Raw genomic sequence first — 72089 nt, 5'->3', positions numbered from 1 at the left:
TGTGTCACTTGGATCTAAGTGCAGGCTCTGTCCTGCTGGTTCTCTAGGGCAGCCAGGTCTTGGGGTTGACCCTTAGCATTTCAGTACATAGTAAAAGACCAAACCTCAACATTCAGATGGGTGATGCTTAGATTTCCACATATTATAAGCTGGGCAGGAACGTCCTAGGGCTTGTTTGGCCTGAGTATAAGGTTATGGCATGCCCTTTGATGGGTTTATTTCCTAGCTAGGTTACAAAAGGCTAGGTGAAGGTTACAGATAGTAGTGACTTTTTTCATTCATATCATGAAATAAATGAAACTTCTTGTAAAATGATTTTATTCTCTTTAAAACATTATCCAGTTACCTTACATGCCTTGCAAAGTGGATCTTTTGACTGTCATTTGCCAGGCCTTTTCCTACAGGCCTTCTGATTCCTTTCTTCTGCCACTGTTACCTTTGCTTGTGTTTAGTGGGGGTGTGTTTGTGTGTGTGTGTGTCTGTGTCTGTCATGTATGTATGTGTGTGTTTGGTGCTGTGGATTATACTAATGGGGGCCAGGCCTACATTCTTCTGAGTTACTTTGCCAGCCTTTTGATATCTATCTATATTTACAAGATGTCTGCAAGAAGTCTTTCTGTCAAACATTTCATATCACCATGTAACAGTCCTCTGTTTCTGTGTGGGTGAGTTCCAAGTCCACAGCCTAGATTCAGTTTATAATTATGTACAGTAACCGTCCACTGCAGGCAGACAGGCTTTTGGTTACTTAACAGAACCCTTACTGTTCGATGTCATCCTTGAAGCTTAAGGTGCCTTTTGACAGTGGTTTCACTTGGTTTTTTTCTACCTTCAATAGGCTTATGTAAACATGAGGAAGATCGGGAGTAGCCGGGGAATGGTTTCTGCTTACCCTCGACAGCTGGAGTCATTAATTCGCTTAGCAGAGGCACATGCTAAAGTAAGATTTTCAAACAAAGTTGAAGCAATCGATGTGGAAGAGGCAAAACGCCTTCACCGGGAGGCTCTGAAGCAGTCTGCAACTGACCCCCGTACTGGCATTGTGGATATATCTATTCTTACTACAGGTTTGTTACTTGCTTTGAACGAAAAACTTAAAATCAAAAGAGATTCTATCTTCTAGGGTATTTTATATCTATTAAAATTTGTTTCAACCAAGAAGCAGGCAAGCTCGTTTGTCCCAGTTATGCAGAAACCTGAGGCAGGAAGGTCATTTGGGCCCAGGAATTCTAGGCAAGCTAAGGCAGCCTAGTAAGGCCCTAACTCAAAGTAAAGAATTTGATCTCCTAATAAGTATGATTATACTTGCTAAACAGCTTATATGGCTTTCAGTGGCAAGTAGCTAGTTAAAGATAAAGTAATTAAAATAAAAAAATAAAAAAAACCTGTGCTCTTGAATATGCTCTGGCATTTGGCTGTTCTACCTTTCTTGACAATATTACTGAAGTAGTATTTATGAAAATCTAACATTTCACTTACTCATAGTAGAAACATTGCCATTAATTTCTTTTTGAAATAGGAATGAGTGCCACTTCTCGTAAACGGAAAGAAGAATTAGCTGAAGCATTGAGAAAACTTATTTTATCTAAGGGTAAAACACCAGCCTTAAAGTACCAACAGCTGTTTGAGGATATTCGGGGACAATCTGACACAGTAAGTGTTTATATATGTATTATATATGTGTGTGTAAGTAATAGACATAAATAAGATTGCCTCTTCTGTTGAGAACCGCACTGCCCCACGTTTGGGGGCCAAAATGTCGGGGACCGCTCTGTCAGTGTTGGAACCCACACTGCTAAAAGCCTTGGGGACTAAGTTGTTAGAGCCCGTACTGCCCCAAGCTGCTCCGGTCTGCGGGTCGGGGTTCAGCAAGAGAGAGAGTGAAGATGGACGCGAAGAATGGAGACCAGACAAAGTGTGATTCAATCCCGTTTATTCTTCAGTCTCTCTTCTTCTCTCCAAGTCCCTAGTTCCCAGTCCCTAGTTCCTAGTACCAAGTCTCAGGACCTAATCCTACTTCCAGTTGCTAGTCTCTTTCCCAGTTCCAAGTTCCTCTCCTCTGAGTCTCAGGTCTCAAGTACCCATTGCTCTCTTCTGTCTGCCTCTTGCCTTTTATAGATCTCACTTCTAAATCACGCCTTTAAGTCTCACACACCTAAGGGAAAATCCTGGGTATCCAAAGCAAGATGTTATCAGGTGTTGTAGGCTGTTGTAAACAAGTCTCTTGTCAGAGTATATGGCTCAAGATGGCTGCAAGGATGATGGCCGCCTTCTGTCGGCTCCATACACACATCATCACGAAATACATAATTAAAATGTTAGTACACCTATTTGGAGTTTAGATTTGTTTTAGAGATGAAGTATTTTCGTGACTTTTTGCAATTAAAGGTGAATTGTTAGTTTAAAAAAATGTTGGTCAAAGTCAAGGCCTGCTTATTTTATTTTTATAACACTTTTACTTATCCTTGACTGCATTGGCATGGTGAAGGCAGAGCTTAGAAAGGACGACACTTAGTCCTTTAAAGAAACATTTGCCAGTTTGCCATCCTGATTTACAGGATAAGAAATGCTTTCTAGCAGGGTTAATAAGATGGCTCAGTGGGTAAAGAAGATACCTACCACTAAGCCTGATGAGCTGAATTCTATCTCTGGGACCTATGTGGTGGAAGGAGACTTCCACTTCCACAGCAGCCCACATGCACACAAAAAAATAAGATATATATAAGATGGAACTAAGCAGAATGAATTGTCTACAGCCCCAAGTAGACAAAGACTAAGCAGTAGTATGTGTGTCAAATAGTAAGGACTCAATCTGTGGCATTTGTATTTCCTAGGCGATTACCAAAGATATGTTTGAGGAAGCCCTGCGAGCTTTGGCTGATGATGACTTCCTAACAGTAACTGGGAAGACTGTCCGCCTGCTCTGAGCTGCACAGCCCTTGGACTAGAGGCAGTCACTGCTGTTATTGATGCACATGGAGTATTCCATTGTGCAGACATTTTCCATCCTGGGATGTATTTTGATAAATGTATGTTTTCACCTTCTTTAACATTTTAAATTACCAACATATACAGTAGACATGTTCTCAATATGCCATATTTTTTAAGCACCTTGCTTCTCACCTGTTTGTACACAGCCTAAGCCCTGTTTTGGAGGGTTTTTGTTGTTGTTGTTGTTTTTAATGTGGAGGCTTTGCCTTTGTTGTGTTGCAGTGCTGGGGATGAAGCTAAGAGTAGCATGCATACTGTATGTACAAGCTATGTCCTTAGTGTGTGGAGAATTAAGTGCTTGGAGGTAAAAAAAATTGTGATGTGATGGGCTAAGTATTTTTATAACACCTGGACTTATCTTTCTTTACAGATTTTCCCATAACTATTATTAGAACAAAAATATGCTTGAAAAGCTATTAGATCAAGTTGCCTTCTGTTTTTTTCCTAATATGTAAAACATTTTTCTAAATAAATGATAGAAAAGTAATATTTGGTTTAACATTATTTCTCATTAGGAACAGAACTTTGCTAAATATATCCTTGAAATCATAATAGTGCTTTATAGGTTTTAGAAAATCAAGGTATGAATTTCATTAACTGTTTTAGATCATTAGTTTCAAAAGCCATTGTAGCATTAAAACTTTTATGTAAATATTACTACAGTGAATATCTAAACTATTTCAATTATATGAAGTAGATTTTAATGTGACTTGGAAATTTTTTCCTTTTTCTTTTGTTTTTGTTTTTTCGATACAGGGTTTTCCCTGTGTAGCCTTGGCTGTCCTAGAACTTACTCTGTAGACCAGGCTGGCCTTGAACTCAGAAATCTGCCTGCCTCTGCCTCACAAGTGCTGAGATTAAAGGTGTGCGCCACCACTGCCCAGCTGTAACTTGGAATTCTTACAGGTTGTGTTTATAGATCTAAAAATGAATGTTTACTTAGCATTCAGATATTGGTATGGAAATGATGTATTTCAAAGGAAGGAGTGGTTGAGTTGGGACATCACCAAAGGCCATGGTCATTTACCTAATTTAGTTGCTTCACTCATGTGAATTGGATCTTGTTCACCTTTCTAACTAGCTGAAAGTTTTAGCACAGCTGACAACTTTGGAGACATCACAAAGCATATTGAAACAGCTTAATTTTAAAACTTTACTTAATGTGTAAAACTGTGAGAACAAAATTTGAAAGCAGCATTGTAACAACAAAAATTCATGATCAGCAAAGACCAACAATTTGTTAAATATAGTCATAAAATACTAAGTCCCTCCAGGGGCAGGGTGACCAAAAATGAAAAGGCATGCAAGGACGTGCCCAGACAATCCAAACAAGCCCAAGTGAGTAGTGGGCTATCTGGTATTTACTTTTCTCTCCCCCTTTTCCAGAAGTCCAAGGTTTCATGGTCAAAAGTAACTAGTCATCCTGCCAGCTCACACATAGCCGCTTCTGCAAGTTGCTGATGTTTGAAATATCCAATTATATGTAACCTCGCCAAATTTTCCCGCTCTCCCCAACCCCTGCCCATAAATATCCCAAGTTTCCTGGGTTCTGGGTCGGAACCTCTATCTCCTGCGTGAGATATGTTACAGCCCGAGGGCCCTCGTCATTAAACCTCTGCAATTGCATCAAGAAGGTCTCTTGTGTGTCCTTGGGCCGTGCAGGTCCAGACTTGGGTGAGGGTCCCCTTGCGGGGGTCTTTCAAAACCAGTTGGGAATTACCTCCATTAAACATTGTAATTTGGGGACTAAGAAAAATTGCTCTGCTCTTACAGAGGACTGCAAACACCTTGAGTCACAAATACTTGTAATTCCAGCTCCAGGCAATTTGACTCCTGACCCCTGTGGGCATCTGTACACACATATGCACAAATGGAGTGAGAGTAAACAGATAAGTAAATTTTTTAAAAATTAACAGTAAAGTTGAATAAACCACACATGTAGCAGTGATTAGATCTGAAAAGTGTCTTCTAATGAAAACATTCTGGAACATTCCTTCCGATTCCTCTCTGATCATGTGAGATAAAGGTGCACATCACTTTCATAATGCCCCACTCAAGTCAGCCTTTGTATGAATTTTAGCACAAGTATACTGTGATAGCTAGTGTCAATTTAACCACAGCTGCAATCAACTGAAACGCAAAAGCCTGGGCACACCTGTGAGGGATATTTTTTAATTAAATCATTTGAAGTGGGAAGACTGTCTTAATTAGAGTTATTACTATGATGAAACACCATGGCCAAAAGCAACTTGAGAGAAGGGTTCATCCCTCACAGTTTGATAGGGCAGTTTATGATGAAAAGTAGTGAGGACAGGAAACTGGATGCAGGAGCTGATGCAGTAAGCCACAAGTGGTGCTGCTTCCCAGCTTACTTCCCATAGCTGTCCTGGAACTCACTCTGAAGACCAGGCTGACCTCAAACTCAGAGATCCACTGGTCTCTGCCTCCCAAGTGCTGAGATTAAAGGTGTGTGCTGCTACTGAAGACCCCCATACTCGGGAGACCCTTCCTCAAGTCTCAGGAAATAACTACCACCCAAAGATCACAAGAAACCATACCTGGATGCAATCAGCAGAGGCTTTATTAGGGAAGTTAGCCGGCAGTCAAACCACAAGCTCTCTAGCTCCAAGAGCAAGGTTTGGCCTCGAATGGCGGGCTAAGGGGTCTTTTATAGCATGGGGTAGGGAAAGGAAGGCATTTTCGAGCGGTTATACATGATTGGTTGCATTTTCGCGTGGTTACACATGATTGGTTGTTTTACAAATTTTGAACATAGCACTGGGAAGACCAAGGGAGGGAGGGGTAACCAAGAACAGTGGAACATTTCAGAGGAATCTAGCCCAAATGATCTAGAGTCATGTGAAAATCACTCTGCACACTCATTCTTCTCAAAAATGTGGTCTTACCAAGTCACTGTCCCCTATACCGTCATTACAAAATATTTCTCACTTCCTCCAGTCACAGCCCCACCTAGATGGCTTGTATTTTTTATGGTCAGGAATGTGTCTTCCTGCCTTGGGCCTCTTCCACCCATAGGTGGGTCTACTGCTTGAGGCTTGAGGAATGTAATTCATCCAGCAAGTGTCCTGGGGTATGAAGGCCTGAAATCTTATTTTCAGTTCCGTGTTCTGGGACCTGCATTTTTTCTGCCCAGGTCTAAGGGCAAAGAAATCTACACATATTTCATAAAATGGCCTTTATAATTTTTCACTCTACACTACCACCACCACCCAACTCAGCCTGCTTGTTCTCTATTTTTTTTTCTGTTTTCTTTTTTTTTTAATTTTTTTAATATTTTTTATAGAATCTTTGGGGATTTCACATCATATGCCCCTATTATATTCACTTCTCAGACCTTCCCTGCCTCCCTCTACCTTTGTTACTCCCTCGTCCCCTGCCCCTGCCAGAGGTGTGGATAGTCCAACTAGTATATCTATATACTCACTGGAGTGTGGTCAAAACTCTCAGTGCCTGCCCCCTAAATGCAGCTGAATCCTTCCCCTCCCACATCCCTGCTAAAAGTCATCTGCTGTGGAGGGCAACATTCCAACATCCTATCACAATTTTTAAGAGTTCTTTCCGGAGGCTTCCTGTCTTATCAGCCTGCTTTCTTATAGACCCTAGAACCACCAACCCAGGGGTGACCCCAGTCCATCCTGGGCATTTTGTCTATGGAGACACCCTTCTCTCTGATGACTTTATCTTGTATCAAATTGACATAAAACTAGCCACTACAGAAGACTCACTTCTAATGCTGATCTTTGAGATTGGAAGATACAAGTTTAATCCAGATCTGGGGTGGGAAGAGCCACCTTTAAATTGTGCCATACCTTATGCTAGAAGCCTATATAAAGGACATGAAAGAAGGAAGCTTCTCTTTTTGCCTTCTTGTTCTCTCTGGCAAGCCCATTCCCTCCCTGGCATTAGAACCTACTTCAGGATTGCAACATATAGGAAAGACCAACTGAGACATCCAGCCTTGTGGCTGAACAACTGGATTCTTAGACTTTCCACTCATAGCCAACCATTGTTGCACTAGCTGCACCACAGCCATTCTAATAAATCCCCTTTCATTCTAGAAGTTTTTCTTCTAAAGAACCCTGACTGTGTTAGTTTACTAACTCTAATATAACTCTAATACGTGACCAACCTTTTTAATACTTAGAAACCATGTGCCATCAAATTGGCATTCATTTTATCCACTAGATACAATATAAATAGCACAGCAAAATTAAGTGAAGTACCCATATAGGGTAGAGAGGAGCCCAAAGTTCCTAGTGCAGACTATCAAGTATTCTTTTCTCAACTCCCTGCATCTACTGAACAAGTACACACCGTATTTCCCAAGTTTAAAAAAAAAACAAAACTATTTACCCTAAATATTCTACCACTTTTGCTTTCAAGTGTAGCAAGTACCTTTTATGTAAGAACTTGTAGCTAGGATGGCTCATTGGAAGATTCTGACACAGATGAGGCTGGAGGGTAGACAGAACAGCTGTTTTCGAAAGAGAGGAATAACTGGTAAAGTCCACTATGAATAAAATTCTGGGTCGAATCAATGCAATTAACCATCATGATCTAGGTCTGAATTATTTTGTGAACCTTTTCTATTATGACGTAAAATTTACATGGGACATATACTAGAACTACTGTGCCTAAAATTAAATAATTGAGAGCACAATTTTGGCCTAATGGAGTGAAAGTAACAGATGAAAGAAATATATACTTAAAATGACCAAAATTTTATATATTTTAACTAGTTTCCCCCCTCAATTGATAGTTATTTATATTCTATGAACTATTTTACCTTTGTTTAAATGATTTAAAATGAGAATTTGGAAGGAGTCACTGTGTATTCTCCCATTTTTAGTAATAAAATAGAAGCATTATTTAATTTTAAAATTCTAGCTAATTGTACTATAGGACATTTTAGATACTATGTAAGAATCTGAAATGTAATGTAAGAATCTGAAAATCGCTGAAGGAAGACCCCAGACTAGATACTATGCAAAGACAAAGCGTTTATTCTGCAGAAACAACCAGCATTCGGGGGGTCAACCATTTTCCAAAATGGTGACCCCAGACAAATTCTTATAGGGAGCTGGGAGAACTCTCTAGAAGGATTAGGTAATCTAAAATTTTATTGGTGAGTTCGAGGGGGTCACAGGTGGCCAGTGATCTGCATTCCTATATCATAAACATTTAACCATAGAATGAGATAAGGCTGCCCAGCACAGATGACCTATTCTGAGATAAGATATTTCCCCATTTTTGTGGTTATTCCCAGGCTGTTCTTTGGGAGGAGGTTTTATGACCTTGTTTCTAGATTTTATGGTCTGTTCCTTGAGATTGTGCCTTATGGCCCTCTTTTCTAAATTATGCCTGGTCCTTAAATGGAGACAAATGGGGTTTATGCCATCCTTTAACTAATTAAGTCAAAAAACATCAGTACTTAAGGTATAAAACATAAAAACCAGGCTGTGGTGGCGCAAGTGATCCCAGCACTTGGGAGGCCATGGCAGGTGGGTCTCTGAATTCAAGGCCAGCCTGGTCTACAGAGTGAGTTTCAGGATAGCCAGGGCTACACAGAGAAACCCTGCCTTAATAAACTAAAACAAACAAACAAAAATTATAATGAATAATGAAAATACATACATATGTATGTACAAAGACTGTGAACACACTTGAATCTTTTAAATACTACTTTTGAATAAGGTAGGGGCTTAGGATAAATAAAGACATAACAAAAGCATGAGCAAATGAAAGAACATAATGACATAGTTTATAACTACTTTAAAACCAAGATTATTATTACATCATCAATAAAAATATACTAGGTCAAATATTAACTATCATAAACAACTTTTAAAACTTAATTACACAGCCGGGCAGTGGTGGTACACGCCTTTAATCCCAGCACTTGGGAGGCAGAGACAGGCAGATTTCTGAGTTTGAAGCCAGCCTGGTCTACAGAGTGAGTTCTAGGACAGCCAGGACTACACAGAGAAACCCTGTCTCAAAAACCAAAAAAAAAATTATTGTAGAGAATTATTTTATCTCAGAGTATTGAATTGACCTTAAATTTTATAATTTCTATATTATTTTTAACTTAGTTACAACTATATCCATTTAAAAATAATTCTCATACTGAAAGACATAGAAAACTTATGAAAGATATAGAAAGTTTTTATGACCCCTAGTCCTGAGCAAAAAAATGCAGGCCGGCCAGCTGATTCACTAGTTCCACAAAGAAAGCAGAACTAAATGTCAGATTTTAGGTCTTCACTGCCCCGGGGATACATTCTACATTCTGGGAGGAGTACATTATCCCTGAGTCAGAGGACACTTGCTGGATTAACATTCCTTAGACCTCAGGGAAGAGAACCCACCTATGGGTGGGGAAAGCCCAAAGCAGGAAGACACATTCCTGACCACAAAGAAAAATGCAGGTCATCTATGTGGGGCTGAGAAACTAGTAACCACGATGACAGGGCAACAACTGAGAAATTATTGAGCAATTGACAGGGCAAGACCACATTTTTGAGAAGAATGAGTATACAGAGTGTTTTCCACATGACCCTGACTCACTTAGGTTGGGTTCCTCTGGAATTCTCCGATATTTTTATGTTATATTTCCTTAGCAACCCCTCACCCCCTCCTCACTCCCCTGGTTTGTGGTTTCCCCCTTTTAAGAAGCCCCTCAGCCAGCCCGTCTTTGTCAATTCGGCTCCTGCGTGGGCAAACAAATTGACCGTTGGCCAGACAACTCTCCCTAATAAAGCCTCTGCTGATTGCATCCAGGTACGGTGTCTTACGAGTTTTTGGGTGGCCATGACTTCCCGAGACTTGAGTGAGGGTCTCCCGAGTTTGGGGGTCTTCAAGGCATCCAGAGCAAGAGAGAGTTAGGCATTTACAATTTATTATCGTAATCAGCATCATCTGGTTTTTCAAGACAGGGTTTCTCTTTGTAGTCCTGACTGTCCTGAAATTCTGTCCATAGACCAGGCTGTCCTCAAACTCAGAGATCTACCTGTCTCTGCCTCACAAGTGCTACGATGAAAGGCATGTGCCACAACTGCTCAATTAAAAATTTTTTTCTTTACCTTTAATCATTTTCTTATATGTGTATGAGTGCTTTATCTGCATAGATGTATGAGCATTACCTGCAGAACTGTTGCCTGAGAAAGTCAGAAGAGGGTGCTGGGTCCCCAAGACCTAGAGTTACAAATAGTTGTGAGCACCATGTAGGTTCTGGGAACTGAACTTGGGTTCTCTGTAAAAGCAACATGTGCTCTTTTTTGGGCTGTCTCTGTAGCCCTCAATGACTTAACTTGATTTTTTAAAAAATAAAAACAGAGGAAAATTATTTTAAATATATCCTTATTGTGTAACACATTAAAATGTTTACATAACCTCAAAGTGATTTTTTGTTTTGTTTTGTTTTTAATTTTTTATCTTTTTTATTTTTTATGTACAGTGGTGTTTTGCCTGCATGTATGTCTATATGAGAGTTTCAATCCTCTGGGTTCTCTGAAAGAGCAGACAGTGCTCTTAAGCATTGACCTATCTCTCCAGCCCCAAACTGGGTTTTTTTAATGACAATTTAAAAGTATTTGTGTTTTTTCTTATATAGACCTGGCTAACATGGATTTTGAAAAACCCATTTTTTCATTTTTTTTTTTTTACTTTTAAGATACAGTAATGATTTTTAAGTCTTTAAAATGTTGGTATTTATATACACACTCACAATATACACAAAACATCTAAAAGCACAGACATAAATTATCCTCTTAACCTTTGTAATAAAGCTTTTAGTGTTTCCAGGGTGGGGGGGGGGTGCTATCCAACAGGAAGAGAAGCATACTGGAGTAATCATTGCCTAACTTAAAGTACACCCTCAAGCTATAAGGACCATCTGTAGAACCAGAATTAGTATGAGGATCAACGTGGTAACATCTTAATGAATTAGGTGATTGTGTTGTTAAAAACAGTTAAAAAATATAAAACTCATATTAATTGTCCCAAAGATTTAGGACCATTAGCCATCTCTGTTTGTTTTATCTATATAGTCACATTGAATTAAACATACTTTTTGTCTTTTATCAAATTTTTTGATTTACTATGAGCCAAAAGGACTCTGAACCGAGTTAACAACACTACCTGAGTGCTTACTTACAAACAAATTTGGTACTAAGTACATTATGTAAAAAAAGAAACTAAAAAACCTTGAGCATGAATCAGGTGTAAGTCTATGTGCACATAACTCATATGATATATTTTAATAAACCTAATTTTGAACATTTTGTTTATTGGGATTATATTTTCTACAATATAATTGAAAGGGGAAACAACATAAAGACTTTTAATCAACATATATATTAATTTATACATAGGCCAGACTAAGTATATATAATTATCTGTTTTGGAAGAGTATCATTATCAAAAGTATATGTGTAATATTACATTTATAGCTCAACAAAAAAAAATTTTAAGGTGTATTTATTTTATATATGTGAGTACATTGTATCTGTTTTCAGATACACCAGAAGAGGGCATCTGATTCCATTACAGATAGTTGTGAGCCACCATGTGGTTGCTGAGAATTGAACTCAGGGCCTCTGGAAGAGCAATCAGTGCTCTTAACCTCTGAGCCATCTTTCTAGCCCCCTCAACAAAAATTTTTGATTCTAACAAATGTTGTTTTATATAAACAATTAGCACTTTAAGGTTTATGGAACATTTACCATACTTTTTAAAGATGTTTTGAGTATCCATATTAATATAGCAGTTTATATTTACTTGTTTGTACTTTAATATATGATTGCAATATTTAAATTTGTAAATCTGCTTACATATTTTAACTGGTCATGCCAAAAAATAATATAGCACATCACAAAATTAAATTTAAAAAATACAGAGAACTGAAATGACTGGTTTGTTTTATATATGATGCAAAAAAAAAAAAAGGAAAAAACAACTATAAGCACAACTGAAAACATGAAAAAATATTGTAAACATACATGAGACAATTACACAAAATTAGGTACATCCATGCTTAAGGAAAAAGAGGTAGAAAGTTTATCTCTATTTCCTTAAGATTCAAAAAAGAGTTACAAAAGATCTAAAGGTAAAGTATGTTGTATAGAGTTAAAGCTCTCTCTCTTTCTCTCTCTTTCTGTGGCTTGGTGAGAAGTAGTTTTTAAAATTGCATTCCAGCCTGATTTCTCAGAGGTTAGAAATTTCTTCAGAACATGCCGGTGTTATGGAACTTGGAGACCAAAACTTGTGCCAAGTCAGGTCTGGCACCACTCCTCAGTAAGCCAATTAAAAGAGCCAAATGAACAATGGAAAGGAGGAAAGAGAGGTTTACTCAAATGTGTCACACTGGGAAGAGGGACAGAGAAATCCAGCAGACTTCTCAAGTTCATCTTTAGGGTCCTGAGTGAGTTCAAGGTTTAAATAGAAGGCCGAGTGTGGGGAACTCTTCTAATTTAGGTTGAAGTCCACCATTGACCAGATAGTCTCTGGGTTCAGCACATAATGGGAGATTCCTTTCATTAGTGGGGATTCTCCTTCTTTGCCCTTGCCTGGGGAATTCTAAGGCCCTACACATGCCTCTATCTGAGGAATGTCACATAGCCTCAGTTAGACTACAGGATCAATTTCCTTTCTTCTGAACCTGTTCTGCTAGCATCTGAGATCCTGAAATGCTTCCCCAGGCCAACGAGTTATTTTGATGCCCTAAGTCCTCAGCCAATGACCTTTGCCCATCCTGGATGTTCCTTCCTTCAGTCCCTCAAAACTTTATAAGCCTCGAATCACCCTAAGTAAAGTTGCTCTGCCTTCTGATAAGCTGGTCCCGGTGTGGCCATTCACCATAAGTACTCACATTCTGGAAAGTATTTACTCAAAGTCAGCACACAGAAGTTGTGGTCCAGAGATGCCAAAGGTGCAGCTGAATTTGGTAATGTAAGTGTTCCACATGATACTAGCTTTGATGTAATATCATGATGGAAGCTGAAGAACTGAAGGGATCAGAGGGAGAAACTGAGACTTGACCTTCGTGACAGGTTCAGTGAACTTAAGAGGTTATTGGTGAAGATACAGTTTCAGTGGAGACCCCTGGATATTGAAGATGTGGACCATGGGTTGACCCTCAATGCAAGCAGGTGTAGGCTAAAATAAGCCTGAGCCTACAAGACAAGTTTCCTGTGCTACAGGGGCCAGAGAGGTGGGAAATGCCTTTTGGAGACCAGAAGTTCATGAGTAAATCACAGGAATCAGACACAGATTTTTATACATTGGATTTTGGAGGTTTTTTGGTCTGATTATAACTGTGTCTGTATGGTCTTCACTGTTGGGGACAGAAAGTATTTAACTTGTTTGTTTACTTGTTTTCTTTTACAAGGTTCCACAGATAAGAGACTTGGATTTTTTTTCAATTTTTAAAATTTTTATACAATATATTTAGGTCATATTTTTCCTTCCCCAACTCTAATTCTTCCCTTTGAGCATCCAACTTCATTTTCTTTATTTCTTTCCCCCAAAACAAAACAAAATTAAATGAAAACATAAGCATTGTGGTGGTTAGAATAACAGTGGCCTTATAGTCTCATGTATTTGAATGCTTAGTCATTAGAAAGTTGCTTCTTGAGGAGGGAGTGTGTCATGAGAGTGGACTTAGGGACTTCGGAAGCCCAAACCAGGCCTAGTCTGTCTCTGTTGTCTCTGTCAGTCTCTGTCTCTCTGTTTCTCTCTCTCTGTCTGTCTCTGTCTCTGTCTCTCTCTGTCTCTCTGTCTCTCTCTCTCTCTCTCTCTCTCTCTCTCTCTCTCTCTCTCTCTCTCTCTCTCCTCTCTCCTCTTCCCTGCCTGTGGATCTGGATATAGAACTTTCAAACTACTTCACTAGCACCATGTGTGCCCTCAGGCTGCCATGTCTTTCGCCATGATGACAGTGGACTAAATCTCTAAAACTGGAAGCCAGCTCCAACTTAAATGCTTTCCTTTACATGTTGCTATATGTTGTATGTGAATGTGGTGCACATACATACATACATACACACACACACACACACACATTTGAATGCTTAGTCACCAACCTGGTTGTGGTACTATTTAAGAAGAATTAGAATGATTAGGAGATGTGGCCTTGTTGGAGTAGGTTGTAGCCTTGTTGGAGGAAGTGAGTGTCACTGGAAGTTCTCTTTGGGGTTTCAAAAGCCCATTCCAATTCCAGTGTCTTTCTCTCTGCTTGAGGATCAAGATGATACTCTCAATTATTTCTCTAGCACCATGCCTGCCATGCCATGCCTGCTGCTGTACTCCCCTCCATGAAGACAATGGACTAAACTTCTGGAACTGTAAACAAGTCCCAATGAAATGCTTTCACTTCTAGGAGTTGCCATAGTTATAAGTGTCTTTTCACAGCAATAGAATAGTGGCTAATACAGAAATTGGTACCAAGAGTGGGGTGTTTCTACAAAAGGTATGACCATGCTGTTTGTTGGGACAATATGAAAGGCAGTTGGAGTTTTAAAGCAGGGTTTAATGGGCCATCTTAACAGAAGCATGGAAGATAGTACTGAAGAGCAGTTTGAAATGGGGGAGAAGGATTCAGAGGGAAAAAATATTAGTAAATGGTTTGCAGACTGTTATTGTGATGTGTTGGCAAAGAATGTGGCTGGTTTTGCCTTTGGTCCTAAAAATATACCTGATGTGAAATTGAAGAATTTTATATTAATGGTTTTGACAGACAGAGGAAATTTCAAGAGAGCCTAGTATCAACTGTGTCTGTGGTTATTAGTGGCTTTTCTTATGTAGCTCTATAATGAAAAGGAACAAGCTAGACAAAGAGAAATATACAATTTATAACTTGAGGAAAAAAGTTCCATTATCAGGAAATGTAATGGAGCCATGTCCTTTTCCCAAGGAGATAAAAAGCTTAAAGGAAAGCCTGATGCTAAATGGACTAAACTAAAGGGAGTGGTGACCTCAGAGCAAGATCACACCCAGCTAAGCTTTCAACTTGTAAAATTTAAAGGAATTAATTATTTTAGAATTGATTAAAGGAATCAATCAGGAAAGGAAACTATCAACAACAGAAAGCTAATGCAAATAAAAATGAGAGACAGCACCAAGTTCCAGCCCCAGCAGGCAGCAGAGTTTGGCAGCTTAGGCTAAGTGTTTCTGTCAAAGATACAAGAAAGCGTTTTGAAATTTCCCTCTGTGCCTAAGAAAACCCATTGAGACCGGGCATGTGTCAAGGTTTTCCCTACATGGAAGGAAAGAGGCCTTTGTGTGAACCTGGATTAGTGCTGGAGATACCAACATGTTGGAGGTACAAGAGACATGGAATATGTGCTAAGGAAAGCTGCAGACTGGGTATGTAATGTTGCAGTCAACAAAGCTAAAGGAATCGGAGCTCTGAAGAGCATTTTGACATTAGGCATCGATATTCAGAATTTGAAGTTTGACTTGCTGATTTTGTCTTATTTTGAGCCAGTATTTCCTTTCCTCTCTTTTGAAATGATAATGTATATTCTGTGCCATTGTATATTGGAAGCATGTGATCTTTTTTTTTTTTTTTTAATTTTGATTTCATTTAGAAGAGACTTTGAACTTTGGACTTTTAAACATTATTGAGACTGAAAGATTATGGGGACATTTGAACTTGGGATGAATGTACTTTTGCATTATGATATAACTGCAAGCCTATGGCGTCCAGGGAGTGGAGTGTGGTGGCTTTAATAAGAATGCCCCCACAGGCCGGGCGGTGGTGGCACACGCCTTTAATCCCAGCACTTGGGAGGCAGAGGCAGGTGGATTTCTGAGTTCGAGGCCAGCCTGGTCTACAAAGTGAGTTCCAGGACAGCCAGGACTACACAGAGAAACCCTGTCTTGAAAAAACCAAATAATAATAATAATAATAATAATAATAATAATAATAATAATAATAAATAAATAAATCTTTAAAAAAAAAAAAAGAATGCCCCCACAGTAGGTTCTTATATTTGATTCCTAGTTACCAGGGAGGGGTGCTATTTGCAAGGATTAGAAAGAGTAGGAGCTATTGGCCTTGTTGGAGGAAGTGTTTCACTAGGGGTGGGCTTTGAAGTTTCCAAAGTCCATGCCAAGCCCAGTATCTTTCTCACTTCTGAAAGATTAGGGTATTGCTTTCAACTACTTCTCTAGTACCATGCCTACTATGCCTGCCACCATGCCTTCTGCCATGAAGATAATGGATTAAGCCTCCGAAACTGTAATGCGGTCTTCAGTTAAATGCTTTTTAAAACAAGAGTTGTCATGGTCATGGTGTTTCTTCATAGCAATAAAATAGTGACTAATACAATAACTCCAGATGCTTAGATCACAGTGCAAAAATACAAATATGAATAACAAAAACACTATGCTTCTAACATAACTCTATAACCCTATTGTAATAAATCTTGAGAAATCCAATTTAGTTGAAGCACAAGATGAGGACTTTAAAATAGCAATTATGAATATGTACAAGGACCCAAAAGAGGATATGACAAAAAAAAAAAAAACAAAAATAGAGAGGATATCAAAACTTCTTTAATGAAGACTGCGAAAACACAAAGAAATAGTAAATGAAAACAGTTAAAACATGAAAATAGAAATAAAATCACTAAAGAATACCCAAAACTGAAATAAAGCTAAAATAAAAGATTTAGATGCCAAACAGAAACCTCAGAGATAAGTTGTGATGCCTACTCTTGATCTGTCAAGTAGACTGTATCTAGAAATTACTGTCAAAGTAGTGAGGACTCCAATAGTGAGAGATTTTTCTTGATTGGATCATTTAAGACACACCTTAAATATGGGCCATATCTTCTGGTGGTAGTCTACATGAAGGCAATGGAAGAAGGAAATATTTACTTTTTGTCTGATTCCCCTCCATCTCCCTGGCAAGTTCATTCATTCACCCATAGTAAAGTCCACTTCTTCAGGATTCAAATGTATACTGAAGACTAGCTGAGATTGTCTACTCTTGTGGACCAATTATGAATTTTGGGACTTCCTATTGGGAGAAATCCATTGCTGGACTAGCTGGATCACAGCCTTAAGCCACATTAATGAATCTCTATTCTCTTTCTGTCTCTCCATCTTTGTCTCTCTCTCTGTGTGTTTCTCTCCCTCCCTTCCTTTCTCTCTCTGCCTCTGTCTCTCTGTCTCTCTCTCACACACAGATAGACACACACATGTATATACATATGCATGCACAAATATATATGTATGTATTTATTTTATCACTTCTATTTCTCTAGAGAACTCTGATTAATATATAAGCCTCACCAATAACTTATAAGACATGAAAGAGAATATCTCAGGAATCAAAGACAAGAAGAAATGGATACCTCAGTCAAAGAACATATTAATTAAAAAAAAGGTAAGGCATAAAACATTGATGAAATTTAGGACACTATGAGAAGACTAAATCTATAAATCATAGAAAAAAACTCTGGTCAAAGGTACAGAAAATATATTTAACAAAATCCTAAAAGAAAATTTCCCCAATCTAAAGAAGGAGGTGCCTAATGAGGTATAACAAGTATACAGAATACCAAATAGACTGACCAGAAAATAAATTCCCATGATACATAATAATCAAAACAATAAACATACAGAACCAGAAAAGATGTTAACGTTTGATCTGTTGTTACTATTGTAATGCTAAATCCTGTACTAAAGGTCTAGGCCTATGAGTGACTCCTCATGTTCACCAGCTTTTGTTGTACAAACCTTGATTTTTAATTTAAAACTATTGGTTAAATAAAAAAGGCTACAGACAATTTCTGGAGGAATTAGAGGTAGGAGAGTTTTGAGTTACCTGGTTGGGGGTAGAAAAGTGGGGAGAAGAAAGAAAAACAAAGAGAAGAAGGTGACATGGGAGGAGATGTACCATGAGCATATCACCAGAAGAAAAATTAAGTATTTAGGAACTACCACTAGGGTAGTAGCCAGGCCAACAGTTAGAAAAGTATATTAGTTACTCCCTAGTAATTGTCAAAGCCAAATAAAGTAAGCATAGTATTTATAAGCTAGCCGGGGACAAGCTGAAATTGGTTGTACTACAATATAAGATATTAAATTAGTAAGGAGGGCTGGAGAGATGGCTCAGCAGCTAAGAGCACTGACTGCTCTTCCAGAGATCCTGAGTTCAATTCCCAGCAACCACGATGTAGCAAACTACTATCTGTAATGGAATCAGATGCCCTCTTCTGGTGTGTCTGAAGACAGCTGCAGTATACTCATAAACATAAAATAAATAAATAAAAATTTAAAAATAAAATAAAATTAGCAAGGAAAAAAGACTAAGTTTGTCTTATAAAGGCAGATCTATTAGAACTGCACCTGACTTCTCAGGGGATACTCTTTTTTTGTGCTTGGGACAGGCTTACCCTGCCCTCAGGTTCACAAGACCCCGCCTCCTCCCTGCTCTTTCTTGGTTGGAAGCCCAGAGAACCCCATCTGATTTTATTCTCAGAACTAAAATGAGCCTAGAAAGACAAATCCCCAGCCTCACAGCCAGAGATCTCCTTCTTAAAACTGTTGTATGGGAAGGCATGACTTCTGAATCTGTGGCTCAGGCATTTGTGGCAGCAATTAAAACAAGGAATCTGCTTCAAATATGGAAAGACAGGACACTGGAGGAATGAATGCCCACAAAACCCTCTCCCCATAACAGATCATAATCCCTTTAAGAAAATTTGCCCCTGTTGCAGGAGAAGTTTCCATTGGAAAAAGACACTGTACCTCTGTATATGATAAGGATGGTAGGCCACTAGAGACTTTAAACTTCAAAGGGAGCAGCCCTCAGCCCTGATAGTAAGAGGAACAGCTACTCCCATGTTGGGGGCCGACTTTTAGCAGAAAGCAGCTATTAGCTTTGCAGCCATCTTGAGCTATATACCCTGACATGAGACTTGGATTACAATAGCCTACAACAGCTGAGCACACTCTGATAATCTTGGTTTAGATACCTAGGGTATCTATTTAGGGTGTGTGAGATTAAAGGTGTGTAATTTAAGAGTGTGATTTAGAAGTGTAGAGATCAGATTTAGAGACAAGACCTAAGGGCATGATTAAAGGTGTGACCAAAAGGCATGGTTTAGAAGTGAGACAGATAAAAGGCAGAGGCAGATGAGAGAGAATCAGACACAGCAGAGAGAAGACAGAGAAGCAGGCACTTGGAAGAGAACTTGGAAGAAGTAACTTTGAACTTGGAGGCACTAGGAACTAGGAACTCAAGACTGGGACTTGGACTAGGAAGAGAGACTGAAGAATAAACGGGATTGAATCACGCTCTATCTGGTCTCCATTCTTCGAGTCCGTCCTCACTCTCTTTCTTGCTGAACCCCGACCCAAGGACTGGGGTGGCAGCTTGGGCCGGGATACAGTGGCCGCCAAGTGCGGAGTGGAGAGGGCCTCAACACTCCCATAGAAGCCTTATGGGTCTCCAGCATCTCAGAAGGTTCCCAACCAAAATTAACATTAAAATAGATAACAAGCCATTCAAGTGCCTTATTGATACTGGAGCAAACAAGACAATTTTAAGACAACAAGAGATTCCATGTGACTGGCAACTGAGTCCTGGGCCCCAGCTCTCATGTATTTATCACCAAACAGACCTACAGGTGGGATACTGGCCTCATATGCCCCTTGGTAGCTCAAGTAGCCACCATCTTCTAAGGAAAGATAGCTTACCACCCAACTAGAAAGATACCACATCAAGATAGAAGATACCCAAGGAGACCCTAAAAACCCTCCTCCAAATCACCCCCAATTTTAGGGGCCATTGTTAGATTTGATACTCTCTGCCTTGATTGGCTCTCCAATGAAGCCATCTGGGTTCCACAGTGGCCTGTATTAAGGAGCAGCTTAAAGCCCTCACACAGCTGGTAGAAGAACAGCTTCTGCCACATCACATTCACCCCTCCCACTGTACACAGAACACCCCTGTGTTCGCTATAAAAAAGAGCTCAGGGGGATGGAGACTATTACAAGATTTGAGGGCAATTAACAAAACCATGCGAGTGTGGGGCTCTCCGCAAAGAGGGTTGCCCCATATCTCAGCCATCCTTGCCAATGTTCTCCTATTAGCAACAGACATGCAAGACTGCTTTTTTTCCCAATCCCTCAACTCCCTGGAGACAACAAACTCTTTGCATTCTCAATACCCCCCATGAACAACTCTGGCCCAGTCTCATGATACAACTGGACTATTCTCACTCAAGGAACGGCTAAAAGTCCAAACATTTGTCAGGAGGCTATGGACACTGCATTAAAGCCTTATTTAAATAAAATAAAGAACTCAACATATACCACTATGTGGATGATATATTAATATGGGGAGACTCTTCCACTTTTCCCTCCTAATTTAAGGACCAGCTAATATCTGTCCTGGGATTCAAAATAGCCCTCACTAAATCCAACTTATTTTGCCCATTGCATTTTTAGGAACAGAGATCTCCCTTACCTCAATATGTCCCCTCAAACCCACTCTTTCCTTCCCTCAAAAATTAACTCTTGCCTTTCTCCAGAGCTTTTTTGGTAACCTTAATTGGCTTCAACCCTTCTCACAAGCACCCTTTAACCCTTCTTTAACCTACTAAAAGGAGATAGAAGGCCCTCTTACCCAAGAACACTGTCCCCTGAAGCAATCCAAGCTCTAAATTCTGTCAATGAAGATATGGCTCTTTCTAGGTATGACACAACAATGCCCATATAGCTCCTTATCTTTAACTCCTCCCCTACACTCGTGGGAGCTTTTTACCAACTCCAGGGAGTGTTATAATGTCTCCACACCCTGAATTCTAAATGAGGTGGATATACTTGCCAGTATGATTTAAAATGGCAGGGACAGAGTCCTACAAACCTTAGGAAAAGAACCTGACATTTTTGTCAGAACCTGACATTCTTCTTCCTCTGATATTCAATGGCTAATCAAAATCACTCCTGATTTGTTATCAGCTTAATAGGATCCCCAGGAAAAAAATGACAATGATTATCCTGACAAAAAATAGGGCCACTGCCTTCCCTCTGTTGCAATGCTCCCCAAACTATTTTCAAAAAAGCCTACAGTAGGGGCCTCCTCAATATTTATTTACCATTAAGGAAAGAGGAGAGCTGCAGCAGTAACATACCACTCCCCTAAGGATGAGCCCCTATTCTCTGATTCAGAATGCTGCCCCATCATTCCCCAATATAAAGAATTATATGCTATCTAGCTCTAAAAGAAGTCAAGGGCCCCCTTAACCTCTTTTCAGACATTGTATATGCTGTTAATTTGCTCCCCTGACTGTCAAGATCCTTTGTCAAACAAGACACCAACCCACTCTTCCCTCTACTCATACAGGTTTCCACTCCCCTACAGGAAAGAGCCTCCCTAGCTATATCCAACATATCTGACCTCACAGTCTCCTGCCAGGTCCTTTATCAGAGGGAAATGCCCTTACTGACCAAACCACCTCAACAGGAATATTCATAGCCTCCACTGAGCAAGCAGACCAATTCCATTCATACACACACACAAATATAAAGGGGCTTCATACCCACTTCCCTCATATCCTTCTTGTTCAGCTCCAGAGGATAATAAAAGCATGTTCCTTTTGTGCATCCCTTATTACCACCCCAGATTTACAAATGATGGGCACCAATTCCAGAGCCCTCAAATCCAATGGATTATGGCAAATTGATGTCACCCATATTCCCCAATTGGGTAGACAGAAATATGTTTTTGTTACTATAGATACATGCTCACATTTTATATGGGCTACAGTCCAAAAAAGGGAAAACACAAAAAAGATAATTCACAATATGCTCTCCACCTTTGCCATCATGGGCATTCATAAACAGACAAAAACTGATAATGGCTATGTCTTCACTAGCTCTCAATTCAAAACCTTCTGCACACATTGGGAAATTGCCCAACATTCAGAGATTTCCCACAACCCTCAGGCCAAGGAATAGTAGAAAGAACACATCAAACCCTAAAAGCCCAACTTCTAAAAACAAAGACAACCACCTACCCCCCAATGTACAATTAATGATGGCTCTGACTGCACTAAACATATTTAACCTCTACAAAAACCCCAAACACCCTCCTGTCTCCTGCTATTAGCACACATCAAAATTAATGCCCCCTATCCTACTATGATGGCATGATCCTTTGGATGGAATTTGGAAGGTACCAGAAGGGACCAGACCCTTTCCTTACAACCAAGAGGAGGTTTGCTTGAGTTTTTCAACAGGACCAGCCTAAGCCTATCTGGGTTCCTGTCAGTAACCACCCCACCAACCAAGAATATGCCCCACCTCTCACTGGCAGATCAAGGACAGAGGAAGAGGAGGAGGCAGAGAAAACACTACATCTGGAGGGACAGCAAGATCTCCTGGAAAGACATCTATGACCTGGTGACTGCTGCCCATTCCATGTGCCCTCCAAAAGTTCCCCTCTCCTCTATTCTTATGGCTGTGTTTGTCATTCTTCATGCTATCTCTGGTACTGTCCAGCCTCTCCCTGTCTTTCCCAATACCTACCACTATAGATTCTGTGCTAGGGAGACTTACAATGGACACAAGAAAGTCATAGGAACCCAGGATTGCCTACTTGAAGGATATCAGATCAGGATTGAGATCTCCCAATACCCAGATTCCATCTCCACTACCCCAAGCCCTTTCCTCTGCTTTCCTTACTGAAACACAGGTGAATGTCTCCAGGAGATCTCCACTTATGGAGGTTACAAATATTGGAGCTGCAGAATGGAATCCACCACCTAAGGCAGCACCATGTTCGACAATCTTAAAACTTATTTTCAGCTTTCCATCAGTGATCCATGGAATGAATGTTGGCAAACTGGAGTCATGAATAAACTTTACCCTAATGACTATACCAAATACCCCATAGCTGACCTACATGTCTCCTGTGAGCTTGTTTCTGTCTCCAAATCAGTTTTTACTCATGTTAATATTCTCCAACAGGAAAATCAGTCTCTGAAGGAACTTCAAGCTACCTTCTCCTGGCTACAGTACACCCAATATGCAGCTGACCTCCTTCCCTTAACCACTCACCCCAACTCCTCCCAATGCTTTTTCTGTGCTTCTCTCTCCCAACCATTATTAGCAGCCATTCCCATCAACATCCCCCTTCATGAACTCCATGGACCCCTACCTATGAGGCAAGCACAAGACATTCTTCTCTTTGACCTAACCTCACCTTGTCTTGTAGGGCTTTCCTCAAAACCCCATCTTACATGTGCCCAGGGCATCACCATCACCAAGTCAACATGTGTTAATCCCCCTGCTCTCCTCTTGTGCAAAGGTGCCTGTATTATCCCCCCTCCCAAGGCTCCTGCATCCCTATGATACTTGTTCCCCAGGTTTATCAATAGGAACCTAAAGAACTCACCTTGCAGATGGGAGGGAGCCAAAAGAAGAGAGAGCGCTTCATCCCTCTGCTCATTGGACTGGGCCTCACCATCTCACTGAGTGTGACAGGAACTGCTGGAGCAGCCCTTGTTCAAACATAACATCTGGCCAGCGACTTCTAGGACAAGCTTGACCAGGCAATGGCATCCACTGTAGACAGCCTTGAGTCTCTTCAACGCCAGATAACCTCCTTAGCAGGAATTGTCCAAAACTGAAGAGCCCTGGACTTAACTGACTGCTGAACAGGGAGGGACTTGTGTTTTGCTGGGGGAGGAATGTTGCTTCTATGTTAATGGATTTGGACTATTAGAACAAAATGTACAGGTGCTCAAGAGCTCTGGGGGAACCTCCAGGCACTCTATGTTCCCAACACCCCTACCCCATGGTACTCTAACCCCTTGGTAGCTTGGCTTCTTTCCCCTCTTGACCTCATACTAGCCATTGGAGCCTTGCTTCTTTGGCACCTTGCCTCATTCAATTCCTACAGCATCAGGTGAGTAGCATTGCAAAGATTACATACAAATAATCAGATCTTGGTTTGATATTAAACTGTTCCCAACATAGGAGATAGTTATTCTGAATTGAGGGTAGTGGACCATGAGAGGAAGCCTGGTAAGGTTGAGCTAAGGCTCCCAGCCCCAGGCATCATGTAGCCACAGCCTCTCTCCCACCCACCCCCCCAGAGAATTGTAGCCATCAGTCACATAGGGGCAGTTGTCCCCAAGCCACTCCTCATGTAGATAAGTCATCTCAGGCCAAGCCAGTAGGAAGCACCTGCTGTCAGACCCAACCCACCATAAAACTGTAAGATCCTATCTAGAAGGAATAAAGGTGTGTGAGAATTACTTCATCTTCTGAGAGAATCTGTCGAAAGAGCTGTAACACCGCCTGGGAAGAGAATGCTCTCCTGAAGCTTTTACCACCAGAAGCTCCCCTGCGCTCTGCTCACTAACCAGCCCCCTGCTGGCTCAACTCAGCTTGGCTCTGCTCAGCCCAACCAGTGCAGCATCTCAGAGCAACAGAGGCTGTGGAGGCAGCAGCAGCAGCAGCAGCAGCAGCAGCAGCAGCAGCAGCAGCAGCAGCAGCAGGAGCAGTGGAGTCAGTGGAGGCACTTTCCCCTCTCTGCTTGTGCTCTTTCCCCTTCGCTTGAACCCTCCCTCCAGGTTGGGCCAGAGGTCTCTGTAGATAGCCTCCGGTACACAGGCTGACACATGAACATCTTATTAGATGCCTTTGACAAAATCCAACATCTCTTCAAGATAATAGTCCTGGAGAGAAATGGGGTATAAGGGACATACCTCAACATAATAGAGGCAGTTTATAGCAAAACCATAGCCAATATCAACTTAAATGAAGCATTTAGGCAAATGAAACTCAAACCATTTACAGTAAAATCAGAAACAGGACCAGGATGTCCACTTTCTCCATACCTGTTCAATATATTACTTGAAATCTTAGCTAGAGCAATAAGACAAGTGACAGTGATCGAAGAGAGTACAGATAGGAAAGGAAGAAGTGAATATATCTTTATCTGCAGATAATATGATAGTATAGTATACATAAGTGACTCTAAAAATTCCACCAGGAAACTCTTACAGCAGTTAAACATTTTCTGCAAATTAGCATGTTACACAATTACCACACAAAAGTCAGTGGTATTCTTACATGTAAATGGCAAATAGATGGAGAAGGAAATCAGGAAAACAGTATCTTTCATCACAGCCTCAATGAACTATATTTTTGAAAAACTAAAACATCAAGTGAAGACTTGTATAGTAAAAACTTTAAGACATTGAAAAATATTGAAGAAAACAATTGAAGATCAAAAGATCTCATATGTTCACAAATGTGTAGGATTAATACTGGATGCCAAGGTCCAGCCTAGGCTTGGAGAGGGGTTCTGAAGAAAGGAAGTTTGGGAGTGGTGAAAAGAATGACTCGAAGTCAGATCATGGGTACAGGATGATAGCTAGCCTGTAGTCTGCTCAAGATGGATCCCTAGACAGCTCTCTGTAGATAGCGTGTGAAGAGCCTTTGGTGCTACTTATAGAAATTTGCTGCTTATAGACATTTGGCAAGTACTTGTCACTGGGCTCAAGGAAGTAGGCTCAGATAAGGATATTCACATGTGGGCTAATGCAAGGATCAAGGTAAACACAGCCAATGAATGTCCCTCCTCTCCCCACGGGGACCCTAAAACCTTATCACAACCTGCTCATGACAGATAACATACTGGGCTGGAGACACTGTGAATCCTGTCCCCCTACCTGGCTCCACTGCCTGACTTCAGTGGGAGAGGATGTGCCTACTCCTGCAGTGACTTGCCAGGGTGGGTTAGTACCCAGGGGGGGCCTCCCCCTTCTCAGAGTAGAAGGGGAGGAGGTATGGGGGAAGGGGCTGCTTGAGGGGAGAATTGGGAGGAGGGGGCTGTGATCAGGATGTAAATGTGAATACATAAATAAATGGAAAAAAAGTTGAAAATATTTTTACCTTCGTAAAGGTCTATGATTCCCTGAAGAATGACTGACACCTGGGACTCAAATAGTATGTAAATGCAAAAAGTGTTTTATTCTGCAGAAGTCCAGCATGTTGGGGCCTCCCCATTACCAAGATAGTGGAAGGCGAGAGGCCTTCCAGAAGGTCAGGAAATAGAAGATAACCAAGTGAGCTCGAAGGCTCAATTTAAAGCACATTGGAATTTTGGGGTAAATGATCTTTATCTTACTCTGTCTCTAGGCATTCCAGATCCATTATCAGGCTTGATGGCTGGAGCCTGGGGCTTTTTCGATTAGTAATTACTTGCCTGGGCTTGTCTGGATTTGCTCAGTTCTTAGGCCTTGTCTCTTTAACTGGTAATTTGAAGTCTGTCATGGAATCAGTCTAGCCTTCTCAGAATCAATGTGGTTAGTGGTGTTTCTCCATCCCTTTCTGCTTCAAGCTCCTGCTTGAGTTTCTGCCCTGGCTTTCTTTACTGATGGACTTTTGGTTATGGTGTCATTAGAGCAAAACTGCAGCCTAAATGTAGCATTGCAGGTCTGCGCTAACACAGTCCAATCCTTCTGAATGTTTTTTCAACACGATTGTGAATATCCATGTTTTACCTTGATTCTTAATAACAGGTTTGATGTGCTGTAACTGTTAACGTTTGTCTAGACATTATTTTAATATTTAATAAGAAGAGTCATAGGGAAAATTTCCCTTGAACACACTAAGAGAATGTATTGGAGATCTCAGATCTTTCAAAGGCTTTTTAAGCTATTGCTGTGTTAGTCTCCCAACCCGTTTTTGTTTCTCTCTCTCTGTCTCTCTGTGTGTCTCTCTCTCTCTCCTCTCTGTCTCTCTCTGTGTGTGTGTGTGTGTGTGTGTGTGTGTGCGCGTGTTCGCTTTGATTGGGACAACTGTGGAATCAAGAGTTCCAGAGACCATCAGGACAAATCTAGCCAGGAACACGAACCTGGAACAGTCCTCACAATCGGTCTCTCTATGACGGAGAGCAGCGTGCTGCCGGAAGTGACGCGTGACGTCCTGCGTGCGGCGGTGGGTCTGGGAGCAGGAGAAGATGGCGGTCTCCACAGGTCGGTTCCTTGCCCGGTCCGCCGCGCTCTGGCTGCTGGCTGTCCGGCGGGCCGCGTGGGACTGCGGGTGCGCAGTGCGGAGGGCCACGCGAGGGGCAGGGGGTGGGGCGGGCGGCGGGGAGGTCGGCCGGCGTGTGTCCGAGCCCTCGGTCACGGGGAGCCCGCGCGCCCACCGCCCCGGCGGCCCTGCGGGAGTACCGGCAGATCGGGGCGCCGCAGCCGAGCTGAGGGTGGAGTGTGCGGGGCGGCCCGGGTTGGCGGTGGCATTGCCCATCAACGAGGCAATGGCGGAGAGGCATCCTGGATGGAGCCGGGGATCTCGGCTGGGACACGTGCAGGAGGACAGGACTAACAGGGAGGACGGCTGCTGTTCGGAATCAGAGAGCGATGATTTTACGTAGCTGGCCGAATGCGTGTTCTTTTTTTTTAAGTGAAAAACTCCGGTACACTGAGCAAGACGAAAGCTAATTGCAGGACAGTTGGTGCCTTAGATAAGGTGTTCACCTGTCTACAATGGTTTCCTATGAGCAGAAACTTGAAATTTAAGTGTTTAACAGGGTTTAGAAATTTGATGACTTAAAAAATTTTAAGTTAAAACAGGTTAAAAGTGTTGAGTTTTGGCATTTAAAAATGATGGTTCATAAGGTTTATTGTTTAGTTCTTACTGAATCTAGGTTGTAGAAATAGAAAAGGTTGAGTGGATGTTGTGTTTGTTACATTTCAAGGTAATACCTTCATATACATTTTTCATATTGTTTAAATCTTACCTTTATTGTGTATAAGTGTCATAGACAGTAAAATCTTTAGCAATTCTACCTCTGGAAAATACATCAGTGGTCTGATCAGAGCTGTCTAAGACCAAGGATCATTTTAAAGGTGACATTATAATGTTACAACCCTTAATTTCTTTACTTGTTATTTGAAATATATGTGCTTATTAATGGGGCCATGTTTTTTAAGAGTTATGCTCAATACCTTAAAATTTAATAAAATGGTGTATTGTAATGTGAAAAGTGTCAATTTGTGATTGCATTTGTTTTTGAAAACATTTAACACTACTCATATGAATGTTAAGTATTTTGAAAAGAGCTGCAATTAGATAATATGAGTGGCACATACTTTTTGTCAAACTTTTTGGAAATTGAATGGTATTGAATTGTATACTATAAGTAAGCTTTGATGGATTATTTGCACATGTATTGCATATTAGATATCTGTATCCTGTTTGTTATTTTCACTGGTTTTAGACCAAGGAAATGGGAACTTTGGTATAATTAAAATACATTTTAGAAAATGGAGCTCACTTATTTATTTTATGAGTCAGTGTCCCATGAAGCCAGGCTGGCCTTGAACTCTAACTGGAACAAGTTTAGAGGAAAATAATTCAAATTAGATTGAGAATTCCTTTTTAGAAAATTGAGAAACCAAAGAAGTAAAAAGTTACACATAACTCTTCAGGAAAAGAAGCAAGATTATATAATCCAGTGTTCTTTCATCATGAATAACTGAATTTGGAGTATTCCTCAAAGCATGAGATTTATTCTGTTTTAGTCTAGACACTGACTTTCATATATTCCTTCCTACATACATTTTTCTTTTACACTCTTAGTTCCTTCTCAGATGGAAGTGTGTCTGAAGTTGCCTTCTTTCCCTAAGTCAAGAGGATTTCATAGAATTTAGCTTAAGCATTACTCAAGGGAAAAGATGTTTATTAATATTTAGTATTTGTGAATAAAGATTTCATTTGATTCAATTACTATGATTTACTGTGTAAAAAAGGAAGTTCTGTGTGTTCTGTGGTACTGCATTCCTATAATCCCAGCTTTGAGGTAGGACTGTGAGTTCCTGATGAGTCTGGGCTACATAAGGTTAGCTTATGTTCCGTAGTAATGTCCTGTCTCAAAAGTAAACAAAAACTGGACACTCCTTCGTTTGTAATAGTTTTAGATTTACAGAAAAATCCTGAAGATGGTGTGCATTCAGTTTTCTTCCTTTGATAGCTTAGTGTGACAGATTTGTCAAAATTAATGACCTAATATGTCAACATGTTTACTGTATATTTTCAGTTTTTAATTTAGGTCCCCTTTTGGTATTAAGAGCTCTTTTTAGGTACAGCATTACATTGTAACATAACATTGAAAAAAATCCACTTAAGATTATATTATTGTGTGATGGGACTATAGTTTCTTTGAATGCAGATAAATGGGAGGCTTGGGAAAAAAAATGAGATTCCCCCTCCCCCTTTTCGTAGGTCTGTGTAAGGTTAGGAAACAACCAAAGAAAAATAGTTACCCTTTTCAGAAGTGGTTAGAGTTGTGTATGTTAGAAAGACTAGAGTCAGGATTGGAGATGGCTCAGCGGTTAAGAGCACTGACTGCTCTTCCAGAGGTCCTGAGTTCAATTCCCAGCAACCACAAGGTGGCTTGCAGCCATCTGTTATGGGATCCAATGTCTTCTTCTGGTGTGTCTGATGACATTTACAGTGTACTCATATAAATAAAAATTAATTTAAAAAAAAAAAGAAAAAAGAAACTGTGATGTCCTTACTATGCTTGTTATGCCAATTATTAATTTAACCGCTGAGCCATCTCTCCAGCCCTCCCCTCCCCTCCCCTCCCCTCCCCTCCCCTTCCTCTCTCTCCCCCTCTCTCTCTCTCTTTCTTTCTTTCTTTCTTTTTTTTCAAAAGAGATTCTTACTATGTAGTTTTGGCTGTCCTGGAACTTACCGAGATCCACCTGCCTCTGCTTGTGGAGGGATTATCACCACTCCCAGTTGGTTCTATTTTTTGATAAAGCATTTACCAGATGTAATTTGAATACAGCTCTCTTTTCTTCCAGTTAAGTTAGGATACAGAACAAGAAGCTTTCTTTTTTGAGATTTGGTGAGAGGGTAAATAGGTGAAGACTCGTGATCTAGATCATCTGTCAGAGTTTTGTGCTTTGTTCCCTGTGTTATGAACTATCTCAAGAGATTTCTGTGTAGAGGGTTTTAGTACTGTGGTATCTTCCTTTGGAGTCTTTGGTACTAGGATGGAATTTAGGACTTCTCATTTATGCTAGATAGGTATTCTACCTAGTGCTGTGTCCCAGCACAAATTACTTTCTAATTTGGTACAGGGTACCCCTAAGTTGCCTAACCATTCCTTGAACTTAGGATTCCCCTGCCTAAGCCTTCCAGATAGCAGAGGTTACAGGTCTGTAGCATCAGGCCTGTCTGAAGTTGTTCTTTCCTTACAGCCATATTTTCCATTTGAGTAGGTGAAGTTGCCAGGGAGGTGGAGGTGGAGAATCTGGAGCTCAAGATCATCCTTTGCTACATTCAGATCTCCAGAGCCCACATAAAGCTGGGGATGCTGTGGTGTCCCCCTGGAACCCAGTGCTTGGCACCGTGTGGGGATGCTGTGGTGTCCCTCTGGAACCCAGTGCTTGGCACCGTGTGGGGATGCTGTGGTGTCCCTCTGTAACCCAGTGCTTGGCACCGTGTGGGTAAGACAGGTAGATTTTAGAGCTCATTGACCAACCATACTTACCAATCACTAAGCTCCAAGTTCAGTAGGAAGCTCAAAAAGTGAAGAAGCTGTTGAGGAAGACATTTGATGTAGACCTCTGCCCTTCACATACACACATGTACTCTATGTAATGATAGGGTAGCACAAGTTTGGGTTCGTTGGGGTTGATGTGCTTACAGAAACCCATGCAGATGGGAACCATTCATAGCAAGGGCTACATAACTATGGAAACATTCACTTAGTAATTATTTTGGGAACTGTTTAACATAAAACTTTTTTTTTTTTTTTTTTTTTGGTTTTTCGAGACAGGGTTTCTCTGTGTAGCCCTGGCTGTCCTGGAACTCACTGTGTAGACCAGGCTGGCCTCAAACTCAGAAATCTGCCTACCTCTGCCTCCCAAGTGCTGGGATTAAAGGCGTGCGCCACCACTGCGTTTAACATAAAGCTTACAGATAGATGGGAAATATGTTGACTAGAATAATAAGATTTGTTGTTTGAGAACTACTGTGAGGTAAGTCTGAACTATGTGGAAGATGAGCTGGCAGGACTAGGTTTGGGAGTGGTGCATTGTTTACAGAGTGTAGTTCATTTGTGTGAGAATAAATGTTATTTTCAGTTTAAGTTAGAACTTAGCAAATATTCAGACTATAGAAGAGAGATCTTTTCATCATCTATAAGGTTTTACATGTTGAAATAATAGTTGTAATAGACAGTATATTATAGATCTGTCTTTTAAGCTAACTTGAGATGTAAACTATTTAAGTCTATATAATAAGTACAGTTTACTGGAGTTTGGTATATATAGAGGTGTGTAAAGTAGAATAAGGTTAAAAGAAAAAGGCCAGTCAGATGCTGATTTATTGATTTATTTAGTGCTTTAACTTAAGCACTGCTTGTACTGGCTATCAGTCATGACTTCACTTGCTACCTGAAACAATGGGTCATTGCCCTTAACAGCTTGCTGACTGCCACATAACCTTCTGTAAAACCTCACTTCGTTTCTCATTCTACCCTGTGGTTTCAGAGCATAAGATAAAATGTGAACTGGTCCTGAGACTGTGAACTGGTCCCAGGAGCTGTCCTGACTCTGGTCCATTGCTGACATCTCTTACACTCTCATTGGTGTCAGAGTGCTTTTTTCCAGGACATGTCCCCAATGTGAATAGTTTCTTAGGAAGTAATTCTAAACACACTAGCATTGTCCTACTTCCCCCAGTATCTAGCAGCTTCCAGATTCCTTTCTGTCCTGGTAGATTTGCCTCTTTTGTCTTTTCATGTGTATGGAATCATGCTCTTGTTGATGTTCTTTTTTTATGGTCTTTATAGTCACCTTGTTCACTCTGTTATGGCTTGAATATAACTATCCTTGTCAAAGGTTCATGTGTTAAAGGCTTGATTGGTTGTTTGGCAGATCCAGTCATTGAGAGTTGATTGACTTTGATGTAATCAATGGGTTAATCCACTAGTGTATTCATAATTTGATGACATTTGGAGAGGGATGGAAAGTAGGAGATAGGACTCTATTAAGGTCTTCTTGGGTGTGGCCCTTTTCTCTCTGGTTTTGTGCTTCCTGACGGCTGTGAGGTAAGCGGCTTTCCTCTACCCACAGGTCTAAAACAATTGGGGACTATAATTCCTGAAACTACCCTTAGGTTGGTGAGGTGGTTTGTTACAGTGATGGGAAACCTTATACTTTTTGTAATGTATTGAAGGGTCGTCTGTGTTACAGTGTACATAAATACTTTTATACTGTTTTGTGGTTAAAGAAATGTGGTATATCTTTACCACAGATTTTTTTTTTTATTTGTCCATTCACCTGTTGATGGACATCAACTTTTTAAAATTGGCTACTATTTAAAATTTATTTCAGCTAATGGGAATAAGGCTGTTGTGAACATTTGTATCTGCTCTAAAATGTGCTTTTTTAAAAGGTAGACATCTAGAAGTGGAATTGCTGGGGAATAGTGATGACTTAACTGTTGGAGGAGCTGCTGCTGTGCTCTTGCAGAGGGAGCTGGTTTTACAGTCTTAGCAGCAGTGCCTGATGATCCTACTTTCTCCACATGCTCACCAATACTTCATGACTTTTGGTTTTAGTCATTCTGTGCGTAGGATGCATAGGATCTTACTGCTTTGTTTGAGATTCAAGGTCTGATCATTTATTTCTTACTCATAAAGACTCATTTAACTAAGCTCAGTAACCTCACAGTAGTGAGGATAGCCTATATCTCTTGGCAGTCTGTTCCTGGAGCTTTCCTTTGGCTTCCTTAATCTCTTTGCCAAATGTTTAGCATATTCTTACTTTTATCAGTGCATTATTTTTTCAGAGCCATGTGTCAATATGTGTTGTAGGACATGTGGAGTAACCTTGGGTGCTTTGCTCCTGGGCTGCTCATTTTCTTGGTTTGCAGGCTTCCTAACAACATATTGGTAGGCATTGTCTTTTTTACAGAGACTGGAAAGTTTTCAGTTCTGCTAGCTCTTTTGGGCCCCACCTAAGGCATAGTAATATCTGTCAGTCCAGGAATCAATATCTGTCTCACCAAACCCTCCCAGATAACCAAGTTGAGAACACTCTCATTGGTGTCCACACTGCATCTGTGAATAGACTTGTGCTTCCTCTTTCCAGTTCTCCTTGATAATATATATATAATAAAAATATATAGTATGTATATATATATATATATATATATATATATATATATATATATTTCAAAGTGGAAAGGCTTTTTCTTTATAGCCCTGGGTGTTCTGGCGCTCACTCTATAAGCCAGGCTGGCCTTGAACTCGGAACTTCTGCCTGGGTACTGGGATTAAAGGCATTGCCCAGCTGAAATATTTTTAAACATTTATTTATTGTTTGAAGGAATAGCTGTTTATTTTGTTTCATATAGTCTTCTGATTATGGAAGTTAACTACAACTTCCTGGATTATCTAACAGGGCAGTTATAACCAGTCAGTAGTCTTTGTTAGAAGACCACACACTTACATCTTTTAAAGGATGTATGATTCCTAATCTTACTGAGAAATTAGACTAGGAGAAGCCAGAGTGACTTATCACTTGCCTGTACCCCTACTTCATTCTAAGGAAAGTGCTCCTTCCTAGTTCTGCAATCAATGGTGTTGGGTGCTTTACTGGAGCATGCTAAGCTTCTACTATGTTCTTCCTTGAGCTTGTCTGTCTCACATCTAGAGCATACACAGACAGTTTGGAGCATTGTATTTGAATGAATCTACTACTTGATTTTGTCATTGAGTTTTAAGATCTTAAGGAGAAGCATTTTATCTCAGTGTTCAGTCTCAGCCACACTTGGTGTAGGTTGGTGCACAAATATTGAGAGAAGAAAAAAAGCATTTGTTGTAAGTTCAACAGGTTTGTAACTAGGTACCTATTTTATTGTCATTTCCTGTGGTATTGGTTCTATGTCAGCGACTGAACCAGAAAATAAATTGCTCAAGTACAGTCTTACATGGAGATATTTCACTGCTTTAATTTGCCATTCTGAAGTAAAAGAATCCTAAAGGTTTGTTATGTCCAAATTCATTAATATAACAGAGGCCTATTTCCTCTTTATCTAGTGGTACCAATATATAACAAATAGATTTGTGAATGAGTAATCTTATGTATTTTAGGGTGCTGTAGATAGAGATGGCCAGAATCCTTGTGACTGTCATAAATAGTAACAATTGTGTGATTAGGTCTTTTTTTTTAAATTGTTTTATTTACATTCCAAATTTGCCCCCCTTCCTAGTCTCCCCTCTAAGAGTTCTTTATCCCCCTTTGCCTCTGAGAGGGTGCTTCCCCCATTCCTCCTCACCCCCCTTACTCCACCCCACCCCTGCATCCCCCTTCCCTGGGGCATCAAGTCTCTACAGGAATAGGTGCTTTTTAATTAAATCTTAATACATTGTCTATATCATAGTGTAATGTACTTTGTAAGTCATCTGAGTTGGAGGTCCTTTGACTTGTGGTTGAAGTTATAGTTCAGATGCTTCAAATGTCCAAAGTCTGATTTGAATTTTGATTTTTCATTTTGTCTAGTTCAATTCTAAGTCACATTTTAGTGTCTGGCATTTATCTTGTTGATTGTACTTTATGTGGACTCTTATATAATTGATGCCATTTTAGATTTATGAAGATTAATAAACATACTAAGAGGTACTCTTTGGAACGAGCATGGACTGGACCTAGGCCTCCCTGCACATATGTAGCAGATGTGTAGCTTGGACTTCATGTGGGCCCCTCTAACAACTGGAGTGGGGGCTGCCCCTGAATCTGTTGCCTGTCTGACCATGGATCCTGTTCCTCTAACTGGGCTGCCTTGTCTGGCATCAGTGGGAGAGGATTCATCTAGTCCTGCAGTAACTTGGTGCTGGGGTGAGGGGTGGAGGGTAGGGAATGGGGCCTGGGGTGCTGGTGTTGATACTCAGAGGGGTGCTTCACCTTCTCAGAGGAAGGAAAGGGAATAATGAGAGGAGGATCTGCAAGAGGGGATACTGGGAGGAGGTGGGGCTGATAGTGTGATGTAACGTGAATAAATAAATTTTAAAAAGGTACTCTTTGGGGTGAATGTGTTAGGAATATGTTAGATTTAAAATACTGTATTAAAAATGTTTTCCTTCTCGTCTGTGAAACATGTTATTTATTTAAAATAGTGAGTTCCAGGCTAGCCAGAGCTATATAGTGAAACTTTGTTTCAAAAGAAAGGAAAACACAAAATAAGTATATTGTATATTTTAAATATTAGATATGTCTTTAAAATACTTATTTTGGAAACTGAAGTTAAAAAACTATTCGAGTAAGTCATTATCAAGATAGTCTTACTTGCTTCTTAATTCTCTGAATTAATGTGAATAAAAATTTACTATTAAACTAGTATTTGTATAAATTGTGTCTATAGATGATGTCTACAATTTAATTGCAAAGTTTTTGTTTTCTTAACAGGGCTGGGAGCATAGTTTAGTGGTAGAGTGGTTGGAGTGCTTGAGGCCCTAGGCAGTGGTTGAGTGATGGAAATTGTCTGTCTGGCAGCTGTAGAGCATGAGCTCTACATGGTCAGGCGGCCCCAGTATTCTAGAAAACATTGCATTTCTAAAATTGAATGTAATTCTCAAAAAATTATTGGTGTGTGTATATCTATGTATATCATTTGCTAGTTGAACTGTCTGGTTTTGCCACTAATTATATGTTCTTGGCTAAGAACCTTAGATATGGGAGAATGTTCATTTTATGATAATTTCCTCATGATTAATATATGTATTGAGTAGTAATTTATATATGTGCTCAATACTGTTGGTTATGTTTGACACAGTGCTTTTTTAAATGTATGTATATGCGTACACTCTTGCTGTCTTCAGACACACCACAAGAGGGAATTGGATCCCATTACAGATGGTTGTGAACCACCATGTGGTTGCTGGGAATTGAACTCAGGACCTCTGGAAGAGCAGTCGGTGCTCTTAACCACTGAGCCATCTCCAGCCCCGACACAATGCTTTCTAGTGGCATTTTCATTAAAAAATGTGTATATCATATATATGTATACACACAGTATATGTATGTATACACACAGACACACACACATATTCTTTTTTTTTTGTTTTTTTCATATGCAAAACAGTAATTGTTTAAACATTTGACAAAATAGTCTTACCCATACCACACACTCTGAGATACAGAATACTCCAGAATCATTTCTCATGACTCACTTGCTCACTCCCTTTCACGGATATTTGTCCAAGAGACACAGGCACTGAGCTCTTGAGTGGGTCGCATTTCTGATTTAACCAGCTCCCTAAATTAATTTTATAAGCAATCATCATACCTATTTTCATTCAGAAAGTAGGAGCCTGGAGTTAGAACACCACCAACAGATTCATGAGTAAGGTGCTGAAATGCTTTGGAATTCAATTCTTAGTAAATCGATGTGGGTGGGGGAGGGGTAAGCTGTAAAGTTGGGCTTTCATTTCTTTTTTTTTTTCTTCATTTATAGCATTATTTTAGTGATAATATTTAATTTTAATATATATATATATATATATATATATATATATATATATATATATATTTAAATACATTTCAGATTTTATCCCCTCACTCCCCACACACATTTTCAAGACAGGATTTCTCTGAGTAGACCAGGCTGGCTTCCAACTCATAGGTTCACCTGCTTCTGACTCCTGACTGCTGGGATTAAAGACACCACGGTCCAGCTGAAATTACATATAATTTTAAACAGTATTATTTTGATCATATTTCTTCTCCCTAAACCCTCCTCATATTCCCCCATCCCCCAGATGTTGTCATATTCTCTTCTTCTCTGTCTCTCTCTGTATCAAAAAGCAAAATCAAAAAACCAAAAAAACAAGACAAAAAATAGCAGAAACAAAAACCTCATCCACATACAAAAATGGAGCCTGTGTTGTGTTGGCCTACTACTCCTGGGCATGGGGCCTACTCTGCAGTGTGATTGGTACATCCAGTAGTGAAAACTGGCATGTAGGAATGCACAGAAGACTGGCAGCAAGTACAAGACCTGTTTAGGTTCAAACCAGACAAAATCCCAGCATTGGGAAGGGAAAGTGAACACTAAGTCCCACCTATCCAAGAAGGTGTTTACAGTTGACACCTGCTGGCGTTTTCATTTTGAGGGATTATTACTGAGTCATATATTTCCTGAGGCACAATTCTTATTTGAGGGAAGTTTGCCTTTGGGTGAAATAATGTGTGAAAACTAATCGGTAAAAGGCTTAATTTAAACATGCATGTCTTAAAAATTATGAGTTTTTTTATATTGACATTGACATTCTTTTGTATAGGAGTTAAAGTTCCTCGTAATTTTCGCTTGTTGGAAGAACTTGAAGAAGGACAGAAAGGAGTAGGTGATGGTACGGTTAGCTGGGGCCTTGAAGACGACGAAGACATGACACTTACAAGGTGGACAGGCATGATTATTGGGCCACCAAGGGTCAGTGCTATAAAGTACACATGTTTAATGTTAATATTTATTGTTTATTTTGAGTGAACATTTAATTTTATCGATACTAAAAGCAACTATGATAACTTTTGACAGGAAGAATTTCTTCATTTTTATATATTGTATGTACATTTATTTATTGACGCTTCCTATTGGAAGTGTATAAGCTTCATTATCAAGAGGACTGGGGTAGAGTGGCATGGTGGTTGTCCCCAAAGTGTTTGTGTTTTAGTAAAGAAATTCAAGTGCTAGATTCTAATATGGCTGAGCAAGTTCACCATATTTCTCCTACCTGGATCACATTTTGCAAAGCTGAGCATAGGAGTTACCTTTGGAGTGGGCCATCAATGACTACTGACTGGTAGCATTTTCAAAGGTGAAGATGGGCACAGAAAACATTGCCTATGAGAGAGGAAGAAAAGTATGGAAGTCTAGGGGTTATATGGGAGAATGTGTTGCATGTCACCTGCTCTTAGGTGACTGAGGATCTCTAGATTGATGTGCAGTGAATCACATTGCGTGCCCTCTAACGTTTAACAGGTCTGGGATACTTAGTAGTGCCCTAGTGTAAGATACGTCTAGACACAAAGGTAGAACATGTGAAATCAGTACACATACAACATGGGTGTTTAGCAACAACAAAACAAAATAACTAGGATTCCCCCCTCCTTTTTTTTTTTTTTTTTTTTTTTGAGTGTTTCTTTGTAGCCCTGGCTGTCCTAGAACTCACTGTAGACCTGGCTGCTCTTGAACTCACAGAGATATGTCTACCTCTGCCTCCTGAGTGCTGGGATTAAAGGTGTGCACCACCACCAACTTGCTAAGATTCTTCAATATTTTCTAGTATCACTGTTGATTTTTTTTTTTTTTGGTTTTTCGAGACAGGGTTTCTCTGTGTAGTCTTGGCTGTCCTGGAACTCACTCTGTAGACCAGGCTAGCCTCAAACTCAGAAACCACTGTTGATTTTTTGTGCATTTGTTCTTACATCTTTCTCAGGTTTGTGTGAAGGTTTTTTTTTTTTTTTTTAATTTATTTTTTTTTTATGTATTTCTTTTTCCTATATGGAAAAAGTTTTTTCTACTGTGCATTTATACAATGGTCTTATACAGTGCATTGAAATAGGTATTTTTTTAATGTTTGTGACTTGTGGCAGCTTGGAAAGATACACATTTGAAAGATTTGTTTCCTTGTTACTGTGATAGTTGGGATTGAACCTAAGGCATTGTGTATAACAGACAAGGTTTCTAGTACTGAGCTGCATCCTCAAACTCTTTGGCTTTTACCCTGAGATATGATCTCTGACTCCTTCAGGCTAGCTGTGAACTCACTGTGTAGGGTAAGCAGACTTTGTACTTTAATCATGCATGCTAGTTTAGATTTCTGAGTAGTTTAGGATTATTGTCTCGGCCATGGGGTACAATTTTTCTTTCATACTTTCTGATGAAAGAATTTTACCTGTTCTCTTCCAGTAGAATTTAGATTTTTTTCTTGGTTATTAAAAAAAAGTCTCATCTAGCAATGTTAGATGAGTAAGTATGTTTTATGGTATTTGCTGGAGTTCCCTTTGGAGTCCTTTTAGACCAAGTCTGCTAAGAGGCCACAGTTCTCAGATTTCATGTACACGCTTTTTTTTTTTTCATGTACACTCTTAAAAGTCTTCCTCTGACCTTTCCTGCTCTGATTCTTCCATAAGACATTTGAGAAAGCAAATATAAGATTGATGGTTAAAGGACTCTATAACTTGGTATTTGTGATGAAAAACCTTGATTTTTTTTTCACTGCCTGTAAACATTATTATGATAGTCTAGCTAAAATAAATTAAAAGTGAGTGTTTTTTTTTTTTTTTTTAACATTCTGGTATAGAATGACTTGAAGATTTAAGTCAAAACTTGGTAAAACATAAGTGTGAATTCTTATTATTATTATTTTTAGATTTATTTGTTTATTTATTTGTTTATTTATTTGAGTACGCCGTCTCTATCTTCAGACATACCAGAAGAGGGCATTGGATCCCATTACAGATGGGTGTGAGCCACTGAGTGGTTACTGGGAACTCAGGACATCTGGAAGAGCAGTCAATGCTCTTAACCACTGAGCCATCTCCTCAGATCTAAATTTGAAATTATTTAGGTTGGGTCTTTCTCTAGCCAGTGCCCTCAGTAGACTTTGTATCTGAAGAATGTGTCTGAGCTTATCAGTAATCTTAACAAAGACTCTTAACAAAGTTTTCAACAGGGAGGAAATGCTACAGCTTCTACTTTATTTCTCATCCATTTGGGTCCCCATTAGGATTCCTAAGCTACTTACATTTCCTGGTGTCATACCATATCTTGGCCTTGCCCAGTTGGAGCTGAAGGCTATTTCCGTAGCTTCTGTCTCCTAGCTCACGGGAACACAGGAACATCAGTGCCATGGACCTCCTTGTGGAGCTGTAGGGGAGGAAGAACACTACCTTATCTTCACCTTGCAAGGTTTATGTTTGAGATGTATAATACTCATTTATTTCATTAGAGATTTACATGACAAGGTAGGCTTTGCAGTGAAGATCCAGAGAATTTTACACTGATTGGTTGAGAGTGTACAGTCTGCCATATGCTTGCGCAAAGAGAGCCTGACCCTGTAGTGTCAAACAGTGTCGAGGAACATTGAACAAGGCCTGTTAGGTTCTTGAAAAACTTCCTTGTTTCTGGCTGTAGGATATGAGGTAATGGCCTATGTTAAGGCGTGGCTGCCAGGTTTTGTGACCTGATTGAGAGAAGAGAAGAACCTGTTTTTGTTCATTTTGTGTTTGCTTTTTTTGGAGTAGAGTCTTGCTGTGTAGCCCAGGCTGTCTTGAGGCTTGGCCGTGGGTCTCTTGTCTCAGCGTCTCTAATGCTTGGATTACAGTCATTCCACCATGTCTAGTGTTTTCTGTTTTTGTTTTATCTTCCTTTTAAATAATCTGTTTAATTTGATCTCCATTCAAGTTGGAGAACCCTGAAAATGATTCTTTCTTGAGAACTGTTTGATTTTACTCATTTTTGTATAGTACCAAATTGCTGGGGATATTGACTGTTTGCTATTAGATTTGGGTGAGTTTTATAGAGCTCTTTGAAAATATTAAAATATTTCTTAACATGCATCAATTTGTTTTATATATTTCATATTACAGTAGTTTAGTTTTACAGATCTGGAATCTCCTTGAGAGTAGCTTTTATTTATTAAAACTGTTTGAGTTGACTTATTTTCACCCTAGTTTTATACAGATATCAGTAGATATTAAGTTTGCTCCTTTTACTTATTATGTAATTTTCTGTTTTAGTACTATACTACTAAGTGAGCAAAAACTATAATGAGAAAGAAAAGCTAATTATGTTATGAGAATAAGGCCTGAATAGCCTTGAAGTGTAAGTTATAGCCTTAAAGTTCCTGTTTTATAAAAAAGCCATATCAGCTGAACTCTAGTAATTAGAAACAGTGTTTGAAAATAATGTATAAATATACCATGTATATTAATTGAGATAATGGGGCTAATAAATACAGAATTTATTAATACTATAAGTAATAGAAAACAGGAAATTGTTTTATTCTTGTAAGATGGCATGCCATGATTTTCCTTTTGCTAGAAGTAATTGTCTGCTCATATCTGAAAAGTGAACCATAATTTTTATCCAGCAAACCTATGTGAGAATAAAAAGAAGCATTGTTGTTAGCACTATTGAGATAATAGGAACAAATGAGATTGTTTGAAACAAATGAGATTGTTTTAGAAGGCGAAAACCTTTATGAATGTGTGATACAAGCCATGTATACCTTTCTGTATGTCCTTTTTAGAAAAGCAAAATCTAAATTTAAGTTGATTTTTCTTTGTAATTTGTTATAGGCACCATTTGTGTCACAAAAGTAAATTGGATTATTCCAGTTTCACTTTGTAGGATTGTTTTAGTTTCATACTATACTTTAAGTATGCTTGGTGCATTTTTCCTAATTATATAGTTCAAATAGCTTTGTACAAAATTTTTACACAATCATAAGCAACAAAAAGAGTATATTCATACTGTATTTTTCTTTCTTAACAGTTCTTTTTTAAGCAGTATTTTAGTTTTGTCATTATGATTATCCCTTCTTTTCCCTACCCTTCCAGACAAACTATGAAAACAGAATATATAGCCTGAAAGTAGAATGTGGATCTAAATACCCTGAAGCTCCTCCATCAGTTAGATTTGTAACAAAAATTAATATGAATGGGATCAATAATTCCAGTGGAATGGTAAGTTATGATAATGATTTTATTTTTATATAGCATATAATATGTAGGCTGAATTTTTAAGTTTTGTTCAGCTGAAAGAGTAAAGAATTTGTCACTCAGAAGGTAGAGGCAGGACGATTGGGGTTTGAGGCCAGCCTGGGCTGCATAGTTGGCCCTGCCACAGAAAAGATAAAGTTTCTCTTAGGTTGTTTTTCATTGTCTTCCCCTCCTCTCACGCTCTTCAAGATGACGCACTGTAGCCAACTCGATGCTAGCCTTGAACTTGACCCAATCCTCTTGCTTCAGCCTTCTTAGTGCCAGGAATATAGGCATTAAGCCACCATTAAGCCTATCCTTACAATCTTCAGCTGTCTACAAGTTATGGTAACATTTTTCTTAGAATTTTATTAATTGCATCAATAATCTTAGTTTGAATGAATCTTTGCTTGATGAAAGACTTATTTTTCCATGGACAGTAGTGATGCAGCCTTTAATCCCAGCACTGGGAAGCAGAGGCCGGTGGGTCTCAGATTCTGAGGCCATCCCGGTCTTCAGAATGAGTTCTAGGACAGCCAGGGCTACACAGAGAAACCCCCAAACCCCCAAAAAGGTGAAATTATTTTTTAGAGTTAAGGTACTCTTTTGAGATTAAAAGGATGAATATTCATAAAGGGTATTTTTCTTTGATGAACAAGTGTGTCTGTATGAATACTCAAGACTGAGCATGGCTAACACATTAAAGCAGATAACAAAAAGAATAAGCTGAATTTCTGATGTGACTAGTTGTTGCTTAGGTTCATTGGACTTTGGACTCATGCTCTTAAGGTGCCACATTGAGAGCAGACTCCATGCAGAGTACATGTTAGGGAGCAAAATGGCATCAGCATGGTAGGTAGGATGGACTTTATCTCAACTATCAACTAGGAAGTAAGACTGTCAACACTCTTGACTTTGTATATTCTTGTTCACCTCCTCTCTCTCTGTGCTCCCTCTCCTTATCAGTTTTTCATGCTGCTGATACTTTATGTGTGTACACGTTCATTCTCCCTCCCACTCTGTTGTAGTATTAAAAGCCACAAGTTCATGCTAATACTGCTAGAAACAAAGAATAATTTTGGTGTCTGCACAAGGGAAAATATAAACAAAGTGAAAGTAGCTGGATAAGGCCATTTTCTTTCTGCACACATGGTGCACCAGAACCCAAACCTCACTAGAAAGCACATGTGGGCCAGATGTTTCTTGATGTAGGTAGTAACTGGTGTCTGATTCCACATCTGATAAGATTGGCTGATTGGTACAAAGGGGAAGGGGAGATTCTGGAAATATCAGTCCTTCTGGTCTACAACTGCATTTAGAGTCAGACTACCACTGTGCCACAAGTTCTCCTCCTGGAGAAAAGGGTTTAATTTCATTGGACCCTTCTGGGAAACATCACTGACAGAAATTGGGGCAAAAACTCAAGATAAGAACTGAAGCAGAACCATGGAAAAACACTGTTTCTTCTGACTTCCTCAGCTGCTGTTTTTACTTGCCCAGGGATGCCACTGCCCACAGCAGGGTAGGCTCTTCATCCGCTACCAATTAAAGAAATGGCCTGTAGGCTTGCACACAGTCTAGTTTAATGGATGCAGTTCCTCAGTTGAGACTCCCTCTTCCCAGATGTCGCTAGTCTGTTTCAAGTTTATAAACACCATCATAGAAAACTGTAAAAATTAGATTCCTTATTTTTAGTGTTTAAAATGTTACTTGCTGAGCAATTACATTATTTCAGGTTTTCACTGAAAAGTTTGCTGTAATAAGTGCTGAAATTTTTGCATATGTGTGTGAATGTGTGTATGGGCACACTTACACAAAACACTAGTTCAAAATTTTGAGGGTAGGAGTGCACCTAGTCATAAAATTTGGGCTGTTGGTCTAGTTTTTCTGTATGAGATATGACTGACATAGCCTCTGTGGATCTGCTTTTAACGGCAGTGGCCCTAAAGCATATCCTGTGGCCCACAAGGAAAGCTTCCTTTCCTCTTCAGTTTCATTTAATAAAGCTCAGACAGGAAGTGGCTAATGATCTTTAGCCAGCTTTGGAACCCTTGCCTTTTGATCCATGTTACTTTGTTCCAATTTTTAAACAATTTATGTTCTTCATAGACTTACAAAAATACCAATAATGAAGGGAAAACTTGAACGCCCATCCCAGTGGTACAAAGTGTGGCTGAATAATTAGGATATTCAGGAGCCATTTGAAAATGGAGCAAAGGAAATGAAGGGAAATTGAAGGAGTCGGCCGCTTGAGCCGCTGAGCGTGCAGTAGAGCATTTCTATGAATAAAGTTTACCAGGTGTGTGTGCGGCCATTAAAGGATTTTCATAAAGATGGGAGAGATTAAAAATATTTGAGCCGGGCAGTGGTGGCGCACGCCTTTAATCTCTGCACCTGGGAGGTAGAGAGGCAGGTGGATTTCTGAGTTGAGGCCAGCCTGGTCTACAGAGTGAGTTCCAGGACAGCCAGGGCTACACAGAGAAACCCTGTCTCGAAAAACAAAAAACAAAAGCAAACAAACAAACAAACAAACAACCCCTGTGCTCGCTTCGGCAGCACATACACTAAAAATCGGAATGATACAGAGAAGATTAGCATGGCCCCTGCACAAGGATGACACGCAAATTCGTGAAGCGTTCCATATTAAAAAAAATTTGAATTCTGTGCTATAAACATAAGTTTTGCAGTGTTTAAAAAACCCAAATATCCAGTGTTTCTTTTCTTTTTCTTTCTTTTCTTTTTTTCTTTTTTTTTGGTTTTTTCGAGACAGGGTTTCTCTGTGTAACTCTGGCTGTCCTGGAACTCACTCTGTAGACCAGGCTGGCCTTGAACTCAGAAATCCGCCTACCTCTGCCTCTCAAGTGCTGGGATTAAAGGTGTGTGCCACCACCACCCGGCTCCAGTGTTTCTTGAACTAGAAACTCAGCCCCCATTCTCTCCAAGAACAGCCAGTGCACTTCATTGGTAAGCATCTCAATTTTTAAATTGAAAAAAACATTTTTCTGCTAAGTAATCTTAGGCCAGGTAGCTGAATTTAAACACAAAACATTGGACATTTTATTTGAATATTTTACAATGTATAAAAATAAGCACACACAAAAATCTGTTAATAGTCCTAGAGACATTTCTATTTTCTCCTACTCTCAGATTAGAATTAACTTGTTTAGAATTTGTTGGAGAAGTAGAGGGGACAGGTAGTGAGATAGCTCAGCAGCTAAAAGCACTTACTGATAACCAGCGTTTGATACCTAGAACCCACATTTAAAAAAAAAAATGCCCAATGTGGTGAGCATCAGATCTGTAATCCAAGCATTCCTAAGGCATAAGGAGGGTTGTTGCGAAGGATGGGGACCAATTGGAAGGGGAATGGCAGGCGTGTTGACTGTGCTGCTTATGGAAATGAGAGGGTCTCAGCAGGAGAAGAGTTTGAGGGTAGGAAAACAAGGAGACAGATGTGTTGGGAAGGGATGAGCTGGGTTTCTTATCTATGAGGTTGCAAGTGTGACAGAATGTAGTTTAAGGGGGGGGAAAAGTAATAGAAAGGATAAGAATATATCCTATAGCAGAGGCCATTCCTAATGTGGTTTGGATTCAGAATGTGCTGCTGAGTGACTTTTTCTCCTGTGGAAGTCACTTCAGAGTTGGTTCACTTTAACCTAGATCTCAGGCAAGAGAGTGTTTTAGAATATTAGGTAAGTCCTTAAAATGATACAAAATCCCCAACAGTCATGATTGTCCCATCTCAGCTAAGGTTTGGGAAAATATAGAGGATTCTTAAGTTCCCCATTGGGAGTACTTGCTAAATACAAGGTGATTTCTGGCCAGAAACAAAACAAAACAGAGCTGGAATAAAGCCATTGAATAGCTAAGCAACAGTCAAGGAAATTCGTTACTTCCTTTCCCTATTCAGGTCATCAGGGAAGTTTCAGTCTCTTCAAGAGACACAGTCCAAGGGGCTGGAGAGATTGATGGTTCTATAATTAAGAGCCTACTCTTAGTTTTCTATTGCTCTGATAAACACTTAGCAAAAGCACTTGGGGAGGAAAGGGTTTATTTCAGTTTATAGTTTCACACCAGTGTATCACTAAGGAAGTTAGAACAGAGTCTCAAACAGGGCATGAACCTGGAGGGACGAACACAGTCCATCTTTGAAGGAAATCAGGGCAGGAAGCTGGAGGCAGCTAATATAGAAGCCATGGAGGAGTGCTTTTTATTGGCTTGTTTCTTAGCCTGCTTTCTTATTTATCCAGCCAGCCCAGGGGTGGTACCCACATTGAATTGGGCCATCCCACATCAATCAAGAAAACGTTCCACAGGTTTGCCTATAGGCCAAGCCTATGGAGATGTTTTCTTGGTTAGGATACCTTCTCTGATGATCTGAGCTCCTGTCAAGTTGATAGAAAAACGAGCCAACATAAGCATGCATTGTTTTCCAGAGGACCTACTGAACAGCCACTTGATACTTAAGTTCCAAGGGGATCTGATACCTTTTTCTGGACAACAGGGATACACACGCAAACACACACACTGCCTCCTTTCTCACACACAGTTTAAAAAGTAAAACCAAGGGCTGAAGAAATGGCTTAGTGGTTAAAGAGCACTAGCACTTCCAGAGGACCAGGATTCAATTTCCAGCACCCACACGGCAGCTCACCACTCTCTATAGCTCCAGCTCCAAATGCTTTGACACCCTCACACAGACCTAAAGCAAGCAAAACACCAGTGCATATGAAATAAAAATAAGTAAATCACTTTTTAAAAGAAAGTAAAAATACATCTTAAAAAAAAGTATCTTTTCTTTAATGTTTGGGAATGTATTTCACAGAAGCAGAGCTTGGCATTGGTCATCTTTAGTTGTTCTGAACTTTACCGAGCCATGGGTTTTCTGATTTGGCTAGGCCGGTGCCCTCTCATTCCTCCCTCCACCCCCATGGTGGGATCCAGGTGCACACGGCTCTGCCTAGCTTTTTTGACTTTGGTGTTAGGGTTCTTGAGTTTGCACTTTAATGACTGAACCATCTCCCCAACACAAAACCTGGCATTCTTGACTTGTGTTACAGAAAAGCATTTTCAGGATGAGTCAGTGTGCTGCAGAGTTTATTAAGAAAGATTTTAAAGCGTCAATGTTAAAGGAGGGAGATGGATATTTAAGAATAGGATAGTTGTATACACCCAAGTGGCAAGAATGTTACCTAGTTATCTCTTTATAGCCATTTTAATATTTGTGGCTTTGACTTTTTTCTTAATCTTCACCTCACTTGCTGTTCTTTTTTCTTTTTTCTTTTAATGTTTTTAGGTAGCCCTCTTTTGGTTTCATTACTCATCTACTTTTGCTTTCTCTTGTTCTCCATTTCCCTGTCCATTGATCCCCTTATTTCCCCATAGTCCTCCATCCTGTTTTTTTTGTACAATAGAAGATATTTTAATTATTTTTATATTATATTGGGTAAAATAAATTTGTATTAAGATAATTACATTACATAGCAGGTTTTTAAAATTTTGTTTTAAAAAAAAATTATGTAGTTTTGTCCGTCCCTCCCCCCCAAATACTGTTAGTGAATATTTAAAATCTTTACTATATATTGATTGTTACATTGTTCTCCAGACTGCAATTCTGTAAGGTTTTTTACTATGTTAAAGTAAGACAAGTACAACTTAAGTGAGAAATCTGTTCATGTTCATAGGAATTAGTGGCTAGGTTAGAATTCCTGAACCTGCTTAGGAGAGTGGATTGGTCATGTGGTATAGCTATTCCATGGCAAACCTCCAAGTCAGCTTACCAGGCTGGAGCCAGGCCACCATGCTCATCACTCTGCCCACAAGCCAGCAGATGGCCAAGCTTAAATTTAAAACAGTTTTTTTTTTTTAGGATTTTAAAATATAATGACTTACTGAATGGCTTACAAGTGGTAATCCAGCAATGGCTGTTTTGTGGTACCAGGGGTCTGGTAGTTGTTCAGTCGATGAAACTGAATGTCTGAGCAGTCTTAAGTGTGGTGCTAGAGTCCTGGAGGATTTCTAGAAAGCTGCTGGTCTTTTTTTTTTTTTTTTTTTTTTTTTTTTTTTTTTTTTGGTTTTTCGAGACAGGGTTTCTCTGTGTAGTCCTGGCTGTCCTGGAACTCACTCTGTAGACCAGGCTGGCCTCGAAGTCAGAAATCCACCTGCCTCTGCCTCCCAAGCGCTGGGATTAAAGGCGTGCGCCACCACCGCCCGGCTGCTGCTGGTCTTAAGATCTATGTTGGAATCCTAAAGAAGTAGGTTCTAACACTAGCAAAGGAATGTCTCAGTTACAGGATGGACAGACTTGCTAGCAAGAATGAGGGAAAGCAGGCAAAAACCAAAGGCTTCTTTCTATGATGTTTCTTTACCTTTATGTTGGATACCACTAGAAGGGATTGCACAATATGGTGGGTCTTCCTATCTCAAATGAGGTGGTCATGAACTGTCTTCTGTAGGTGCTAGGGACCAAACTTAGCTCCTCTGGAAAAGCCTTGATGCTCTCACACAGTTCATGATCTGGTACTATAACCTGGATGTAGTGTGAGTCATGTTTCTGGGGAATACACCTAGCAGTGGAATGTGTGCTGAACTGCAAGGCTTGCAGTTATGTCAGTGTCCATTCCACTAGCCATGTAGAAGAGTATCTCACTGGGGGCTGGAGAGATGGCTCAGAGCTTACCTGAGTTCAATTCTTAGCACCCACATGGTGGCTCATAACCATCTATAATGGGATTTGGTGTCTTCTGGCCTACAGGCATACATGGAGGCAGAATGCTGTACATATAATAAATAAATAAATCTAAAAGAAAAAGTTTCTCATCAATATACTTTCTCAAAAATCTTTCTTATTGTCATTTGGGATTTGAAAATAGAAAGCAAAAACTGATTTAATTCTTGAATATAGATGTGAGTTTACTCTTAAGTTTTTTCTTCATTGATATCCAGGAACTTGGATTTTTGTTGTTGTTTTTGTTTGAAATGAGGTTTTTCTTGCTTTGTAATCCAGGCCTGGTAAGAACTGGTGTTGTACCACTATAATTGGCTGGATAGTTATTTTTACAACTGGTTAATAGAATTTCAAATTGACTATTAGTAGTTAGGCAAGGATAGTTTTATGTATTTTAAGACTAATTCATATTAAATACACAAGTAGTCACAGTGGGTTTTATTTACTTAGTAAAACTTTTGACCAAGTCCGCTCAGTCAACAGGTTTTCCAGTGCAGGAGTGAGGATTAAAAGAAGAGACGATTGGACAATAATATTGCAGCATGACCCCAGCCAGTTCTGAGGCTCAAGGCAGGTTTATTCTCCCCACCTCCCCTTTTTCTTAAACCATGCAAGAATTTAGGTCAGTTCTAGGTTGAGGAATCAACAATACAATAGTTACAATAGTCAAGGAACAAACAAGGCAATAGACAAAGTCCCGTGATCACTCCCATGATCACTCTCATGATTGTTGTTTCTAAGGGCTCATCAGGATGACAAAAATATCTGAGCCTACTTCCCTGTTTTAGCCCACAGTCATATCCACGCCTGAGGCCTACTTCTTTGTTCTAGCCTAAGACTTGGATTCCTGACTGAAATTACTTCTCTGATTTAGCCTAAAATTAGATTCCTGCCTGAACTTATTTCCTTGTCATGGCCCAATGTCAGATTCCTGCCTAAAGCCCATTTCCTTGTCCTTGGCCAATGTCAGATTCCTGCCAAGCAGCCCCAAAAGCTCTCCACATACTTTCTTGTCTGTGGTTACACTGTATGATGTTACAGAGTTTCATTCTGTGAGGTCTCAAGTTTTACAGATTATATTATAGACTGATAAGGTGCAAATCTTGATATGATGGGATATTTATTTTCTCATGCTCTCTTTCCTTCTCCCTGTCCTTCAGTGTTGACTGAATGCTCAATATGGGGCAAAGACCTCTTCATAGGACAGTTAGCAACAAAACTGTTGATGATGTCTGAGAAGCAAGAGAATGAAAGCTGACAGAGACAGCTGTGTTTACTGCTGTGGTGAAACACCATGACCAAAAGCAAGTTCACTTACTCTTCGACAGAACAGATAATCATCTAATGCTTTCAGTCAGGAACCTGGAGGCAGGAGGTGATACAGAGGCCCTGGAGGAATGGCTACTTACTGATTTATTCTACATGGTTTGGTCACTTTGCTTATAGAACCCAGTACCACCAGCCCAGGGTGGTACTGTGCACTGTGAGCTGGGTCCTCCCCATCAATCCCTAAGAAAATGTCCTGTAGACTTACCTACAGCCCGATCTTTTAGAAGCATTTTTTTCAGTTGAAGTTGCCTCCTCTCAGATGACTATAAAAACTAGCCTGCACAGGACTCTAGAAGTCTTAAAGATAGAAGTGACATTTAAACATTGTGTTCATTAGAAGCTAGTCACATGAGAAATGATAATAAGAGCCAGAGATAATCTGGAGGTGGGAATAGGCTTACGGCTTAGATTCTGGTAATGATATCAGAGGGTTTATACTTAATCTCCAACTATATTGAGGTATAAGCTTTGTCTAAAAATTTTAAAAGAAATATGCTTTAAGTTAAATTAATTTGTATACATGTGCACGTGTGTAGTTTATTTGTACTCTTACCACAGAACATGTGGAGGTCAGGGGACAAATTTCAGGAGTTGCTTTTCTTTTCATTACATGGATCACGGGGATTGACCTTAGCACAAAAAGTGCCATTATTTGCTGAGCCGTCTTGCCAGGACTGCCCATATGCAGATGGAGGGCTTCAAATATGAGGAATAAAACTTTGAGACACATCTTGCCAGTTGCCAGCCTGCCTGCGTCTACTTTAGTCTTAACATTCATAGACATTCATTATATTATTATTGGGTGGTTAACTTATTATTTAGTTGTAAGAAATTTTCATATACTGGGGAAATGGTATATATCGCATTTCGTTTGTAAGTACTTTGTTCTTTTTTTTTTTTTTTTTTTTTTTTCTTTATTGGTGTGGTTTACAGTACAATTGCTTTTCACTTTGGTACTTTGTTTTGAAACAGGACATTATTGTATTGTCCACACTGTTGGTTTTTTTTGTTTTTTGTTTTTTTTGTTTTTTTGAAATTCACTTTATGTCCTGATCAATGACACACCCCTTCTCCTCTTCCAGAGTCCCTTCCCCCAATTTCCCTCCTCTTTTCCAGTGAGAGAGTGAAGGCTCCCTTTGGGTGTCCCCTTTCCCCCCACACATCAGGTTTCTGCGCTTCTCCTACTGAGGCCAGACAAGACAACCAAGTTAGCTAAACAGATTCCACAGGCAGGCAACAGCTTTAGGGTTAGCTATCACATGTTGTTTGGGACCCACATGAAGACCAAGGTGAACATCTGTTACATATGTGCAGGTTGGGGGGCTAGGCCCAGCCTGTGTATGCTCTTTGGTCAGTCTCTGAGACTCCCAAGGGTCCATGTTAGTTAACACTGTTGGTCTTCCTGTGGCATTCCTGTCCCTTCCAGGACCCTCAGTGCTGCCCCCAGCTCTTCCATGAAAGTCCACAAGCTCTATCCAATGTTTGGCTGTGGATGTCTGCATCTGCCTGAGTTAGGTGCTGGGTGGAGCCTCTCAGGACAGTCATGCTAGGTTTCTGTCTGCAAGCATAACAGAGTATCATAAATAGTGTCAAGGATTGGTGCTTGCCCATGGGATGGGTCTCTAGTTGGACCAATTATTGCTTGGTCATTTTTTCCGTCTCTGCTCTATCTTTGTGCCTGTATTTCTTGTAGGCAGGCTAAATTTTGAGTAGAAAGTTTTTTGGGTAGGTTGGTGTTTCAATTGCTTCACTGGAGTCTCTGCCTGGTTACAGGAAGTGGCCTCTTCAGGTTCCATATTCCTATTGCTATGACTCTCAACTAAGGTCACCCCCATTGATTTCTTGGGAGCCTTTCCTAACTCAGGTCTCTGATATGTCCTTGAGATCCCCCGCCCCCCATACCAGCTGCAAATTTCCATTCATTCTCATGGGAATCCAGCCATTTCCTGTTTTTTTTCCCACACCTGATCCTGAATCCATATCCCCTATTTCCCTCCCCATTCCCTCTCCCACACAGCTCCCTCCCTCCATCTGCCTCCTATGACTATTTTGTTCCCCTTCTAAGTGAGATTCAAACTTCCTTGATTGTGCCTTCCTTGTTGTTTAATTTCTTTAAGTCTGTGGAGTGTGTACATGGATATCCTAGATTTTATGGCTAATATCCACTTATAAGTGAGTATATTACCATGCTTGTACTTTTGGGTCTGGGTCACCTCATTCAGGATGGTATTCTCAAGTTTCATCCATTTGCCTGCAAAGTTCTGTAAACCCCCCCCCCCCCAAGGGAGGACCTCTCTCAAGCCTCAGAAATTCGAGACCACCCCAATAACTCACAAGACACCATTCTTGATGCAACAGCAAGAGGTATATTTCGGGGTCAGTCTACTGAGGCTGAGACTCGTGACCCACTCAGGGGCAGAGGAGTGTTGACCCAGTCGGATGGGAGTGGAGGGCCTATAAAGGGCAGAACCACAAACCATGGGGGGTGTGGGGTGTGAGGAGGTTACCAAGGGAACATAACATAAAAATAGTAGAAAGTACACTTATCTTTTGTAAGGATGTAACCTTGCCCAACCATTCATCTTGTGGTCAGCCAGTTCCTGGGACCACCCAGATGACTTGCGTCTTTCTTTGTAGTCAGGAATGTGTCTTCCTGCTTTGGGCCTTTCCCACCTGCAGGTGGGTTCTATTCCCTGAGGTCTGAGGAATGTTAGTTAGTCCCTCCCTCTCCTGGATGTTAATCTAGCAAGTGTCCTCCGACTCAGGGATAATGTATCCCTCCCAGAATGTAGAATGTATCTGGGGCAGTGAAGGCCTAAAATCTTATATTTAGTTCCGCTTTCTTGGTGGAACTAGTATTTTTCATAAGTTTTCTATACCTTTCACATGCTTCTACATGCAGACATCCAGTTAAACCATCACCATTTGTTGAAATGCTTTTTTTTTTTTTTTTCATTGTATGGTTTTGGCTTCTTTGTCAAAAATCAAGTGTATATGTTAATTTCAGGGTCTTTGATTAGATTCCATTGATGTCTGTCTCTGTACCAATACCATGCAGTTTGTATCACTATTGCTCTGTAGTACATCTTGAGGTCAGGGTTGGTGATACCTCCAGGACTTCTTTTATTGTTTAGGTTGTTTTAGCCATCCTGTTTTGTTTTGTTTTTTTTTTTTCTCCTCCATATAAAGTTGAGAATTGTTCTGTCAAGGTCTGCAAGGGATTGCATTGGAATTTTGGTGGGATTTGCATTGAATCTGTAAATTGCTTTTGGTAGTGTGGCCATTTTCACTATGTTAGTCCTAATGATCGATGAACATGGGACGTCTTGCCATCTTCCTCAGTTTTTACTTCAGTGACCTGAAATTCTTGACTTATAGGTCTTTTCACTTGTTTTGTTAGAGTTAAGAATTTTTTATATTATTTGTGGATACTGTGACGGGTGTTATTTTCCTAGTTTCTTTCTCAGTCTATTTATCATTTATATAAAGGAAGGCTACTGATTTCTTAGAGTTTATTTAGTATCCAGCCACTTGCCTGAAGATGTTTATCAGCTGTAGGAGTTCTGGTAGAATTTTTGGGGTTGCTTATGAATATTATTATATCATCTGCAAATATTGACTTCTTCCTTTCCATTTTGTACCCCCTGTATCCTCTTGATCTCCTTTAGTTGTCTTATTGCTCTAGCTAGAACCTCAAGTACTATATTGAAGAGTTGGGAAAGAGTGCCTTTCTCTATATTGAATAGATAGGGAGAGAGCAGCTTTGTCTTGTGCCTGATTTTAGTGGAATTCTTTTTAAGTTTCCATTTCATTTGGTGTTGGCTACTGACTTCCTGTATATTGCTTTTATTATGTTTAGGCATATACCTTGTATCCCTGGTCTCACTAAGACTAAATATGAAAAGGTGTTGGATTTCATCAAAGTGTTTTCAGCATCTCATGAGATGATCACATGATTTTTTTTCTTTCAGTTTGTTTATATGGTAGATTACATGGTTGGATTTTTGTATACTGAACAATCCCTGCATCCCTGGGATGAAACCTACTTGAAAATGGTGGATGATGTTTTTGATGTGTTCCTGGATTTCTTTTGCGAGTACTTTACTGAATATTCTTGCATTAATGTTTATAAGAGAAATTGGTCTGAAATTATTTTTCTTTGTTGAGAATTTGTGCGGTTTAAGTATCAGGGTGACTTGGCTTTATAGAATGAATTTGGCAAGTGTTCCTTCTGTTTCTATTTTGTGGAACAGTTTGAGGAGTATTGGTATTAGCTCTTTTTTGATGGTAGAATTCTGCACTAAAACCATTTGGCTCTGAGCTTTTTTTGGTTAGGAGACTTAATGACTACTTCTATTTCCTTATGGGTTTTAGGGCTGTTTAAATAGTGTATCTAATCTTGATTTAACTTTGGTAAGTAGTATCTGTCTAGAGAATCATCCATTTCATTAAGATTTCCCAGTTTTGTGGAGTACAGGCTTTTGAAGTAAGACAAAATAATTCTTTGAATTTCCTTGTAGTCTGTTGTTATGTTCCCCTTTTCATTTCTGATTTTGTTCATTTGGATACTATTTCTCTGTATCTTGGTTAGTTTGGCTAAGAGTTTATCTATCTTGTTGATTTTTCTCAAAGATCCAGCTCTTAGCTTTGTTGATTCTTTTTTTTTTTTCTTAGTTTCTGATTGATTTCTGCCCTGCCTTTGATTATTTACTGTCTTCTACTCTTTTGTGTGCTTGCTGCTGCTGTTGTTCCTTCCTCCTCCTCCTCCTCCTCCTCCTCCTCCTCCTCCTCCTCCTCCTCCTCCTCCTCCTCCTCCTCCTCTTTCAGGTGTACTTTAAATTGCTGGTATTAGAACTTCCTAATTTCTTTATAGAGGCACTTAGTGCTATGAACTTTCCTCTTAGCCCTGCTTTCATTGTGTCCCATAAATTTGAGTATGTTGTGTCTTCATTTTCATTAAACTTCGGAAAGTTTTAATTTATTTATTTCTTCCCTGACCCAGAGATCATTGCATTAGATAGAGAGTTATTAAAGAATTATTCAATTTCCATGATTGTGTAGGCTTTCTGGTGTTTCTCTTGTTGAAGTCCAGCTTTAATTCATAGGGAATTCATAGGGGTCTGATAAGATACAAGGCATTATTTCAATTTTCTTGTATCTGTTGATGTTAGCTTTGTGACCCGATACATGATCAGTTTTGGAGAAGAATCCAAGAGGTGCTGAGAGGAAGGTATACTCTTTTTGTTAGGTTCATTTGATTCATAATGTCTGTTAGTTTTGTTATTTCTCTGTTTAGGTTTTGTCTGGATGACCTGTCAAATGGTAAGAGTGGGGTGTTGAAGTCCTCCACTCTTTTTTTTGTTTTGTTTTTTGTTTTTTGTTTGTTTTGTTTTTTTCGAGACAGGGTTTCTCTGTGTAGTCCTGGCTGTCCTGGAACTCACTCTGTAGACCAGGCTGGCCTTGAACTCAGAAATCTGCCTGCCTCTGCCTCCCAAGTGCTGGGATTAAAGGCGTGCGAAGTCCTCCACTCTTAATGTGTGGAGTTTGATGTACTATTTAAGCTTCAGCAATAGTTTTTTGTTTGTTTGTTTGTTTGTTTGTTTTACAAATGTGAGCACCCCTGTGCTTGGGCATAGATGTTCAGAATTGAGATCATCAACTTGGTAGATTTTTTTTTCCTTTGATGTGTATGAAGTGTCATTTTCTGTCTCTTTTGATTAATTTTGGTTAAACATCTATTTTATTAGATATTAGAATGGCTTCTCTAACTTGCTTCCCTGATTTCATGGATGTTTTCTGTCAGGAATATTTTAGATCTAACATTTTCATTGACAAATGTATCAATTTTTTCTGTTGTACATTCTACACCAGAGATTCTATTCTCTCTTCTATCTCTTCTATTTTCTTGGTGATGCTTGCATCTTTTCCCTATGTTCCTTTGTTCCTTTTCCCTATGTTTTCTATCTCCAGGATTCCTTCAGTTTGTGTTTTTTTTTTTAATTGCTTCTACTTCTATTGTCACATGTTGAACAGTTTTATTTATTTTCTTTTCCATATTTAATTGTATTTTCCTATATTTCATCAAGGGATTTATTTATTTCCTCTTTAAAGGCCTCTTTCATCTTTATAAGATTGGATTTAAGGTCATTTTCTTGTGCTTTGGTTGTGTTGGGATATACAGAACTTGTTGTAGTAGGGTAGCTGTGTTCTGAAGGTATCATATTGCCTTGGTTTTTGTTGATCTCGTTCATTCGAGGGCCTTTATGGTTGTCTTTAGTCCCTAAACGTTCCTGTTTTTGTAAGTACTGGGAGGAGGCCTCACCTGGTATGGGAGGCCTCTGATGGGTATTCTTGGGCTGTTGATTCTGGATCAGCAGGTCTAATGGTGGGCTGAGAGCTGGTGGGATTATGGAGGTTCAGCTCAAATAACAGGGCAGCTATGGGTGTCCCAGAGGACTCAGCAGGTGGAGAAGATGGTTTCCAGAAGGGAGTCTAACCTGTGTGCTTCTAGATGAGTAGGTCTGATCACCAAAGCTGATTTTACATTCTTAGATCAATTGGTTTTCTTTGCCTGAGCCTTCCAAGTGGCTAGGAGTACAGGCATGTGTCATCATAGATGGCCAAACATTTCTACTTTTCATGAAGTCTGTATATTCTTTTGTTGAATCTGCTTTAAGTATTATGTTTATAACACTCTTGTTAAAAATTTTATCATGAAAGTTGACTCCTATATTTTTTCCTAACATTTTCCTCAATTTAACTCTTGTATGTTATGGGCTATTTTAAATTTTTTACTTCTATAAATATTCTGGACTTCCAGTTTATTTGTATTTATCTTTCTGCAAGCAACACTATAACTTTGTAACATTTTGAAATAACTTTTTTTTCATATTGTTCTTGGTTTCTGTCATTCTAATATATATTTTAGGATTAGCTTGTTCATTTCTAGGGCAAAACCAAACCAAACAAAAAAACAAAAACAAAAAACAAAAAGGGGCAGTTGTAAAAATGTGTTTTTAAAAAATTTTTTTATTGGACATTTTATTTACATTTCAGATGCCATTCTCATTTCCCCTCCCTAGAAAATCCCTATCCCATCCCCCCTCCTCCTTTTTGCTTTTATACAATTTTTTAAAATGTTGATCTAAGGCTTTATAAATTTGGTAATACTCAATAGCAAGATGCCCATACAATCAGAAGTATAACCCAATACCCAACCTAGATATACCAACTATCTTTGACTAGTAGAGACATGCGAACATCCTTCTCCATGTTTCCCTCTCTCTCTTTCTAATCTTCTCCTCTCTTCCTCCTCTCCGTATTCCTCCTTTTCCTCTCTTTACTCCTTTCACCTTAGCTCCTCCTACATATCACCCTTCCTGTTAAAAATAAAACTTTTCTCTCAAAATACAGTTAGAGGATCACTATACCAATTTGTGTCAGTAAGGTACAAGATAGACCTAATACCCAGTCCATCGTTTTGTTGACTAAACAGAACCTCTGTCATCTCTCCTAACTAAAAGACCTGGCTTTTTTCTTGGCTTTAGAATGAATGTCAGCTAAAAACCATCCTCTCAAATCTTTTCTCTCAAAGTAAATAGCCAGGATTGGCTATGAGACTATAAGTCTTCAACCTCATCAGAAATCCAGAATGACTGAATTAACTGAAATTATAAGAAGCACAAAACATATCTTCTAAAACTTAGCCAATTTATAGAGACCACTGAACACCTGGACAGTCCATATACTACAAAATGTTGGAGCATCTGATCTTCAGCCTTCTGGCCCAGGATCATCTGACAGACTAGTGATGCAGAATTATTAAGGCTGATTACTCTGTCTTGGCAGATATAATCAGTTGACTATTCTGCAAGTGTATCCTTTTCTGGACAGTAATTTGTAGATGGAAAGAGGCGATTTTTGCCTAGTGGCTGTCTCACCACAACTGGAGTAACTCCAAAGATGCTCAATTTCTTCTTAGAATCCGAGACAGGAAGCTGGCAGGAGCAGATAGGTCTCTAATCAAAATGAACATTAATACAGAAATATTTGTAACGTTAATTCTGTGGACTTCTGACGTTTTGAAAACCAACTTCATGTAAGGCAATCTGTACTATTGTCTGTTAACTCCTCTCAGCTATTTCTAAATAAAATAAACAAAACACCCTAACAATAAACTCAGAGCCATGAATTTTCTATAGGCCCTTAACTCACAGTCTAACCATCTCAAATCAGTTTTAAAAAGTTAAAGAAAAGCTGATTATGGGTGTTGAGATATTAGAAGAGGGTTGGGGGGTGGGGAAGAGTATATTGATAAGCCTCTGATGCTGTGTCTTCACTGCATCCAGCTGAAATTCCAGGACATCAGAGGTTCGAGCAGGTCTGCTCAGCTTGCTTGATGAATAGATACACCGAGGCTGTGTATTTTGCAATATAGAGTTCTCAAAACTAATTTTAGTATCAAGATAATTTTCTTTTTTTTTTTGAATTCTGGAATCTAGTCTTCTGGTGGCCTGCCTCTGTCATGTCTAATCCATATAATTCTGGGAGTTTCTATGAGGGCGTGCTCCCACCATCCTTCCATTTCCGTCCCCCTGCTCTTGAATTCCCCAGCACTAGGGAATCCAAACTTTCAGGCACCAAGGCCGTCTACTTCCACTGATGCCTGACAAGGCCACCCTCAACTACCTATACAGGTGAAGCCATGAGTCCCTCCCTTTGTGTTCTTGGGCTGGAGATTTTAGAATGGCTACTCTAGCTTGTTTCTTAGGACCATTTGCTTGAAAAATTGTTTTCCAGCCTTTTACTCTAAGGTAGAGTCTGTCTTTGTCACTGAGGTGGGTTTCCTGTATTCAGCAAAATGCTGGATCCTGTTTATGTATCCAGTCCATTAGCCTATGTCTTTTAATTGAGGGAACTGAGTCCATTGATTTTAAAAGATATTAAGGAACAGTGATTGTTGCTTCCTGTTATTTTTGTTATTAGAGGTGTTCTCTTGTAATGCTTTAAGAGATTTTTGTGTTTCCCCTTTAAGGGCTTCTACCTGTTTACTTGTGTTCTCTTTAATTTCTTTGAGAGTGTTATTTATGTCCTTCTTAAAGTCCTCTATCATCATCATTAGAAGTGATTCTAAATCTGAATTTTGCTTTCCTGGTGATATGGGGAATTTAGGACTTTCTAGTGTGGGAGAACTATGTTCTGATCATGGCAAGTACCCTGGGTTGCTTGTGTTCTGATGCTTATGTTCTTGTGCTTGCCTTTTGCCATCTGTATCTCCTTAGTGCTGCCTGAGCTGTCTCTGACTGGAGTCTGTTTTTCCCATTATCTTGGTTGTGTCAAAAGAGGGGAAGGAACCAGTGTTCCGGGCCAGGAGTGGCTTCCTGGGTCCTAGTGGTTCCAGTTACTCCCTGTTTGGGGCGGGTGTTGCTGTCTCCTTACCTGAGATAGTGCCTGGGTTAGAGGTCCTGGGAGGCCCACTTTCTCTGGGTTCTGTGAGATTGGGGGCAGAGCTGTTGCCCGGGATCTTTTCGCCCAGGATGTGTAAAAATGTGTTTTAAGGGTCTTACAATGTAGCCCTAGGGTTCTCCTGAATGCTGAGGATTGTAGAAGTGTGCTATCATGCGTGACAGGTTGGAATTTGATATACATTTTTCTGTAGATCAACTTGAAGAATACTTTCATGTTTAAAGTATTAACTTTCTGATCCATGTATACTCATTTAGGCCTTTTGTTTTTATCAATATTATTTCAGTTTCTTGTGTACAAATCTTACTAATTTTGATACTATTATTGTAAATAGTATTCTTTTCTTTATGTATAAAGAAAAGAATATATATATGTGTGTGTGTGTGTGTGTGTGTATATATATATATATATATATATATATATATATATATGATTATTTATCATATATACAGCAGTCTGCCTGCATGTGTGACTGCAGGCCAAAACAGGCCACCAGATCTCATTACAGGTGGTTCTGAGTTACCATATGGTTGCTGGGAATTGAACTCAGGATCTATGAGACAGTGCTCTTAATCTCTGAGCCATCTCTTCAGTCCTTATTTTCTTTATTGTTTTTTTTAGATTCATTGCAAATATATAGAAATTCAGCTTTTTAAAAAATGTGGATGCTTTAGTAGTTTTCTCTTCCCTGCATCCCCCATCCTGCTTCCTCTTCTCTCTCTCTCCTTTATTTCTTCTCCCTCCCCTTTCTTGTCTTTCTCTCCATGTTTGTGAGACAAGGTATTCCTGGCTGGCCTGGAACTAACTGTATAGGCATCCAGATCACAGAGATCTGCCTGGCTCTGCCTCCTGAATGCTGGGATTATGGTGTGCACCACCATTCCTGGCCTCCACTTAATGTTCTACTTACAGTTGTCTGTGTACAAGATTGTATCATCCACAAGTAGTAGTTCAACCTTTTTCTTCCTCTTAGTTTTATTACAAATAGAAAGGAGTGTTCTAATGTTAGTAGATTTGTCTTAAATCAGCAACAATGATTAACTCATGTTAATTATTGAGAAGGATTTATAAATGATTACAGAATCATTTAATAATTATATCCATATAGAAATTCTGGTGATAAGATTGCTGCATGTTCATTGTTAAAATACAGAAAATACTTAAAAATTTCAGAATTTTAGAAAATCTTGTTCAAGAATCTTTTAAAATATATGATTTTAAAATACATTAATTCTGAACCTTAATGTTACAATATACATTTTAAATTTGTAATTTCATAGTGTAGCATTCTTGTTAAATTATATTTAAAATATTATAGTACATTATCATCATTAATAATACAATTTTTTTTTTTTTTGAGATGGTCTCCATATCTAGCCCACGCTGACTTGAATTTGGTGATCCTCCTTTCTCTGTTGTTCTGGTGTGCTCCACTATGTCTGGCTATGATTCTGCTGTACTTTATACTTGGTAGTTAATTATCTCTCTTTTTTTCCTCTTTCAGGTGGATGCACGGAGCATACCAGTATTAGCAAAATGGCAGAATTCCTATAGCATTAAAGTTGTGCTTCAAGAGCTAAGACGTCTTATGATGTCCAAAGAAAATATGAAGCTTCCACAGCCACCGGAAGGACAGACGTACAATAACTAATTCTAGTGGATCTCAAACTTGTCTTAAATCAAATCAACAACCTTCTACTCATGTTATTGTCTTGATTAAATATCACCATGCAAAATACCCACACATTAAGTAAAAGAATTGCAGCTGATAAACATGACCTGGACAGTTGTAAGAATATATTTAATATATGTACACCTATTATGTTTTCAGGTAACAAGAGAAGTGCAGCACAATTTTTTTTTGTCTTCTTAAAGCACTGTCGTTTAAACATGAACCTGAAGTACTCAAAGTGGAATTCAGGTTTTCAAGACAGAAGCATGTTTAAAAAGTGTCAAATGGCCATGGAAACTTTTGTTTTTCTGAAAAGTAAAGTCTCAAGAAGGAAGAACAGAAATGGCATGCTTTATCCATCCTATGTAGAGCTGCAGTTGGAGTTGTTTAAAGTAGCAGATAGAATGACTAGTCACCACCTGTGTTAACTCTTGAAGCGGTGTGGGTACTGACTACTATTAGTATCAAAAATAGGTTCAGGATTGTTTTGATACCTGTATTTATAATAAAAAGATGTTTGGGGTTTTGAATTTCTGTTAAAAACTGTTCCTGTTTGTTACATATAACAGACATAATTTGTTTACAGTCTTTGTTTAATAAAACATGCTTAGAAGTTTTAAGTGAAGTCAGCAAAAAGGAAATAGGGTTATGGATATGTGATTTTGAGATGAAAGTTAGGCTTAAAATGTAAATAAAATATGGAATGTGTCTTCAGAGACTGTGCTATTTTTGTTATGTTGATATATGTTATAGTAGCCATATCAAGGTAGCAAAATTGGGGCTTATTAAGCTAAGCATGGTAATGGCAGAGGCAGGAAGCTCCAGGCCAGCCTGGGCTGGTACATAAAACTGCATTTAAAACAAAATAAGAAATATTGAGAGAATAGCAAAGATTTTCATTGAAATTCTATTTTATATGCTTATGTTTTGAACTTACAGAGCATTTGTTTTGACATCGTACATGCTCAGTTTAATTTCTTTGCACAAAGAGGTATCTCAGTTGCTACATCTCAAATTTTATATCATCATAGGTAATATTCAAAAAGATCTTTGAATTTTAGCAGTTTTATAGTTACAGACTGCATATTATTCAAGCATTCATTCACCTTTTCTTTGTGACATTTTTATTTTTCTACAAAGCTTTTGGTTCATTATAGTTGACTGAATTGAAGATGTTTCCTCCCCATCTTTAAACTTTCTTGTTATTTTATTTGTGTGTGTGTGTTTGCATGTGTGTGTACTTGTGTAAAGGTCAGAGGTTACCTTTGGAGTTGGTTCTTGCCTTCACTTTTATGTATGTTCCCGTTGTTGAACTTCGATTACCATGTATCGTGTATGTGAACAAGTGCCTTTACTGTGGAGCCATCTCATTGGTCCCTCTTCTAAGACCAACGAAAGTTAATTTTACCATTCCACTCCATGTTCACTTTAATGAATATATGTCTGAAGTTAGAAGTTTGTTTTTATTCTTTATCAAATTGACAAATTTTGATTGTCAAAATAAAAAATTAGATGTTCAAACTTTGCCTATAAAGAAAGTAAAGGAAAGTGTTACTTGTAGATTGCATTCTTTTTGGTTGCTTTTATAGCAAGGACAGATTTTTTTGAAACATACGTGGCATGTTTTAATTAAGCTGTTTAAAAGTTAACCTTTTTTTTTTTAGTCAGCATTTTATTAATTAAACTCTAGATAGTTTGTCTAAACATTATCATCACTATTGTATTTTGAAACAGGGTATCACTGTGTAACCTATGATGGCCTCAAACTTACAGAATTAGTTCTGTCTCAGCCTCCTAAGTACTGGTTCTGGTATATACTACCATGTCCAACACGAATGGACTCATTTTAAATGAGCTAGTCTAATTATCAATGAGGTTTCTTTATTCTTCGTGTGTGTGTGTGTGTGTGTGTGTGTGTGTGTGTGTGTGTGTGTTGGCTGCATGCAGGGGCCTTAGGTTGGTATCTGGAATCTCCCTTAATTGCTCTTTCACTTTATAGTGTGAGACAGGGTTTCTAAATGAAACCTAGAGCTCACTGATGTTGGTGGACTTGTTGATCACCTTGCTACAGAGATAGATCCCCTGCCTCTGCTTTCCTGCCACCTATTATTTTATGTGGGTTCTGGGGATTTGATCTCCAACAAGCATTTTCAACCATTGAGCCATCTCAGCTCCTCAAAGATATTCTAAATATTTAAAAATTACACAGAATATACACATTTTCTATGTGTAATTTATTAAAGTAGACTTAAATGAAATATTATACTAATATTTAATGGTTAAGGATTACATTGAATTGCATTGACACTATAGAGTCACTATCAGTCTGTTGTTTTCTGCCTTGAAATTATGTCTTGTGATACTTGGAAGCTAGTAAGTGTTGAGATACTTTTGATAGGCTTTGATAGAATCTGGTACTTTGGTCTCATGTTGTCTGTGTATATGTCACTGTGAAAGTCCTGTCCTCCACCCATCCTATTTAAAAAACCCTTTCTTGTTTTAGGGATTGTGGATCTTAGCAGAAATCTGTGAGTCAGTTAACAGATTTCCAAAGCAAAATCCACTTTGCATGATATATGTATGTATGTGTGTGTATATGTGTGTGTAATGTATATATACATACACATACATACATATATATATGTTAATTGATGAAATTTTAGAGTTAATAGAACCTCTTTTAAATATAAGCCAGCAGTTTAACAGCAAATTTTCCTTTGTGAACTGGCTAGGGTTGCAGGAATATTGTGGTATAAATAGACTAGAAAGTTGCCTTAGAAATTTGTTCCAAGAGATTTTTAAGTATGACCCTTGATGACTATATGTTAATAAAAGTTACAAAAGTAAAATTCTTTTTCCAGTAGATCCCTGTTATACTTTAATGGCTTTAATTACTTTGTTGCTTATTTTCAGAACTGATTTTTTTTTATTATTATTTGATAATTTAAAATAAAATCGCTGCATTTGTTTAGGGATCTGTGTATAATTTTCTAGGATTTTTGTAACAAACATTGGGAACTGTCAAAGGGTCTTAGTCTTTTGGGTGTGAAAACAAAACCTGTAACTTTATTTTGATCTTATTTACTCAACATTTGGGTAGGTGAATAAATAGGGAATTTAGTTCAGTTTATTAATACAAGCTACTTTACCAAGACTGATTTCAATTGAAATGTTCTACATTTTGAATGTATGTGAAGTTAAGATTTGAAAATTTAGAGCATTGATGAAAACCACTCTTAATAGGTTTGGTGTTGATGACTGTAGGTCATTCTCAAAAGTGCATTTGTAGGTCCTGTCATACAGAAAGACAAGATTGAACTGTTTCCAGACAAAATCATGTTAGCTTTCTAAATGAGTTTAAAACCATATAGTCTTGCATGCTTGAAAGGATTTTGGAAACTATTTAAAGAATCTTATAGTTTTTTTTTTTTTCCTTATAAGAATAGTTTTTAGGTATTTGTATGTAGAGCTATGATATTATTGATCATTGGGAAGGATAACAGATACAGATCTTACTTTTCTGATAAGTAGCAATATACTTTTATTGTTTCAGTTTGACCAGTTTTTGTTTAGTTGTAATGCCTCAAGATTTTGGAGAGATGCACCTGTTTTCTGAACTAGAAATACTGTGAAAAGGCATAGATACAGAACTGATAGGAACACAAGTGATTAATTTACATTCAGTGCTGTGCTTACTTAAAAAGCAGGGAATCCACAGGAATAGGATTTCTAAAGTTGATGTTCTTTGGAGAAGTTAACAAAGACTGAATGAAGTTTTTCTCTAAAACTGTATTTTGTGTGTGCCTGTGACTGTGAATTCATTTATGAGTGTGTGTGTGTGTGTGTGTGTGTGTGTGTGTGTGTGTGTGTTCAAAGAACAACTTAGGAATTTGTTCTCTCCTTGCACCATGTGAGAGGTTGAACTCAGGTCATCTGGCTTAAATGCAAGTACCCTTACCCTCAACCACCTTGTCTGTTCCAGGGGAATCTGACACTGAACATATTGGATGTTTAGGAAGTTTTCTGGCATATTGAAAAGATAAGTATTTTCTGAAATTAAAACTAATAAAGGTATTTGTTGACATAGGAAATACATAAAAATCAAAACCATTTTGTAATATCAAGGAGGTTGAAAAACTCATAGAATGAGTTACATGATTTAAAAAGCTGTTTGAAGGCTGGGGAAGTGAGCCTGATTTGGATTTGCAGAAGCTATGTAAAAAACTGAATGGTGTAGTATGTTAGTAATTCCAACATGTCTCTACCAGGAGGTGGGAAGAGAGACAGGACTTTTAAAAATAACCACTGGATATAAACTGGTTGGTATGGTGTTTATATCCTCAATAAAAAAGATCACAGCTAAGAAATAAGTTGTTTTGCCCCATCTCATTTTTCCATATAATTTAAAAATACTGACTTAGGTAAGCTCCCCCTTCTCAGTTTATGACATCAATGGTAAAAGCTGAGTAGATCTTTCTTAACTTGGAAGATCAAAGAATTTTTTTTTTCCAAAGACAGGGTTTCTCTGTGTAGCCCTGGCTGTCCTGGAACTCACTCTGTAGACCAGGCTGGCCTCGAACTCAGAAATCTGCCTGCCTCTGCCTCTGCTGGATTAATAAAGTGCCCGGCACAATGGTCCTTTCTGAAGTGATAATAGATGAATTCCATGTAATGGGCCACCAAATGTAGGCATAATGACAATTGTCTTTGCTCAGTAACAAGTAGCTACTTAAAACAAATCTGGCTAAAGATTATATACAAAGCTAGATTTGATTTCTGCTTCCGAGCTGTTGTCTTATAGATTCTGTTAATATCTGTCCCAGCATCTTTGATGCCAACACTACTGAGTGAGCCGGGAAGAGCTGAGGTTGAACCCCAGCTGGCCATGACTCCTGCTTCTCACTTCTTGGGCCTTCTCATGAAGAAATCCATGAGGAGAGTTGGTTCCAAGCATATATGTCCAACTTGCCCATCTCCCTGCATGTGACTTGCACTGATATTTTCTAAGTATGGCAGAATGGTGAAGGTTTTTTTTTTTTTTTTTTTTTTTTTTTTTTTTTAAGAAATAAACAGATATTAGGAGAGTAAATGGTCTGTATTTACTATTTTTGGATTAGGCACACAGAACTGCACTAGAGAAGTAAACAGCAGTTACTCCAGTATATAAAGAAATAAAGGCAGACATTATGATTGACCTTGGAAGTGAATTAAAGGCAAGACTATTTTCATGAAGGTGTCAAAAATGTAAGAAAAGTGGACACTTATGTCTGACCTAAAAATGATGCTTGGAGAACAAGAGCCACCAAAGAAGAAGGAAAGAAAAAAAAAAAAAAAAAACCAACAAAACGGAACCAGAAGAGACAGTTGTAGAAATAGAGGTGACAAGGGGAAAGACCATACTTTCAGCAGCCTCAGGCTATAGGATTTCAGTAGTCAAACATTGGACATAGAACACATGAGATCCAGTCTAGGGTATCCCTTGGCCTCAGATGCGCAGATGGAAAAAAGCACATGTCCCAGTACTGAAGAAAATTGTATGATTTATGTAAGTAAAATTTAGGGAATCAACAGGTAAAGGTTTTTGTTTGTTTGTTTGTTTTTTGTTTTTAATGTATTTCCTAAAGAAAATAATTGCCATTAAAGTTTTTTATTTTTTGAGACAGGGTCTTAATTTAACTCAGATTGGTCTTTTTTTTTTTAATTGGATATTTATTTACATTTCAGATGTCATCCCCTTTCCCCATTTCCCCTCCCTAGAAAACCCCTATCCTATCGCCCCTCCTCCTTTTTGCTTTTATACCATTTTAACTACATGCAAGTATTAAAATTAGTTCTAGGTTGAAGAACTAGGAATTCAATAGATGCAAATAGTCAAGGAACAAGCAAGACAAACACAGTCAAAGAACAAGCAAGGCAATAAAGTTCCATGAATACTCCTGTGATCACTGTTTCTAAGGGCTTCTCAGGATGACCAAAATATCTGAGCCTACTTCCCTGTCCTAGCCCAAAGTCATTTTCATGTCTGAAGCCTAAGATTTAGATTCCTGTGGTGTACGGGGATATACCTTCCCCATTTTTTATTTTATGAAGTTTTTTTTTTTTTTTTTTTTTAAAGTTCCATGGCCGCTTCCACAGTCCCTTGTCTTTGAGGATTATAAGATAGCCAGTTTCAAGATACACTGAACATAATAGAAGAGAAAGTGAGGAAGACCCTTGAATACTTGGGCACAGGGGTAAAGTTCCTGAATATAACACCAATGGTTTAAGATCAAGAATTGACAAATGGATCCTCATAAAATTGCAAAGCTGGGTTTTTTGTTATTCCAAATTCATTTACAAATTCATTGCTCTTTCTAACTCTAAGAAGAATTGGAATTTTGATGGTGCTTGCATTGAATCTGTAGATTCATCTTGCTTTTGGCAAGATAGCCATTTTTACTATATTAATCCTGCCAATCCATGAGAATGGGAGATCTTTCCATCTTCTGAGATCTTCTATTTCTTTCTTCAGAGACTTGAAGTTCTTGTCATTCAGATGTGTCATTTGCTTGGTTAGATTCACACCAATTATAGGTATTTATAATATTTGTATATATTATATACAAATATATACCTATATTGGTATAATATACCAATTATAGGTATTTTATAATATTTGTGACTATTGTGAAGGGTGTCATTTCCCTAATTTCTTCTCAGACTGTTTATCCTTTGACTAGATGAAGGATACTGATTTGTGTGAGTTAATTTTATATCCAGTCACTTTGCTGAAGTTTTTTTCAGGTTTAGGGTAGAAGTTTTGGGGTCACTTAAGTATACTATCAGATGATCTGCAAATAGTGATATTTTGACTTCCTCCTTTTTAAATTTGTATTCCTTTGATCTCCTTTTTGTTGTCTAATTGCTCTGGCTAGGAATTTGAGTACTATATTGAATAGATAGGGAGAGAGTGGGCAGCCTTATCTAGTACCTGATTTTGGTGGGATTGCTTCAAGTTTCTCTCGATTTAGTTTAATGTTGGCTACTGGTTTGCTGTATATTGCTTTTACTATGTTTAGGTATGGACCTTGAGTTCCTGTTTTTTCCAAGACTGTTACCATGAAGGGATGTTCGATTTTTTTCAAATGTTTTCTCAGCATCTAGTGAGATGATCATGTGTTTTTTTTTTTCTTGGAGTTTGTTTACATAGTGGATTACGTTGATGGATTTTCTTTCTTTCTTTCTTTTTTTTTTTTTTTTTTTGCTTTTGTTTTATTGGATATTATATTTATATTTCAAATTTTATCCCCTTACCCCATTCCCCCTACCACCCAGGAACCCCTTATCCCATCCCAATCCTCTTGCTTCTATGAGGGTGTGCCCCAATCTACCCCCAACTCCTACCTCCCCACCCTCAAATTCCCCCCCACTCAGTGTTCAACCTTCATGGGACCAAATATCTCCTCTCCCACCCATCTTCCCCTACATATACAGCTGGAGTCATGGGTCCCTCCCTATGTGCTCCTAGGCTGGTGGTTTAGACCCTGGGGAGCTCTGGTTGGTTGGTATTGTTGCTCTCTTTATGGGGAACCAAACCTTTCAGCTCCTTCAGTCTTCTCTCTGACTTCTCCATTGGGAACCCGTGATCAGATCAATGGTTAGCTGTGCACATCTGCCTCTGGGTATGTCAGACTCTGGCAGAACTCTAAGGAGACAGCCATATCAGGCTCCTGTCACCATGCACATCCTGACATCCATATCAGCGTCTATCTTTGGTGACTGCACATGGGATGGATACCCAGGTGGAATGATCTCCAGATGATCCCTCCTTCAGTTTCTGTCTCACACTTTGTCTCCATATTTGCTCCCTTAGGTATTTTGTTAGTCCTTCTAAGTAAGACCTAGGCATCCACACTTGTTCTTCCTTCTTCATGAGCTTCATGTGGTCTGTTAGTTGAATCTTGGCTATTTCAAGCTAATATCTGCTTATCTGTGAGTAAATACCATGTGTGTTCTTTTGTGATTGGGTTACCCCACTCAGGATGATATTTTCTAGTTTCATCCATTTACCTAAGAATTTCTAGAATTCATTATTTTTAATGGCTGAGTAATATTCCATTGTGTAAATGTACCACATTTTTTTATATCCATTCCTCTTTTGAAGGACATCTGGGTTCTTTCCAGCTTCTGGCTAGTATAAATAAGGCTGCTATGAACATAGTGGAGCATATGTCTTTGTTACATGTTGGAGCATCTTCTGGGTATATGCCCAGGAGTGGTATAGCTGGGTCCTCAGGTAATGCTATGTCCAATTTTCTGAGGAACCGCCAGACTGATTTTCAGAGTGATTGTACCAGCTTGCAATCCCACCAGGAATGGAGGAGTGTTCCTCTTTTTCCACATCCTAACCAGTATCTGCTATCACCTGAGTTTTTGATATTAGCCATTCTGACTGGTGTGAGGTGGTATCTCAGAGTTGTTTTGATTTGCATTTCCCTGATGACTAAGGATGTTGAACATTTCTTCAAGTGCTTCTCGGCCATTCAAGTTTCCTCAGTTGAATATTTTTTTTAGCTCTGTACTCCATTTTTTTAATGGGTTATTTGGTTGTCTGGAGTCTAATTTCTTGAGTTCTTTGTATATATTGGATATTAGCCCTTAATCGGATGTAGGTTTTGTAATGATCTTTTCCCAATCTGTTGGTTGCTGTTTTGTCTTGTTAATAGTGTCCTTTGCCTTACAGAAGCTTTGCAATTTTATGAGGTCCCATTTGTCAATTCTTGATCTTAGAGCATAAGCCATTGGTGTTCTGTTCAGGAACTTTTCTCCTGTGCCTAGGTATTTGAGGGTCTTCTCCACCTTCTCTTCTATTAGTTTCAGTGTATCTGGTTTTATGTGAAGGTCCTTTATCCACTTGGACTTGAGCTTTGTACAATTGGATAAGAATGGATTAATTTGCATTCTTCTACATGCTGACCTCCAGCTGAGCAAGCACCATTTGTTGAAAATGCTGCCTTTTTTCCACTGGATGGTTTTAGCTCCTTTGTCAAAGATCAAAATGTATGGGTTCATTTCTGGATCTTCAGTTCTATTCCATTGATCTTCCTGCCGGTCTCTGTAACAATACCCTGCAGTTTTTATCACTACTGCTCTGTAGTACAGGTTGAGGTCAGGGATGGTGATTCCCCTAGAAGTTCTTTTATTGTTGAGAATAGTTCTTGCTATCCTGGGTTTTTTGTTATTCCAAATGAATTTGCAAATTGCTCTTTCTATCTCTATGAAGAATTGATTGGGAATTTTGATGGGGATTGCATTGAATCTATAGATTGTTTTTGGCAAGATGGCCATTTTTACTAAGTTAATCCTGCCAATCCAGGAGCATGGGAGATCTTTCCATCTTCTGAGATCTTCTTTGATTTCTTTCTTCAGAGACTTGAAGTTCTTGTCATACAGATCTTTCACTTGCTTGGTTAGATTCACTCCAAGGTATTTTATATTATTTGTGGCTATTGTGAAGGGTGTCATTTCCCTAATTTCTTTCTCAGCTTGTTTATCCTTTGAGTAGAGGTAGGCTACTGATTTGTTTGAGTTCATTTTCTGTCCAGCCACGTTGCTAAAGTTGTTTATTCGGTTTAGGCGTTCTCTGGTGGAAGTTTTAGGGTCATTTAAGTATACTATCATATCATCTGCAAATAGTGAAATTTTGACTTCTTCCTTTCCTATTTGTGACCCTTTGACTTCCTTTTGTTGTCTAATTGCTCTAGCTAGGACTTCCAGTACTATATCGAATAGGTAGGGTGAGAGTGGGCAGCCTTGTGTAGTTCCTGATCTTAGTGGGATTGCTTCAAGTTTCTCTTCATTTAGTTTGATGTTGGCTACTGGCTTGTGTCTCTACCCACGTCCGACCAGCGGAATAAGGCAATGGCAATCGTGTTCTTCACGGTTTATTCAGCTATCCCTGTACAGCGAGCTTCTTTCTCTCTCTTCTCTCTTCGTTCTCTTCTTCAATCTCTCCCCAGCTCCCGCAGCCCCTTATAAGCATTGCCTTAATCCTATCAGCAGCTGCCATGAAGTCACTGGTGATTGGCTATTCTCAATGATGCGAGGTGGGGTGATCGGGTAACCACACCTCTCAGAGCATGCAACTCCATATATGGAGTTGTCTTTTCTCTCAAGCAATGCCTATGCCAAGCGCCACCTTGTAATGGCGAGAGTGGAGCCACTTCCCACAAGCTTGCTGTATATTGCTTTTACAATGTTTAGGTATGGGCCTTGAATTCCTGATCTTTTCAAGACATTTACTGTGAAGGGATGTTGAAGTTTGTCAAATGCTTTCTCAGCATCTAGTGAGATGATCATGTGTTTTTTTCCTTTGAGTTTATTTATGTAGTGGGTTACATTGATGGATTTTCGAGTATTGAACCAACCCTGCATTTCTGGGGTAAAGCTTACTTGATCATGACCGATGATTATTTTGATATGTTTTTGGATTCAGTTTGCGAGAATTTTATTAGAGTATTTTTGCATCGATATTTATAAGGCAGATTGGTTTGAAGTTTTCTTTCTTTGTTCGGTCTTTGAATGATTTAGGTATGAGCATAATTGTGCCTTCATAGAATGGATTGGGTAGTGTTCCTTCTGTTTCTATTTGTTGAATAGTTTAAATAGAATTGGTATTAGGTCTTTTTGGAAGGTCTAATAGAAATCTGCACTCAAACTGTCAGGTCCTGTGCTTTTTTTGGTGGGGAGACTTTTAATGACTGCTGCTATTTCTTTAGGGGTTTGGGGGCTGTTTAGATGGATTATGTGATCCTGATTTAGCATTGGTACCTCTTATCTGTCTACAAAAATTTCCATTTCATCCAGATTTTTCAGTTTTGATGAAATATAATACAGCTTTTTGTAGTAGGATCTGATGATTTTTTTGAATTTCCTTAGTTTTTGTTGTTATGTCTCCCTTTTTAGTTTTGATTTTATTAATTTGGATGTTGTCTCTGTGCCCTCTGGTTAGAATGGCTAAGGGTTTATCTATCTTGGTTGATTTTCTCAAAGAACCAGCTTCTGGTTTTGTTGCTTCTTTGTATAGTTCTTTTTGTTTCTACTTGGTTGATTTCATACTCCTCTTGGGTGTATTTGCTTCTTTTTGTTC

General features: G+C 39.0%; 2 protein-coding genes and 1 non-coding gene across 4 annotated transcripts in view; all 3 read left to right on the top strand.

Annotated features, from left to right (window-relative positions):
* The window catches only part of Mcm4 (minichromosome maintenance complex component 4), a 14059-nt gene extending 10581 nt beyond the window's left edge, over positions 1–3478 (top strand). The window contains exons 14-16 of the mRNA XM_034515621.2: positions 839–1067; positions 1520–1653; positions 2835–3478. Of these exons, the coding sequence (XP_034371512.1) occupies positions 839–1067; positions 1520–1653; positions 2835–2927 (456 nt within the window). The 3' untranslated portion in view covers positions 2928–3478. The remainder of the gene's footprint in view (positions 1–838; positions 1068–1519; positions 1654–2834) is intronic.
* A 23404-nt stretch (positions 3479–26882) lies between these two features.
* Positions 26883–61677, top strand: Ube2v2 (ubiquitin conjugating enzyme E2 V2). 2 transcript variants are annotated; one of them, XM_034515665.2, is made up of 4 exons: positions 26883–27017; positions 37346–37494; positions 41628–41753; positions 60794–61677. In XM_034515665.2, the coding sequence occupies exons 1-4, from the start codon at positions 27002–27004 to the stop codon at positions 60938–60940; spliced, it is 438 nt and encodes a 145-aa protein (XP_034371556.1). In that variant the 5' UTR covers positions 26883–27001; the 3' UTR covers positions 60941–61677. The 2 variants fall into 2 exon arrangements, with proteins under 2 accessions (XP_034371556.1, XP_076798614.1); XM_076942499.1 differs by lacking the exon at positions 41628–41753.
* LOC117718364 (U6 spliceosomal RNA) lies at positions 44309–44416 on the top strand. Its single transcript, XR_004608049.1, has one exon. It is a non-coding gene; the product is annotated as a U6 spliceosomal RNA (small nuclear RNA).
* Positions 61678–72089: the final 10412 nt, after the last annotated feature.

Source organism: Arvicanthis niloticus, chromosome 12 (assembly GCF_011762505.2).
Source record: "Arvicanthis niloticus isolate mArvNil1 chromosome 12, mArvNil1.pat.X, whole genome shotgun sequence".
Taxonomy (NCBI): Eukaryota; Metazoa; Chordata; class Mammalia; order Rodentia; family Muridae; genus Arvicanthis; species Arvicanthis niloticus.
The sequence above is the reverse complement of the archived record's forward strand: the minus strand, read 5'-3'. Positions and strand labels throughout refer to the sequence as shown.

Excerpts from the sequence above, each read along its gene's own strand:
- Ube2v2 (XM_034515665.2), top strand. Across the intron at positions 37,495-41,627 it reads TGATTATTGGGCCACCAAGG|ACAAACTATGAAAACAGAAT; the intron begins GTCAGTGCTATA and ends CTACCCTTCCAG. Across the intron at positions 41,754-60,793 it reads TCAATAATTCCAGTGGAATG|GTGGATGCACGGAGCATACC; the intron begins GTAAGTTATGAT and ends TTCCTCTTTCAG.